General features: G+C 37.3%; 1 protein-coding gene, 1 long non-coding RNA gene and 1 pseudogene across 4 annotated transcripts in view; 1 reads left to right on the top strand and 2 right to left on the bottom strand.

The window, feature by feature from the left end:
* Positions 1-5,003: 5,003 nt before the first annotated feature.
* On the bottom strand, positions 5,004-24,139 carry CNMD (chondromodulin). The gene is made up of 7 exons (XM_074191765.1): positions 23,965-24,139; positions 23,544-23,684; positions 18,650-18,790; positions 15,605-15,718; positions 12,288-12,441; positions 7,444-7,607; positions 5,004-6,494 (listed from the first exon to the last, which is right to left on the bottom strand). Exons 1-7 carry the CDS (start codon positions 24,034-24,036, stop codon positions 6,276-6,278), a joined length of 1,005 nt encoding a protein of 334 aa, XP_074047866.1. The 5' UTR covers positions 24,037-24,139; the 3' UTR covers positions 5,004-6,275.
* On the bottom strand, positions 14,598-15,272 carry LOC141491133 (inhibitor of growth protein 1-like; annotated as a pseudogene).
* A 14,966-nt stretch (positions 24,140-39,105) lies between the features above and the next one.
* Positions 39,106-54,088, top strand: part of LOC141491138 (uncharacterized) — a 117,287-nt gene continuing 102,304 nt past the window's right edge. For 2 of the 3 annotated variants that reach the window (XR_012469473.1, XR_012469471.1), the window contains exon 1: positions 39,106-39,123. This is a non-coding gene — a long non-coding RNA (uncharacterized LOC141491138). Of the gene's footprint in view, positions 39,124-50,501; positions 51,806-54,088 lie in introns of those variants that run through there. The other variant, XR_012469472.1, reaches the window with a different exon arrangement.

Raw genomic sequence — 54,088 nt, forward strand, 5'->3', positions numbered from 1 at the left:
GGGCAGAGGACAGAGCCTGGCAGTCTCTCTTCACTCCCTTCCCTAGGTTCAATGGGCTCATGCCCTGGGGGCTCCTGCTTAAGGGCTCTGCCTGCTTCTGTTTCCTGGATCTGGGCTGCCTTGGCCAAGCTGCTTGCTGTGTGCCCTGAGGGCTGGGCTCCAGGTGGTGTGGATCAGGAAACTCCCCAGCTGCTGTGAACCTCATCTCCCAATGCCCTGGGGCTGCCTCTGGGAGGCTGAAGTTCTTATGCTCTGCTGGGCCACCCCTCTGGCCGGCTGCCCCTCCAACCTCGGGGAGCAGAGCCTTTCTGCTCTTTTCCAGGTTACCTTGAGTAGGAGAACTGCCTCACTGGGTCCCTCTCTGGGTTCTGTCTCTGGAAAATTTAGAGTCCTTAGTTTATAAGTTTTATGAGAGAGCGTCTAAGAGAAGTTCCTCTCTTGTTGCCATCTTGGCTCCACCCCACGTCAGAATATTCTTAAAGATGAGACTTTCAAAATGTGATTTTGAAATTTTGATGGCTAAATTACTTTAACTTTCTACACAACCAATTTCCATTCATTTTCATTTCATTCGTCCACTTTTATGTAATTTCCATTTTAATGTAGTCCTGTAGTTAATGAAACTTATTCTGTCTTAGAATGCCAATACATCCTAAATACAAAACCTAAACAACATTTTGATTGAATAAAATGCCAATTTGTAGATGGAGAGTTGGAAACATTTATTTTATAGGGTTTTTCATTTAGCAGAATTTTTGAAATTAAAGATAGAATGCCTTGTTTTTCTGGATCTGATTTTTTCTATGTTAGGTAGAGCTGTGTTAAAAGATGTTTTGTCTGTATTTGTATCTTAGACCCAAAATGTTTGAAAGAATAGAAACAAAGAATTATATAGGTAGAATCTGAGGGCTGAAAGTGACCTTATAGATTATTTTCCAATTCCTTATTAAAGATGAGGAAGGTGGTCCAGAGATTGCAATGTGTTTGAGATTACATAGCCAGTCAATCCTTTATATCTGTTTAGAAATTTTACTTTTTCAAGGTGCTTTCATGTCTTAGGTTGTCATTTGGTTTCCTTTGAGCCAAAAGAGCAATTTTTAAAAAAATCGGTTTTAGAGTTTAAAAAATTGACACCAAGATATTTTAGCATTCTTGATAGAACTGGCTAGCAGCAGAACTAGAATTAGAATACTCTCTCACACTTGGGAAAATATTTTCCTAATTTGATGGTCACGCTTTGATAGTACCTCAAAATTTTAATATCATATTTACTTCAATATCAGTGATCATACATTAACAATAATATCATGATTGCTAACCACCTTCTGAAGGGGGTTCTGTCTTGCATGCCAGCGAGTGTACCATCTGTAGAGTTTATTTTTTCCTACCTCCATCTACCATCCCGTAACTTTTAGCTCAGTATTGAATCATATTGCTAGCCACTTCCTTCATCTTTTCCCTCCTACCCCTGAATTTTTGTTAAAAGTGTTAATTAATGCTCACAACAATCATGAGAGGTAGGTGTGATTGTTAACCCCATTTTGCAGATGAGGAAACTGATTCAGACAGAGATTAGGTGACTTGCTAGCATCTGATAGCTAGTAAATGTTTTAAGCTAGATTTGAACTCGTCTTATTCATTCTAGGTTCAGTGTTCTGTATACTGCACCTAATCTAGTGAATTGGAAAACATGAAGTTATGAACAAAATGTTAGTGTCTAGAAACCATTGAAAGGAAGGAATATTAATTGGATACATTGTTGTCCAGAACATACAAAATGATTCAAAAGTGTAAGGCCTTTTAGAGTTTTAGACCTCTCTGTTAACTATGTATGAGTCCTCATCATGCTATAGAGTTTCTGTTGGTTTGTACCTAAGTTACATTCTAATTTTACTAAGGGAACTGGCTAGGTTTTTTTGTTTTGTTAAAGATTTTATTTATTTTGAGTTTTACAATTTTTCCCCCCAATCTTACCCCCCCATTTCATGTTGTACATTGATCTAAATTGAGTGTGATGAGAGAAATCATATCCTTAAGGAAGAAACAGAAAGTTATAAGAGATAACAAGATCAGAGGATAAGATATCTGTTTTTTTCCCCTAAATTAAAGGGAATAGTCCTTGGTCTTTGTTCAAACTCCACAGTTCTTTCTCTGGATACAGATGGTATTCTCCATTGCAGACAGCCTAAAATTGTCCCTGATTGTTGCACTGATGGAATGAGAGAGTCCATCAAGGTTGATCATCGCCCCCATGTTGCTGTTAGGGTGTACAGTATTTTTCTGGTTCTGCTCATCTCGCTCAGCATCAGGAACTGGCTATTTAAAGGAAAGTTTTGCTGAATGTTTTCTGAAAGTAAATGATCTACTAATTAACCTATTTTGTATACCATATTTCCTTAATGTGAGGCCCATGCTATTTTTTGCTGCTAAAATAGGAAGTGATTAGTTGTTTTTATCATTCATTCATTCATTCATTTATTTTGCAGGACTGTGGGGTGAAGTGACTTGCCCAAGGTCACATAGCTAGGTAATAATAAATATCTGAGGCTGGATTTGAACTCAGGTCCTCCTGACACCAGGGCTAGTGCTTTATCCACTGTGCCACCTAACTGCCCCTTAGTTATTTGTTTTAAAGAACCCTTCTAACATTTGCTAAATCATATGTGTGGAAGGCCTTGAACAGGATTTGTTATTTCTACTAAACTGTAGAATTTAAGTCCAGGGAGCTTTAAGGTACTAAATATCAGTGCATTGGACAAGGAGCTTTAAAATGTTTGAGGTGTGGAACCATCTCTGTATAGTTTGGGCTGCACAAAAATATGGAAATTATTAATTTTTTAAAAGTAGCCATTTATAATATGCATAAAACATGTCTGAACAGATATACAAGTAAGCACATAAGATTAAATATTAGACCATGCATATGTGAAACATTGTCTGGTAAGAAATGTAGCTCGTATTTCAGTGTATAATAAAATCTAATGAAGAGAATCAAGTTTTGAATGGCATAAATAGCTATTCTGGATATATTTGCTTTTTTTTTTTTTAATGTCCAGACTGTTGTAGAGAACTAAATCAAGAGTCTGAACGAAGATTTCTTTACATTAGCAATAAAAGCAATATTTTAGTGTGTCATTTTAAAGTGAGTCACACGGAGTGAGCATCTTTTATGCACAATACACACCTTGCAGCTTAATTTATTTTTTTATCTTCTACAGGTTGACTGTATCTTCTAGGAATGACAGCAGCCCTCATATAATAATTGAATAACTCTTTCTCTGAAGCAGATTGTTAATAGCTTTGGACCTTTTAAAAATTCTAATAAGTAGCTTAAATTGTGGAATAACAATAGTGGGACTTTGTGCTGGTGTTTTAATATTTATTGGAGTACCACATTGTATGGTAGGTACTAAAATATCATATGATATGGATGGAAATTAGAGGGAACCAGATTTCAGTTCAATATCAAGAAGGACTTAGCAGTAGACAAATTAATCACTAAGCATTTATGAAGCATCTCTTATGCGCCAACAAATTGGTAGGCACTGGGAATACAAATTCAAAGTAAAAGGTAGACCTGAAAACTTACTGTGGGGAGTAAAATGTACATAAATAAGCATATTCAAAATAAAAAAAATATTTCAAGAGAGAGACAGTAGCAACTGGGGGTTTAGAAAAGGCCTGACATGGAAGATGGGGTCTATAAGATGAGCTTTGAAGGACACCATGGACTCTGAGGTAGAGGTAAGTAGGGAACCAGACAGAAAACAGGAGGCCAGATGTGAAGAAGAGAAAGAAAGTCAATTTGACTCTTAAAGAGTTTTTTGGGGGTAGGGTAGGTATGATAAACCTAGAGGTTATAAAGGACTTTAGATCATAAAGGTAAATAGGTTATGGAACAGGGCACTAATTTACTTTTGGGGAAATACCAATTTGTTAGCTGAATGGAGGAAGGATTGAAAAGGGAGGAACCAGAGAAGCCAGTTAGAGATAAGGAGTATTATGTTAAAAATGCTGTGGAGGGGAAGTTGAACTAGATCTCTAAGCTTAATATCCTGTACTAATAATGCAGATGTCACAACAAAAGTGTGTATCTAGTAGTAACTTTTACATACTTTGGTGAACAGATTGCTTAAATTTTATCAGCTGAGGTTAAAAATAAAAAAGCCCAAAGGATTGCCTTCATTTGGAATGGTGTAATAAGATATCTTATTTCAGACTTCCCTTTTTTCTAACCTAAGAAAAATGGAGCTCCTCTTAGGCAGAGTTGTAAATATTTTGAAATAAGTCTTATGTCTAAAGCCTTCTCTTTTAACACCTCTTTCTAGGTACCTTGGCAGCAGTGGTGATCTGTCTGTCTTTGTGTTCTTATCCTACTATGAAAGACTAAACCAGTCTATTAAGATAGTTGACTAATAACAGTTTACCACAATGATTTTCATTTATAAAGTAATCTCATTCAGAATAACCCACTTTGATCCTGGTAAGTCCTGAGCTCCAGGAATTCACTTCCTTTTTATCACATTCTTTCCAGGCCTTCTTAGGGTTATCATCCTACTCAGTCAAAAAGCCTGCCCCTCTCTGAAAGTCATTCTTCAATCTTTACTGACTGGAGTCCAACCTCATCACTCTTCTACTTCTTCCTCCCCCAATACACTCAGACACACTTTGTTTTCTGACACAGATGATGTTCTTTTAGTTTGTATTTAATGATTTTTGAACCCCCTAGAATATTCCACCATATGTTATATCTATCAGTTTATGAAGTTTCTGACAAAGTATATAATTTGAGAATATCTTCTGCATTAGAATATCATTTAGAAGGGCATGTTTCATATTTTTAATTAGCCATTAATATTCCTTAAAGATTCCCTATTGCCTGAGAATATGCTAGCCAGACAGATTTTATTTCTGTTTTAAACTGTTGCACCCTCTTGGTTCCTTTGTAGACCCAGTCTGCTACAGTGTTTCATGTCCCATTTCACTGAATGCAAGTATGTGAACAAGGATCCAGGAACCAACTTAGAATGAAAAGGATGAAAATATTTGGATATTTTTATGTACTTTTATTGGAAGCAATGCATAATTTATTAAAAATAAGAATTTTCACATCAGCATATACATATGGTGCATTCAAAAATTATATTGAGAAATAGTGATGTTTCAAGGGCAGTGATGACTTTCCTTTTCCCTTACTCAGCTCATATTTTTGAATTTTCCCAAAAGCAGCTTTTTAAATTTTTTCTTTAGAAGTGTTTTTATAGCTTTCCAAAAATGTGAGATTCAGAACTTAAATGTCCAAAAATATAAAATTTCTTCATGTTATCATTAGAAAAATATTTTAATTTCAAAAGGTATTCGTTAGTCCTCTTAGGCCATATCTTCCAAGCAACAGCACCAGTCCCATTACCAAGAGAGGGATTTGCTAATAATTGGACTACTCCAGCAGCCTGATTTGTACTACAAAGGTAGAACTCACTATCTTCCTTTATTCCTAGTGTCCATTTATTGGAAGTAGTTTGAAAAAGCTATAATTATCTGCTTTTTCTAAATTTTGATTAGGTAATCTCCCCTCCTTACTTTTGGAAAGATTTACCTTTGGTTAAATTTGATCCGGTTTCTTCTAAAGACATTTTCCTGAAGCTGATGGCATTATGTACCATACTCTATAGGTCAACAACTCCCTACATTGCCACTACTTTGAGATGCATAGATGTCATTTATGTGAGCACATTCCATTCTACAGGTTAATTCTTTCAACTTATTTTGGTTTTATCTGACTTATATTTTTGTAGTCTGAAACACATTTGCTGGAATTGAATAAGCTATGACTAATACAAAATGATCTGGGAACTTAATATGAATGATTACAGGGAACTTGTGATTTATTTTAGTCAGTGACTTGGTTTGAAAGCTACTTCCAAATGTAGAAATTGAGTTTTAGGCTAACTGGACATTTTCACATTTATCTCAGAATGGAGGGATGGTGATATGTATATCTGACACATCAAAAACCATAGTACAAAAGAAATCAATATGTTTTTTTTTTTTGGTGTTTCATTGCCCTTTTGGTGAATTTTTCCCCATACTAGGAGAAAATACATTTTGCATCATTGAAAATTAAAAGCAGTAGAAAATATAAAGGCATCTAGAATGACACATGACTATACTTCAGTGTCCTCAACTCCAAGAATCTTCATACTTCTTTAACTGTAGTCTCATTTCATCAACTTTTTTTCTTGTCTTAGTTATTGTACCTAGGATAGGAAATCATCTCATACCATACCCAAGATACGGGCCACCCACCAGCTACAGGGCATGACTACTCTGCAAGCTGATCGACAACCTTGGTAGTTATAAGGCCAGGGAAAGTATCCACCAAGAGGCTCACAGATCCTCTGGCAGTGAGTGTAACTCCGTCGGCATTCAATACAGCAGATACCTTCATGATCTAGTCTTGGGTCAAATGTCATACCTTCACCTTCTTCTAGTTGCTGAAAGAGAAAGAATTATTTGTATTTTCTTTAGGATACAAAATTCACTTCCCATGGTTTCAGAGTTAGATTCTGAATTTCTCATTGCCTCAAGAATAGGCTAAATAAAGTAAAAGGGTCTTCTATATTTTTTAAAAACTTGAAAATTGCCTAAAGTTCATTCAGATTTCATGGAATCCCCACCTAACAAAACTGCCATTGAAGAGGAATCTTGAAGCACATGGACACACCAAATAAAAAAGAATCTTTTGCTACCAGTTTGGTTTTTGTGGGACACCTCATGATTTTTTGTTGAGATAGCTCTCCATCTCTAGGTAGCACAGTTTGGAAGATAGTGGGAGATAGGAGAACTAATTACAAAAATTCAGTTTGTAGCTCTCTTTAGGGATCCTAAAGAAGCAATATCACTTCTTCCTCCTGCCTTCATTTCAGCATTGGAGATAAAAAATATTCCTTAAACCTAAAGTCACTGAGGAAAAGATGCTGTACAAATGAATCCAAATTCAGGATCTTACATGAATTTAGTTCTTAGGCTTCAAAATGCTAGAATTAGTGCAATTCAAGTAAACAGAGGAGCAAAATTCAGTTAGAGAAAGTGCTTTGATGGAAAAGATTGGCCAGACCATATTCTGACCCCCCCCCGTGTTTTGTTTGCAAAAGAAATTCTGAAACATTTGACTCCTCAGAGTTGCCTCTTTCCCTTTTAAGTCCTGTGTAGAGAAACAAGGAAGGTTTATTGAAAGTTCCAGTTTGGTCTGTCAAAATTTTACTATGCAATGGCAAAACTTGCATGAGATTGGGGGCTGGGGGTGGTAGCTTCATTCTCTTGAATTTTCAAAGTTATTACTAAATCAGAAAAAAGTTTCCTTTGAATATTAAATCCTTGTTTCAAAGTATATATGCTGAAACATTATTTTAGTGATGCATTAATCTGAACATAACTACTCACATGGTAAGGATTATCTGGATTGAAGGATTCTGTATCCTCCTGAATACTGGGCCTTGTTTCATTACTTGATCTTCCAGAACTTGGATTACCTCTTGGCCCACTGTTTGCTCTTGTAGTTGCTTGACGAATTTTTCGTAAGATTTCTCTTCGTTCTCTTTGGTTTTCTGTTTAAAAAAAACATTATTTTATTTCCTTAGTTTTAAAAAACTTTTGAATTTTATTGCTTCTCTATGAAAATGAAGCGGAAGGCCACAATTCAGGTAGTTATTTGAAAAACTTGTTTCTTTGATTATGAAAATGATGTTTAATTGATTGTGTTTTAGAATTTTGTTCTACAGACAGAATGTTAGCTTCCTAGTATATAATATATATATAATATATATGACACAGATTATTATCAATATGGTTTTTGAAAAGGATATTAATGGGTGATAGTGTGCCTTACATGAGAAGTTAATTTTTAAGCATCAAGGCACTTATTTTAATTGCTCATTATAATTAAATGTGAATTTTAAAATATAAAAATGATGGTTGACATTGGTGTGCTGACTGCTAAAACCTGGAGAATGGAAAATGAATTAGTAGCTCATGGAATAACCTAAATGAGCATTAAAATATAACTAAAATTAGTTATCAACTGATACAGATATGAGAATTTTCAAAGTTAACAATGGATGGATATTCCAGAATCTGGGAAAGTGAACATCAAGGGTTGTACATATTAAGTTGTATTTTTTAACATTTGTAATAGAACGTTATCCTTTGAAAGGCTGCTTTCACATCTTTTATCTCATCAAACTCAATTCAGTTAAAAACATTTCACAGCCCATTGAAAGACTCAGTAACTATTCTCATTTTATGAATGAGAAAATAGATTCTAAGAATTTCAGTGACTTGTCCAAGGTTACAGCTAATACATGGTCAAATGAAATGAGAACTCAAATCTCTCATCTTCTAGGCCAGCAATTTTTCCACTGCAGCATAGTTGTTCTCTGGTTCTGTAGAATGACATATTGATACTGAGCCTAAAAATTCCACACAATTTGAAATTTTAACTAAGATCAAACATGCCAAAGCAGTTTTTTTCTGTTTTTTTTTTTGTTTTTTGTTTTTGTTTTTTTAGTTTTTGCAAGGCAAATGGGGTTAAGTGCCTTGCCCAAGGCTACACAGCTAGGTAATTATTAAGTGTCTGAGACCGGATTTGAACCCAGGTACTCCTGACTGCAACGCTGGTGCTTTATCCACTACGCCACCTAGCCACCCCAAAAGCAGTTTTTAAGCTGTAGATAGCTCCTGCTAAGCTTGTGCTTAGTTCATGATGGTTGGTTTGTTGAACCCCTTATTTTCTTATTTTTTAAAATTTCAATTAATTAATTTTTGAATTTTACAATTTTCCCCCTAATCTTGATTCCCTCCCCCACCCCCTGTAGAAGGCAGTCTGTTAGTCTTTATATTGTTTCCATGCTATACTTTGATCTAAATTGAATGTGTTGAGAGAGAGATCATGTCCTTAAGGAAAAAAAATAAAATATAGGACATAGCGAAATTAAATAATAAGATAACTTTTGTTTTTTAAATTACAGGCAATAGTTTTTGGTCTTTGTTCAAATCCCACAATTCTTTCTCTGGATACAAATGGTATTCTCTGCAGATACCCTCAAAATTGTTCCTGATGGTTGCACTGACGAAATGAGCAAGTCCATTAAGATTGATCATCAATCCCATATTGCTGTTAGGGTGTACAATGTTCTTCTGTGAACCCCTTATTAATTGAGTCTCTGTTACCCAGGCATGTTAAGCTTAGAAAACGTAGGAACAAGGAAGTGTGTGCTACTAAACTTCAGAGATTTGTTGGGATATTATTATTAATAAAAATGTTAATAGCTTATACACATACATAGTATAAGTTCACAAAGTTCTTTTATATACATTATCTTTAGCTCAGTTTCCATTGACTCCCAAGTCTTCTTGCTCTCCTAATACATTACTCTTTCTTCTCTTCATAAGCTTGATCCCATATCCTTGACTTCCCTTGGTCCTTTGTTTTACCACTTATACCCTGTCCATGCACAGCTTGAATTAGTTTTCACCTCATATCTTCTGCTAGAGGAAATCACAGCATTCTACTGATCAGATAACATGAATTTAAGTGGATACAGTCTCAGTTGGACTTAAGCCTTCATTGAAGCACTCCAGTTCTAAATTTAAAGTCAGAAGATATCTTTTCTTACCTGGTACTTTTAGCAGAGGTTCTAAATCTCTATGGCTTTCAGTGCCTCCCTCACTACGACCTCTTTCAGAAGTTGTCCTGATTTCCATTTTACTGAGAAAGTTGAATTCCTTTGAGAGAGCTCCTTTATCTGTCCTCCACACTTCAAAATCTTTCTTACATCTTCATCCACTCCCTTTAACTTTTTCCCTCTGATCTCACCCTAATATATTCCTAGTTCCAACCCTTACCTTTTCCAAAGTTTTTTCATCATTCATATTGTTTTATTCTCTCCCCTTATTTTTCTTCCCTTTTCTGTTTGCTACCCGACCTCTTTGCTTTATTTGTTATCTTTACTACCTACTTGCTTCTCAACTCTTTTCAATCATTCTTCAAATCACACTGCTCTTCTCAAACTTCTCATTCCAAGATTTGTTGGTTCTGTTAAAGAGGCAATAGGTAATTTAAAGGTGCCCTTCTTCTAATTGATTCTGTGGTTTTGGTCTAGCTGTCTTACTTTTCCTTGTCATAATCTTTTGCTTAATTGCCATCCTCCTCCTTTATTGTGGATGTCAACCATCAGTGACTCTGTCCTGAACCATTTTCTCTCTTTATTGCTTCTTGTTGATCTCATTTGCTTCCATGGGGTCATATGACCCTCATAGTCTTTTATCTCCAGCTACAGTTTCTCTCCTGAACTCCAGTTATGAAGTGTTGGAATTATGAACTGCTTATGAGATAGTCTATTTTGATGTCCTTTATATCTTTCAATCATCTTGTCCCAAAGATAATTCTCTTTCTCCCTAAATTCATCCTTACTCCAAATTTCCCACTTCATATTGAGTGTGCCACTAGTGTCTACTCTCAGTTAAGGTCATAACCTTCAGAGCATGCTTGACACTTCCCTCTTCCTTGACACCTTGTCCCCAATATTTGTCTTTGTATTTCCAGCATGTGGTACAATGTGTTAGCCTATAGTAGGCATTTAAGAGATGTTTATTGCATTGGATTCTTGTGGTTGAAATAATGTTATTAGGTACATTCTACATGTATTATTATCCCCACTTAACAGATAATGAAACTGCATCTCAGGTTGAGTGATTTGACCAGGGTTATACTTCTAGAATCAAAGAAAGGCTTTAAATTCAGAATTCTTGCAACTCCCAAGACTAGTGCTCTGCTTTTCTTTGTACCATAGGGAATCAGACACCTTAAGAGGAACACTATTAACAGCCTCCATATTGTGACTTTTGACAATCCAAAAATCAAGCGTCTTCCATCTAAATACTTTAATCATCTTAATTGTAGATTCTGTAGATTTCAGAAGCAAGATCTCTGCCAGTAATTCTCAAGCTTAGTATTGTTGCCTCCCTGAATATTTGTTTATATGGGTGATATTTCCTGATATATACCATATTAGAAATTAAAATGAAAAAAGTTTTGATCTTATGAATCCTTTGAAAAGGTCTCTGGGACTCCTAGGGTTCTTTGGATCACACTTTGAGTATTACTGCTCTATGCCAATACCAGGCAACACCACTCATTGCAAACCTTCCTCAGCCTGAAATGCCAAACCTGTTCCAACTCATGCTTGGTTTTACTTCATTGTCACTTAGGGAGTAAAGGGGGAAATTAATGAGGCATAGAGAAAACTTGTTGGTCACTAAGACATAAAATGAAGTTCATATTTTTGCTTTGCTTCCTTTTTGATCCTTTCTTGAAGATCATTCTCTAAGAAATTTGATGGCTAGAATTTGTATCTTAACCATTACTAAATGATAACATGCAGTCTTATTTTTGGTTTCCTTTTAATATTTTAAATGTATATGTGTGCATAAGCACATATATGTATATATTTTATATAATAAATATATTTTATATGATTATATTTTGTTTATATATTATATTTATATCCTATAAATTTTATTTATATATTTATATAAATTTCATTTATATAAATAAAATCATAAATTTTGGGATTGGCTTTTAAATAAAAAAAATACCACTTGATGTCAAAATAAGATCCTCACCATGTTTACTTGTATTATTGCTGGAATTTAACATGTTATATATATATATAGCTGGAACTCAGCATAGCAGAATAGAGGTTTGGCCTTTGAATAAGTAATATCTGGGTTTGAGGCTTGCTTTTGACACTATAACCATTGGGCAAATAAGTCACTTTACCTTTCATTTCCCCTGGCAAGTCCCCTATGATCAGTCTTTGCATATACTTTAAACATCTTGAGGCTTTCCCACCATTCTATGTGTGAACAATTATTTTATGCTTATATGATATAAGAGCAAAATTGAAATGAATGAATGGCAAAAAGATTCAAAGGCAAAACTAAAGAAAAAAATGAACTTATTAAATGAAAATTATAAATAATGAATATAGTTATATCTTCATTCTCATTTTCCTACCATTAATACTCAAGTACAGTTGTAGTTATTTCCTCTTTTATCCAGCCTGCCAATTATTAAGGTCTGTCCACACATCTTGATTTATCTTTCCAATTGGTCCAGTTTTGTTATGCTTAGTATGTAGTATTTGGATCAATTTATTATTTGAATCAATCCTGAAACAAAATAGGGAGAATTCTAAATAATGTTCATCTGAAAATTAAAATGTTACCTTTTGGATGTGTTGGTTTAAGCCAGAAAATAGGAAGGTCTCCACAGAGTTCTAAGATTTTAGGACTCAGGAAACTGTTATCCTTAACAGGCTGGTCTGCTGCTACCCAGATTAGAGAATTTTCTTCAAATTTAACTGGCATGATCTTGCCTTCCTGTAAGCAGATGAAACAAAATGTAGTAGTAGTTTAGTAGAGAACAGTGGATCATTTTACATATTCATGGGCATATTAAGATTCAGTTATTCCTATAAGATTATTAAATTTTATACAAGTTTCATGAGAAATTGAATACCAGGTGCCTTTTACAAAGATTGGCTTCATTTGTAGTCATTTACATAATCTTCAGAGGTGTGTCATTCAAAGTGCATCTTTGAATTTTAGACTGTTGTGATTGTTTCCACAAAGAAGAGCGAGGGTCCTGAGTTGAAAGTGAAATTTATCTGTTTTTTAGTTTTAAGCTAATTGGGTAGTGGCAACTCAAGCTCTTTAGATGGAAAAGCAATTGAATGGGGACCCCCCCCCCATTCTAATAAAGATACAGAAACCAGGCTCCCTCAACCCCCATTTGAAGATAGGACCAACTCTGCAGGTTTTCCTATTTTTGTTGTTTCAAAGAGCTTGAGGAGAGAGATGCAAATGATTGGTTCTTTAATGTTTTTTAGTTCAAAGTATTACTTAACATAAACCATTTTGACATTTTCTAGCTGTAACAAAACATATTTCAGATGTCTGTGGCATCAAGCACACCAGTGAGATTTCAAAGTTAAACTCTAGATTTTCTTATAAAACAGGTTCCTGAGAGTGGTTTGATAACATAGACAAATTTATTTTCCCAAGTTGTTCCTTTCATGTATTTATTTATCTGCAGTAGGTTGGGGATATCAAAACACTTTTTCCATTTTTAAAAAACTGTAAAGTAGCACTTCATTTACACTTTTCCCCTTGAGCTTATGAAAGAATTAAAATAACTTCTGTGGAAAACTACTGTGCAATTAATCCATTTGTTCAACTTAGTTTAGGTTACTTCACCCAATATTTTCTTGTTGATGGCATTACTTTCTATATCATATTCATGTCCTAATGTCTCTACCTTCTTCTCCAAGTTCAATTATCTTTTAAAAGTTATACAAAGTTTATAGAAAATCTACTTAAAACAGATTGCATAAAATCTGCTACATTTTTATCCAAACTGTGTGCCTTATAAAATACTGGTGGGAGGTGAGGGTGGGGTAGCTTAAAATAGCTAAAACTAATTGTTTTGAAGTTTAAGCTTATCAGTGCAATCCATGGATGAGCCTAGAACAACTCATAAAGGAGCTATCAAACACTATCATTTTTGTTACCCAAAGGGAAGCCAACATATACAGTAGAGTTCACAAACATCAGACTTCTTTATTTGACCCATGCTTGGGCTTTAGCTAGCTTAATGACAGCAGGGACAGGAGGTTTCAGTATCAGTCATCAGGAGACTGTAGCTGTCAGCTCCCCTCCTCTTCTGGGCCCTCCTCCTCCAACTCTACCCCCCCCCCCCCATACATCCTTTTCTTCCTCTCTAAAAAGAAATTTCAGTTTCTTTAATAAAATTATAATGTCTTGGACAGTAAAGATAATATGGTCATATCTGTAATATTTTGTTCAGTTCTAGTTATTACATCTTAATAGGAACATTGACAAACCACATCATATCTAGAGGAATAGTTAAACTGAAATAGGAAAGAAAAAAGCTTAGGGGGAAAATAACTTTTTAAATACTTGAAAAAAGCTATCATGTGAAAGAAGGATTAGACATATTTTGCATAATCCTAGAAGGCAAACTGGGTCCAATTTATGGGGAGAGGCTGGTTTAGGTGCCATTTTACATGTAGCTTTTTTTTTTAGGTTTTTGCAAGGCAAATGGGGTTAAGTGGCTTGCCCAAGGCCACACAGCTAGGTAGTTTATTAAGTGTCTGAGACTGGACTTGAACCCAGGTACTCCTGACTCCAAGGCCAGTGCTTTTATCCACTACACCACCTAGCCGCCCCTACATGTAGCTTTTAAGAGCCAGGAATCATAATATATTTTAAGATACCCCTCTCACCCTGCTTCTAGAAAAATCACCTGAAAAGATTACATGGTGAAAGAGGAGTCTTTGGAAAATAGTTTTTTTTTTTTTTCACTGCCATCCCTATAACAGAAATGGTTTATTTTCTAATTTTCTTTAAAAATATGCATTTTACAATCCTTGTACCCCCACGAAGGTGGTAAAGGTAATGAATACACTGGTTTGTTTTTATTTCTTCCTCACTATTATAAAATAAATGTCTAAAAACTACCTGTTATAAGCTCTTTCTTTTTTGGATTTCTCCAGTGCTTTGTCCATTATTTTCTCATTTTCCCCTCTACATTTGGGACAGTACCATTTGCCCTTTGGTTTGTGATTTAAGTCCTACACATGAGAAATGAAACCACTCAATTGGGCATTCATCATTATCACAACCTATCATTTCTCCATAGGAGACTTGATTACATAAGCAGTATGTTGGTTTATTTGGATCAATAGAAAGGTCTGCAGGGGAGGCCTCCCTCTCTGCTGTGCCTTGGATCTCTTCTTTTTCTTTGAAGTTTTAGCTTTTTTCTCCTTTGGAATTCCTGAGGTGATATCATCATGATCGTGATTATTAGATGCATTCTCTCAGTTCTCATTGTTGCACTGCTGCCTGGATCTCTTATTATTAGGCTTTTCAATTTGAGTGATTGTCTCATTCTTAGACTTATCCTGGCTGGTTTTGTCACTATTGCCAGGGGTCATCAGTCTCTTGACAAGTCTCAAAAAGTTCCACATGACTGTCATCTTGCCTGGTCTGATTCTCAACTAGTTCTACCATTTGGCTAACAATCTGGATCTTTTCATCTCCAAGTTCCTGGCTCTGGATTAATGCTCTTTGAATGCAGTGAAAAACTCTCCTCTTCTGTACTGAGTCTATCTCTCACTTGAACTTCTCAAAATATTCATCCAACTCCTTTAAGATTTCCCAGCAAGCAGCAGAAGAGGGCCCCCAGCCAAAAAGGGATGAGTAAAGTGAAGCTCAGTAAGCCTTGAAGCCTCAGCGGGAGCTCTGTCTCAGTTTTCAGCCCATAGCATCCCCCCCACCCTCACCCCCGAAAATAGATTTTCAGCCAAAGAAACAAAAACAAAAATTTCCTTCAGGAGAGAAGAAATGGAAATGTGACCTTTGTTCCAGTCTTCCAAGAACAGGAGATTGAAGATGAAGGGTTTTTACCACAGATTATTGGAAACCAGGGTCCTTTCTACTTTGCCAGCAAGTTGCTACTTACCAGTTCTGAGGTGATGCTCTGTTTGGTCTTGGCATCCACCTGAGGCATATGAGCTTTCACTTGGACTTTAATGTAACATTTTTCTCCTCCAGCAAAACGGATTCCAGTGATGCCCTAATAGCAACAACAAAAGATCTTTGGTCATTGGTTACCTATAATTAAGTACCTCTTAGCATGCCATTTGATGCTCTGTTTTTTGGAAAATTTCTTTCTTCCATTTTGAGTTCAGATACCATCTCCATGAAGCCTTCTTAGACCCTCACTAGTCAGGAGTCATCTTTCCCTCTTTTTGAATCCTCTAGCACATTGTATTATTAATTTTGCATTTATGACATATAACCCTATTGTTTACTCTTTATTTTGTGTACCATCTCTTCTGCCTGTAAGGAACAGGGTTCACATCTCAGACTTGCATCCCTTATTTTAAGAGCAAATAAATTAAGACAATTAACTGTATAGAGCTTTCCAAAGGGCTTTGAGATAAAAGAGAAAAAAATTAGCATAATTTAAGACCAGATAGTTAACATTTTCCTAAACCTTTGTCAAGAGCTTTGACATCTTGTCCCCATACCCTGTTCTCAAAAAGACTTTGCTCCATTTTAGTAACTTCAGGAATTACATCTGTAACAAAGTTCACAGCTCTGGAGTCTGTAGAAATATTTGTCTCTGTGACTGACCTTTCAAAGTTCAGTGGGTAAGTCCATATCTAGTTGAGAGTGGTGGATTCCAACATTTTAGATTTATTTTGATGTTTTATATTCATAAGTAAAAACAAGTTTCACAGTTAAAACAGAATTTATAAAATTCCATGTTTTTGAGGAAAGCTAAAATGAAATTATTCCCTGCATCTCCAGTTATGAGCAAAGAATTTGCAGATTAAAATTCAAGAATGTGACCTCTTCTTTCTTTTCTTCTTGAATAAATGGAATAAATAAATGAAAAAACATTTGTTAAGCAATTGCCTTGTGCCAGAGATAAAAATTCAAAAGCCATATGATTCCTGCCCTTAAGGAATTTAAAATTTCTAAAGCAGACTGTCTTATAGGGGATGGGTAAACTGGGAGGGATGCATTGGTTTGGGAATTCATATGGACAGTGAGTGGAGACATATTAGAGCTCTATGGCTGCACTCCAAAAGCTATAGTAGTATTGGTTTGATTATATTCCCAGAGAAAGTGGTTACAGAGAAGGGTTGCATGCTGAGGTAGGATACAAATCCTGCTCCATAATGTTAAGTAAATGCTTGTCTCAGGTTCTTCATTGTCAAAATGAGGGGTTAAACCAGTTGACCTCTGAGGTCTCTTGATGCTCACCTTTTTTTTTTTTTTAGTTTTTGCAAGGCAATGGGGTTAAGTGGCTTGCCCAAGGCCACACAGCTAAGTAATTATTAAGTATCTAAGGCTGGATTTGAACTCAGTTGCTCCTGACTCTAGGGCTGGTGCTCTACACTGTGCTACCTAGCTGCCCCTTCACCCTTTGATTTTAAAGATGGAGCAGATAGAATGTGAAGCATGACTGGCACCAATTGGAATGACTTTTATATATACTCAAAATACTTCTCTTCCTCCTCTCCCCTTTTTTTTTTCTCTTTGATTAAAGAGAAAGGTCTTGGAGGATGCTAAATATATGCTTTCTAGAACTTTGAGGTCTAAGGTGATTGAGCCCAGATTACAATCATGTCCTCTTCCTCGACTGGTGAATATTGAAATTCTTTTATCGCTTGGTCTTCAAGTGTGCTGCCAAAAACATTGATCAACTTGACCACCACACTGGTGATGAGCCTTTTCCAGACCTAGCCAGGCTCATCTTTTAGACCAGAGTTGTTCAACCTTACTTTTAAAAGTTTTTATTGAAACAAATAGAAAATATATTTCGATTTACCATTTTAATGAGAGCTCTGCAGTAGCTTGGCTTCCTTTATGAAAGCATTTAGTAAATCCACAGGGGGTCACATAAAATCACTTTGTGGGCTGAATTTTGGACAGTCCTGTTTTATACCACAGGTCACACCCATTGCAACTCTTTGGTCTAATAGGACCTTCCAGAGTTTTGGTTCTGTTAGCATATTCTTTGAGAATCCGGAGACTTGGCTTCAGTGATCTGAGTGATCTGAGTTTAGGGAACTCTTGCTACAAGGTGAAGGATCCACTAAGCCTTAAATTGTGGGTTATATTTAATGAAATTTTGGAAAGTTATGAACTATATGAGATCTGTGAAAATAATTCTAGTATGTAACATGAGCAACATTATGAAGAATGATAGGGAGAGTATTCTTGGACTATAGTTAATTTAGGACATTTTATGTTGCTCCCTCAGTTTCAAGTTTCAATGTCCTTTTTTTGTACAGGGAGGAGTGAGGCAGGGACAGGGGAAACCAGAGGTGAATGCTATGAACTCATAGCATCCAACTGTCTATACTGTGTAGAGTACTGAAATAAAACCAGTGAGGGGATAGATGCCTGTGGGAAGAAAAGGTTGCTTTTCCTTGCCCTTACCCCCCCTCCCCTTCTTAGTTATTCACTTTTCTTTCCTCTCTCCCTTCTCTCTCTCCCCTCACTTCTCTTTACCCTCTTCTTAACTACCCCCCCCCAAATCCATGCAGGAATTTTAAACAATTTGAGCAAGCTGAAATATTAAGGTAGTAAAACAAAGGGAGCTAAAAGAAGCAAAATTATACTAATCACTCTTCCAGTTTATCAGATCAGAAAAATAACAGGAAAAAGGATGAAGAGAAAATAGACTACTTTTAGTTGTATTGCATGATGACTCCACTGGGCTTATTCTTTGATAATTGGAGTAGTCGGCCAGGTAAGAACATTAGCAGAGGAAAGCTTAAAAAAAAAGGAGAAAGTACTAGTAGAACTGTATCATCTGATTCGTGCTTTTTTAAAGACCCATGCTTATGGCCTAAGCTGATAACAGATTCTCTCCATAAAAATATATTTACTGCTTGGATTGTGTATATGAAATGCTGTTCTGCCTGAACTGGAAGAGTCCAAAAGGAGTGAATCATTAAATCTTTAAAATGAGTAAAAATCTACTCACATTCTGGAAATCATTAACTTCAATTGCTTCTTCAGCTCCGCTTCCTACTTTAAAGGTCTCCAAGTTGTTCCCAGTATCTATTTCCATTGATCCCTCCTGTATTTTTCCATTAATACTCATGGTATAATGGACATTGTAAATCTGGAATTGAACATAAGGAGTTAGAGATTTTTTTAAAGCAATCAGTGGCTCTTTGGTTCTTCAGTATACAATAAGATTTTAATTTTTTCTGAGGCCCCTAACATCTGTCTTTTAATAGTTATACATGTATTTATGACAGAACCTCATCCACATTAATCCCTCTATATAGTTCTTTAAAAATCTAGAATGTCTTTTGTTCTGCCCCCTTCCAGCTGAATAATAAATGGTGTTGGCAGGATGCCTGAGGGATGTGCTGTATTGGGGAAAACAGCTTTTAATAGTAGTAGTGGCTTAATCAAGAATGGGTTTTAATTAAGTAAGTAATACAGAGTCAAGGTTAACAAATGTGGCTTGTTGGGGTATTTTACAGAATCACAATCCTAGAGCTTGTAATACAGACAGTATAGGATTTCACAGAATTACAGAATCTTAGAGCTTGTTAAATAGCTCACATTTGTTTTAAGCAAGGTCAATTTTCATGTCTGTATTAGAATAGTACAGGGAATATCGCTAATATTATAATGAACTTCCAAGGCATTCAGATTGTGTTGTGTATCTAGCAATCACATTCATCCAATATTTTTGCAGATCACAAAGTATCACAAAGAAAGAAATGTGCCTAGATTTTCTTGTATGTTCCTTTTTAAGTTTTTTAAGATTTAGTCATTTGAATCTGCTTGGTGTATCACAAAGAGTATTAAGTTAGGAGTCAGATATATTTAGGATTGAATCCTAGCTCTGCCATTTGTTAGCCATGTGACCTTGGGCAAATCATTTGCCTTTAAGACCTTAATTTGCTAATTTTGTTTATGTCGGTATCTTGGATTTCAAAGAGTTTTACAGGATGGTGGAGAAAGAAGGGAGAAAACTACCATCAAGATCACTTCCACAGGTATATTAAGTGCCTATTATGTAAAGGGTATTGGGGAGTACAAAAACAAAAATGAAATAATCCTTGCCCTTAAGGACTCTTCACTCTTCAATATCAAGAGCACATTGAGAATTTAATCCAAGGGTTCTTGCCCTGAGGTTTATGAATTTGTTAGAGTATTTATATTTCAATATAATAGTTTCCTTTGTAAGTCCCATGAATTTATTAATGTGTTTAAGTACATTATTCTGAGAAGGGGTCTAAAAACTTTACCATGATCTACTTTGGTGACAAAGGAAACTAAAACTTGAATAGGTAAAACAACAGCTTGAATAGAGTCTTTTTTTTTTTGATTGGGTTTCTCAGCTCACATTTCTCATTCACACCCTGAACCCCCAACCCACATATGCATGTACATTTCCACAGGTGAATTTTGGTTCCTTTAATTTGCTGAATCAGCACTCAATGGTGCTTGGATAAATAACACTATGAGAAGAATGAGATGAGAGGTATTAATCATTATAAAAAACATAGGATGTTAGGGAGACACTGGCTTAACGATAAAGAACTGGCCTCTGACAGGGTGGGACACATACTGATTGGAATAGGGAAACTTATCAGAGCCCCTGGGGAACTCAAGATAAATTGTAGAAAAGTTACAGGTCTAACTTTGATAGACAAAGTTTCCCCATTGGGGGTTCCCTACACTACAATAACAATCAAATTTCTAGATCAGCAATAATGATAAGACATCTCTCTTGCTTTGGAGTTTGCATACTTGATCTTATTTGAACTCTGGTAAATTTAAGAGACAGATAAGTGAGTCCAGCTGAACAGCAAATGATAAAGGAGCCAGAAGGATTGGGCTATAAAAATATGGCATTGGGCTCCAGTGGGGCCACTAGAGTAATGAACAGATTTGTAAAAGCTACTCACTGTTGGAAACTAAAGATTTGCTACTTCAGGACAATGAATTGTCTTGTTTGCTTCAGTTGTGTTGAATATGGTGCCTTCCAAAATGCAAATAGATGCTTTTAACAAAGCAAACACAATATAAGATTGCTTTGATTGCTGTAACTAAAGAGATCACTTATAAAAAAATCAGTCAGAAGAAAGGATCTAAACATACTGTGTTACTACTGTTACATAGGATAGGGTACATTGATTTTTCATATCCAGAGGATCACCACTTTATCCAGTTTTGCTTACTTTTTATATATACAAGTCCATAATTGAGACCAAATACTGCTTATTTAGCACCCAAGGCACCTTTTAATCCAAACTAAAATGGCATAAACCTAGGAAATAAATCCATAGGAAAAGGACTAAATTAGAATAAACTTTTATCTGTCTATACCATTGGAGGGGAGCAGTGTTAAGTATACTATTTTAAATTTTAGAATATATATATATATATATATATGTATATATATATAAATTTTTTCTTTTAGATTTTTCAAGGCAATGGGGTTAAGTGGCTTGCCCAAGGCCACACAGCTAGGTAATTATTAAGTGTCTGAGGTTGGATTTGAACCCAGGTACTCCTGACTCCAAGGCCGGTGCTCTATTCACTGTGCCACCTAGCCACCCCCTAGAATATATTTTAAAAACAAGCGAATGTACCTTCCCAATTAAATTTTTTTTTTCTGTTAAAATTATTTTATGTTAATAGGAAACAGATCTGGAACTGAAACTGAATATACACAGTACAGTTGACTGTATATAAATCATTCAACAAGTTATCATAAAGTACCTACCGCATGTCAGACACTGGAGGTAAAAAGATGAGAGTCCTGACCCATGAAGAATTTTTACATTTACTGGGGAAATGGGAGCTCTCTTCTTCCCCCAGGTAGTTAGATAAATAAAAACAAAATACAAAGTTATTAAATGGGGCTGGAAGAGTGAAGCACAGGCAATTAAGAGGATGTGTAAATACTTTATGGAAGTGATGTGAGCTGAGTCTTTAAAGGACCTGGGGATTCCAATAGGCCAAGGTGAGGGGGAAGAGCATGCCAGGCAAGTAGGGAAGGAGATATTGGGTCCTGGGAGCAGGAGGGGGACCAGTTTGGCTGGAATGTTGAGTGGGCAGTGAAGTCCTGGAATCAGGCCTGTATAGATGGTTATCACATATCCAGAGGTTGTAGGGAGCTTGGGAAGTTTCTTGAACGTGAGTATGATATGGTCAGGCCTGTGTTTTAGGGATATCAATTTGGCAACTATGTAGAGGATAGATTAGAATGGTTAGAGATACTAGATACAGGGAACCAAATAAGCTATTGCAGTAGTTCAAGAATATGATAATGAGGGGTCTGTCTAATTTAGGATGATAGCTTCATGAGTAGAGAGAAAAGGATGAATCCAAGAAATATAGAGATTGAAAATGGATATTTGACTACTAGGTATTTTGTTCAAAGTCTTTCTTATCTCTTTAATATAGTTTTGTAAGCATATAAGACTCCAGTGAGAATTTTGAAGAAATAAAAATAATATACCATAATTCTCTTTATGATCCTGTTGGTCTGGAAAATGCTAACAGTGCCTTTTATTGTTGACAATTATGTGCTTCACTATTCTTTTCATGAAACAAAATTAATCTACTTGTGATGAAGAAACAAGACATGAATAAGCTTCACTTATTGTTTTTGATCTTTTATCCTCTCATTTTAGAATCTTGTGAATTAGAAGTGTTTTTATTAAATAGTTTTAATACATAGCACAGCCCAACTGCATAAAACCTAGTTATTTTTGTGTCATAATATAACAATGAGACTTGGAATATTTATTTCTTTGCTTTTTATCTAAAAGTATGAATTTATAGTCAAATACGATAACACTTCCCAAAGGGAGACAATCTAAATACTCAATTTTTGGTAGAATTTACGGTTGAAATCCATTCCTCTGTCCAGAACTACTGCTTTAAAATGGAAACATATGGCCCAGTTTTTACATTTAAAATGCAAACACACACTAAACACCGCCGTTCTCATCTTACAGAATGATGCTTTTAAATTTGATGTGGGCACAATATCTGGCATGTTTGCTAATCTTCCTTAGAATTTAGAGTTAAGAATACAAATCGTGCAGTGTCTGGAGAAGATGATGTTCGGGCCGAAATGGCCGGATTGCTCTCTGCAACGTTTTTCTCTAAATACTGGAATTAGCTCATGCTTTGAATTCCCCAGAGAGGAGGAGGAGGAGGAGGAGGGAGCGAAGGAGGGGGAGTAGAGAGCAAAAAAAAAATCCTCTGTGGAGGATCAAGAAACAGACCTTTGTATGTGCGCTGAGGGTAGATGGATTCCCCCCATGACTAGAAATAAGCTCCCGTTAGACCTGTCCAATAGCTATCAGGATAAAACATCCTTTTTACATAGGTGAACAAATTCTTGCCATTTAAAACACACATTGAGCCTCTTGCTAGGGAAGTTTTGTTTCTTGCGCTCTGGTGAGAGTATTTGTCCAGACAGGAGGGAGGCTGTTTGGTGCAACATTGATCCTAAAGCCATGAGATTGTTGGATCTTACACATCCTCTTGAAGTTCACGCCCCTCCCGCTTCCTCCTGCGCTTCTTTAGAAGGGGCCGGGGCCAGAGGGGCCAGAGGGGGCCGCCCGCAAAGGTTCGGCCCTTTCCTGAGGGTCCCTGCATCAGACTCGGCCCCCTTAGGGTCGCAGCCCTCGCTGGGACCCTTCCTCACGCCCCCATTTCACAGAGAAGGGGGAGCCGCAGCCTGGCACAGCCGGGGCCCGGGCAGCCCCCTCCGACGGATTCTCCAAGGTCCGACCAGTCCGGGCTGCGCCCCTCCCGGCCCCGGCAGCCCCCCGGGGCTCCCCCCGGGACGACCCCGCCCTCCCACCCGGGGCCCCCGGCGGACCCGGACTCACATGCTTGTCATTGACCTTCCAGAAGTAGAAGGCGCCGATAGCCCCGAAGAGCAGCAGCAGCGCCCCCGAAACGAGGACCGCGGCTCCGACCTTGAGCAGCCGCCCCGGGCTGGAGGGTCTCGCTGCCACCGCCGTGTACGCCTGCGGAGGGGACGGGGGGGGGGCCGTCGGGGAGGGGCCAGGGGTCCCCCTTCCCCTCCCACCCCTCCAGCTCCACCGCGACCCCTGGCTCGTGAGGTCCACGGACACGCGCACCCCTTCCACCCCGCGCCCCCGCATCCTCGGGGCTACACGGATCCCCCCCCCCCCCCCATGCTCTTGTGCCTTGGCTTCGGGCCGGTGGCTTTCCCCACAACACCCACAGGGTCGGGGGTCCCCTGCACACGACTCCGGGCCCCGGCGCTCCGGGACCACTACTCACGGGTGGGCGACACTGCTCCACGTCCTCCGGGCCTGCCAGGGCGATGGGCACTTTGTCTGAGCTCTCGGCCATGGCTGGTCAATGAGGTCTGAGGTTCCACCTGGACTGGAGTGGAAGGGCCCCGAGTGAGGGGCATTTCAACCTCCCCCCGCACTTTCACACCCACTGGGCAGCCCCTCCCACCGTCTTCCCTTCCTCGAACCTCCTCCTAGCGAGCCCAGCACTATCCAGTGGACAGTGACCCTTCTGTTCCCCTTGCTTCTCCAGGGCAACAAGACTCTCCTCCCCCTCTGCTTTGTCCAGGACTCAGAAACAGTCCCAGTCGGGACTGTTGGGGTCTGAGAAGTTGCTTATACAGGGGAGAACTCTTCTTGGTATGGTGGGGCAAGTGGGCATTTTCCAAGTAGTTCAGAGGAGAGAAGGAAGCCAACGGGAGTAGTTTTATCCGGGTCACACCACCTGAAATTTATGCCCACCTCTCCTTCATTGTAATTGCAAGTTTTCTATTTTCCTCCAATTATGGATGAAGGAGAGGTGGGTATAGATGCCCCTCAGAGACAAAATATACAAAGAGAGGGGTTTTTATTTTTTGAAATCTAGTCTGACTTGCAATACGTTAGAACAGGCATCAACATTTGGAATCTATTAAGTTGTCACTGTTCTGTAAGTATTTATTGGACATTTATGCTCACCCCTCAGCTCCTCCTCTTCCTTGGCTTCCTTCAAGTCCTATCTAAAATTCTACCTCCAATTCTATGCAGAACTTTGTGCTGGGTGGTGAGTGGAATAAAAAGACAAAGATGACACTACTCTTAAGGAACATATGATTTGATGGAGGAGAGAAAATTCAATAACAAAATGCAAATAATGACATCACCTATTATGTGACAAAGGTTGAAGAGGGGGTTATTATTGTCGGTAGGGAATGATCAAGGAAAACTTCATACTGGGAAGCAACATTTGAACTGAACCTTGAAAAATTCATTTTTAAAAGGATGGAGAGAGAATAGAGGAGGTCAGGGGAGTTCAGACAGAGAGGGACTACATGATCAAAGAAAGACACCGGCAGACAGTGTGTATTTGGAGACAGTCCTGTAGATATCTTAAGCTCAACATATCCCAAAGAATTTTCCTTCTTCTCCACCCCCCCATCTGCTCCTCCCTCCCGTTTTTAAAATCTTTTTAAAATTTATTTTTGAATTTCACAATTTTTCCCCTAATCTCGCTTCCCACCCACCCCCACCTCCCACAGAAGGCAGTCTGATAGTCTTTATGTTGTTTCCATGCTATACATTGATCTAAATTGAATGTGTTGAGAGAGAAATCATATTCTTAAGGGGAAAACATATAAAGAGATAGCAAAATTACACAATAAGATAACTTTTTAAAAAATTAAAGGTAATGATCTTTGGTCTTTATTCAGACTCCACAATTATTTCTCTGGATACAGATGGTATTCTCCATTCACAGATGCTACAAAATTGCTCCTGATGGAATGAGCAAGTCCATTAAGGTTGATCATCACCCCCATATTGCTGTTAGGGTATACAATGTTCTTCTGGTTCTGCTCATCTTGCTCAGCATCAGTTCATGCAAATCCCTCCAGGCTTCTCTGAATTCCCATCCCTTCTGGTTTCTAATAGAACAGGAGTATCCCATAACATACATATACCACAATTTGTTCAGCTATATTCCATTTGATGGATATTCACTCAATTTCCAATTCTTTGCCACCACAACAGGGCTGCTATGAATATTTTTTTATAAATGATGTTTTCCCCCCTTTTCATGATCTCTTCAGGGTATAGACCCAGTAGTGATATTGCTGGATCAAAGGGTATGCACATTTTTATTGCCCTTTGGGCATAATTCCAAATTGCTCTCCAGAAAGGTTGGTGAGTTCACAGCTCCACCAAAAGTATATTAGTGTCCCAGATTTCCCACAGCCCTTCCAACACTGATCATTGTCCTTTCTGGTCATATTGGCCAGTCTATCCCCCACTTTTTTTTTAGGTTTTTGCAAGGCAAATGGGGTTAAGTGGCTTGCCCAAGGCCACACAGCTAGGTAATTATTAAGTATCTGAGACCAGATTTGAACCCAGGTACTCCTGACTCCAAGGCCAGTGCTTTATCCACTATGCCACCTAGCCGTCCCTCTCCCCCTCTTTTTTTAACTGACTTCTCTATTACTTTCGAGGGCAACACATCTTTTCAGTCACCCTGGCTTGCAGCCTAGGAGATCATTCTCTACCTCCTCACTGTCTCTCACCTCTGTAAGCCAATGTAAATCCAATTCAGACAACATATCTTATTTTGTTGATTTTCTTTTTTAAAATATATTTAATTTATTTAAGGCAATGGAGTTAAATGACTTACCCAAGGTCACATAGCTAGGCAATTTTTAAGTGTCCAAGGTCACATTTGAACTCAGGTCCTCCTGTATCCACTGCCACCTAGCTGCCCCCAACATATCTCTTACACACACCAGTCTCTCCTTTGCTACTTCTACCAGACTCCATAAGGAGTATTGCAATAGTCTCTCTGCTTCAAGCTTCTCCCCACTCCAATCTATTTTCCTCTCAGCTATCAAAAATGATCTGGAAGTACAGGGATAATTATGTCACACACAACATTCCTCCCATTCAGTAAACTCCAAAGCTCTCTGTTACCTCCGGAATCAAATATAAAATTTTCTGTTGGGAGCAATGAGGTGGTGCAGTGGATAGAGCCCTGGAATCAGGAGGACCTGAGTTCAAATTCAACCTTAGACATTTAAAACTTACTTAGGCAAGTCACAACCACATTGCCTTGCAAAAACTAAAGTTCTCTGGTTAAATTTTTTTTAGGTTTTTGCAATGCAAATGGAGCTAAGTGGCTTGCCCAAGGCCACACAATTAGGTAATTATTAAGGGTCTGAGACTGGATTTGAACCCAGGTACTCCTGACTCCAGGGCTGGTGCTTTATCCACTGCCCCACCTAGCTGCCCCTCTGGCTAAATTTTAAAAGCTTTCATAACCTGAAATCAGCCTGGCCAGTCTTCTTACACTTCATTACCCTCCAAGGATTATTCTGCAATCCAATGACACTAACCTCCCACTAGAGTCTTTGAACAACTCAAAACTCCATGCATTTTCTCTTCTACCCATTACTGGAATGTTTTCCCTCTTAAGCTCCTTCTTTTGTCTTCTTTGACTTCCTTCAGTCACTTCTAAAATCCTACCTGTAAAAGACTTTCCAGTCCCCCTTTTCTCTGAGATTACCTCTAATGTGCCCAAGTTATATTTGCAAGTACATAATTGTTTTCCTGTAGTCTCCCCCCCCCCATTACATTGTGAGCTCCTTGAAGGCAAGGGACCATTTTTTCCTTTCCTTGTGCCTCCAATGCTTAGATCAGAAAGCATGTGTCCCTGGCATGTTGACCAACTCTAAGTACAGGTGTGAAACTAAGACTATTTTAAAGTCTATCTTTTTGTGGTGGGGATATTCGAGAACAAGGCCAATTTGACTTTTTTTTTTTTGCCATACATGTCTGTAAAGGCTTTTGTTTTTCTTGCTTTCTCAAATGGGAGGAGGGGAGAGAGAGAGGTGGAAGTGAGAAAATATAGACCTAAAAATAAAACAGAATTTTTAAAAACAACATAAATGCTTGTTGATTTGAGTCATCCAGACTGATTTACAAAACAGGAGTCACATAATGGAGTTGGTGGAAAGTAATCCTGGAAAGCAGATATGTAAGTGCTTTACAAACTTCAAAATATTGTATAAATGCTAGCTTTTATTGATGTTATTATTAAAACCAAGAGCTGCTTTAGGAAGATTAATCTTGAGGTACTGTGGAATAATGGAAAGCACCCTGGGTTAGAAGTAAGAAGACTGGACTCTGTTCTCAATCTCTGCCATTTATTAGCCAACTGGCCTTGAACAAATCACTTCTTAACATCTCAGCTTCTCTACTTGTAAAATGGTGATAATAACACCTGGCTTGTGTAGCTCATGGGTTGCTGTGAAGTTCAAGTAAAATAATGTGCAGGAAAACACTTTACAAACTGTGAAGCATCACAAAAACCTGTTATAGTTTTGTTAAAGGCTTTGTTTTACATGTTCCAAAGCCTTACTCTGGGATGCTATCTGTTTGATTAGACACCAAAATCACGTGTTTGGAGTAGCACCTAAGGGACCATGACCAAGTGAAGAATGAATTTTATACATCAAGTAGGAATCAGAAAAAGAACAGGAAGACCTGTTGCTACAGAGGAGGCAGTGCTTGGAAATGCAATTATTGCTATTGTCTTCAATAATTATAATAATGAAACAAGTGCTTAATAAAATGTTCTATCTATATAACCCAACATGCATGTATATGGACCAGATTAATTGTGAATCGGAGTGGATGGGTAGGTAATAATTTAATCTGATGGCTACTTCAATAGACCAAGCACAAAATAGAGGGGAAAGAGTAATTTAGTCAATCAAGAGGCTTTTATTAATAACCTACTATGTGCCAGACTCTGCTATGGGAATAAAAAGAAAGGATGATAAAAAGAAAAGTAAAAACAGCATCCCTGTCTTCAAAAGCTGACTTCCTAATGATAGAGACAACATACAATTAAGTAATTTTTGTTCAATCATTCAGTCATGTCCAAGTCTTCATGACCCTAAAGACTGCTCAAGCTCATGTTCATTGCTTCCATGACTCTTATCTATCCATCTCATCTCTATCATCCTCTTTTCCATTTGCTTTCAAGTTTCCCCAACATTTGATAGGGGAAATAAAATAAATGATAAAATGCAAATAATGACATCATTCTTTATGTGGCAAAGGTTGAGGAGGGGTTCATTATTTTCAGCAGGGAGTAATCAGGGAAGATTTTCTTTATACTGGAAAGTAACATTTGAACTGAACCTTGAAAGACAGGTTGAATTTTAATAGGATGAGGAATAGAGGAGGTCAGGGGAGATAGAGACTTTCTTTTCCAGTGAGTTCTGTCTTCTCATTATGTGGGAAAGTTCCTGGTGAAGTCTTCTCAGGATTAAAAGAAGTGTTTATGTCAAGAAAAACCTTGCATTCCAAGAGACCCAAGGACTTCCTGCTTTTGCAATAAGACTGGTTTGCTAACTGAGGCACTGACCATGAGAATCCTACTTTTTCTAGTCAAAACATTATGAAGACCATCAGGATCTCTAAGAGTCCAATAATAGGTCACCCCACCAACTAGTGAGATACATATTTTGAAAATATTACATTCCTTCCTTTGCATCTGTTGCTGGGGTAGATTTCTGTGAATGGATTGTACCCTTTGAAACCTTGCCAATGGTTAACAGTGAAGGGAGGTTAGGGAGGGGGAACTGCAGTTAGAATCTTTAAAAACCAAATTGACTGTGCTTCCTGCATGGCTCCCTGACTACACTATATTAGTGTGTCAGTGAGTTTACCTTTTTCTGGAAGAAAAAATAAATAAAACTTTCCTTTGCTCAGACCAAATTTTCTTTAGCGAATTTTTAATACACACATCATTATATGCCCTAAATATTTAATAATAATGGTTAATTTTTATTTAACATTTACCATGTGCCAGACACAATTTTTATTTCATTTAATCTTCACAACAACCTTGGGAGGTAGGTGTCATTATTATCCTCATTTCATAGATGAGGAAACTGAGGCAAAGTTAAGGGACTTATCTAGGGTCACACAACTAAGTATCTGAAGCTAGATTTGAGTTCAGGTTTTCCTGACTTCTACCTAAAGGGCAACCTAACTTCCCCTACAAGCTATATACAAGAATATATTATACATATATATATATATGTTATATAAATATGTTGATACTTTAGGAAAGTCATTAAAAAGGCTGAAAAGGAAAAGATCTCCTGAAGAAGTGGGGAATTTGAGCTGAGTTTTGAAGATAATTATATCTTCAAGGTATAGGGGTCAGCTAATACAAATAGGGTCCTGAGATGGAATGTCATATGAGAATAACACCAAGGAGACAGGAGTACCCAGACTGTAGAAAGGAACAAAACTAAAGAAGACTGGCCAGGTAGGAAGGGACCAGACTGTGAAGGGCTTTAAATGTCAACCAGATGATTTCATATTTGATCTTGGAAGTAATAGGGAACCAGCCACTGGAGTTTATTGACTGGGACCCTGGGACAAGGTCAAGACCTTCATTTTAGGAAAACCATTTTGGCACTTGAGTGGTGGAAGGTTGGAATGGCATGGAATGAAAGGGAAGAGCCAGATGAAAGAGAAAACAAGAAAGAAGGATGAATAGAATTTGAGGATGGATTGGGATTAGGTTTGTGCCAGTATGTTGGTGGAGGCAGGGTACACAATAAAAGGAATGGAAGGAGGAGCCCAAGACCTCTCTGAAGTTTGGAACCTGGATGGCAAGAAGAATCAACAGAAATAAGGAAATTAGAAGGTTTTTAAGGTAAAAAAGATTTAATCCCAGAGTTGTAAGTGAACAAAAGGCAGTGGCAATCTACCTGCCCCCCTCATACAAAAAGAATCCTTTCTTTACTGGACAAGTGACTGTTCAGTCTTTGCTTGAAGGCTTCTAAGGAGGGAAAACTCATCACTTTCCAAGACCACCCCTGCTGCTTTTTTTTTCTTAATTCTTATTTAAGGGAATGAGGTTAATTGACTTGCCCAAGATCACATAGCTAGGTAATTATTAAGTGTCTGAGGCTAGATTTGAACTCAGGTCCTCCTGACTCCAGGGCCAGTGCTCTATCCACTGCACTGCCTAGATACCCCCTATCCACTGTACCACCTAGCTCCCCAAGCCCTTCCACTTTTGAATAGATTCAATTGCCAGGAAGTTTTTCTTCTCACCAAGCCTAATTTTTGAGGCAGTTAGGTAGATTGTGTTGGTTTTGGAATCAGGAAGATCTGAGTTCAAATTTGACCTTAGACCCTTCCTACCTGTTTGACTCTGGACGAATCACTTAACCTCTGTTTGCTTAAGTTTTCTCATCTGTAAAATGGGAATAATAAGAGCACCCACCTCCCAGGGGTGTTGAAAAGAGCACATAGGCTGTTTGCTGCCACTTTTACCCCAAAATAGAGCAGCACAAGTATTTCTCATTCGAATACCTGAAGATGCCTGAGATTTTTCCCTAAGTCTTTTATTCTCCCAGCTAAACATCCCTAAGTCCTTCAGTGGATATTTGTATGACATGCTTTTAAAAACCTCTGGCATCCTTGCTGTCTTCACATTGAAGCTAGCCAGAGCAGCTTATTTCTACCACGCCAACATTTGTTTTGCAGAGTGTTGGCAGGTGTTGGGGATGATATGTGTGTAAGGGTTTTTAGTCAGCACTGTTTTCAACCAGTAAGGCCACTCTTCCTGATGTGCAAATTCCCTCCACCATTACAGACTGGCAACTGCTTCAATTTATAGAACTACCTGAAATACTGAAATTAAATGTCTTGTTCAGGTTCCCAGTAGGTACTGGGTCTTCTTGACCCAGGATTGGCTCTTCAGGCACTACAATACAACTGTCTCTTTTGAAACCAAGATAAATAGGCCATTGTCTCTGCCTTCTTGGTGCTGACAATTAGTCTATGGTCGTTTTGTTGAGGTACAGGATGGCTACAGAAAATACAATCCAGTTCAGTGTTGAAGGAAATGAAAAACAATCTGATTTTGGAAAGGAATGGAAATGCTGCTAGTTCTTGAGGCAGTGCCTACCTAAATCATTTTCAGACACTAGAATGGACTTGAGGCAGGGTTTAAGGAGAAAAATGGAACAGGAACTGAGTTCTGTTTGCTTGGAAATTAGTATTATTCAGACAAATTTGAGGTCGGACAACTTAAATTGATAAAAGACTTCTATGGTCTGTTTTTATTTATATATTTTATATTTTTATTTTTCTCCTTAGTTTCCTGCTTTTGTATAAAAAAAAATTGCTGAAAAAGTTTTTTCTTGGGGCAGCTAGATGGTGCAGTGGATAGAGCACCGGCCCTGGAGTCAGGGGGACCTGAGTTCAAATCCGACCTCAGACACTTAATAATTACCGAGCTGTGTGACCTTGGGCAAGCCAGTTAACCCCATTGCCTTGCAAAAACTGAAAAAAAAAAAGTTCCTTCTGAGAATTTTCTGTATGGTTTATTCTGATGTAAGGAAGTAAAGGAATTTGTACAAGTATGGTGTAGTCTATAGCTAAAATAACTAGGCAGAGTTCCCAGATGCAAGGCAGTGATTTTCCCAGGACCCTGGGTACTGTGAATAAAACTGGACAGATAAAGAGGCAAAAATGCCAAAATGGGGAGACAATTATGTTTGTTAATCACTTCTTCCCTGTAAGAGGTAACCAGTGACCTTCCAAAGAGAAACTTTGGTTCAGTGAGGTGAGGAAATGGAGGCATAACTAGTAGAGAGATTTGAGGAGAAAGATAGACAGAGACAGAAAGAGATAGAGACAGAGACACAGACAGACAGAACTCTAGAGACCTTAGATGGTGGAGAAGGCAGCACTGAAGTTGCTAACTGTGGGGTCTAGCCCATGACTAACTAAGGTGGCAAGTAAAATCAGAAAGGGGATGGTAGGGATGTTGATGGTAAGGAGTGGTAGTGCTCTATTCTTGTTCCTAACTCTAAATGGTTGAAAGATCTTTGGAAAAGCCATTTATAATCTCTAAGCCTAAACTTCTCTGAACCTAAAGAAGTGGAATTTTTTAATTTCAAAATTTCATTCTATACATCATGCTTTGTTTATTTACCTGCTCCATATATCTATACTAGATTGTATGCTCTTGGAGGACAAAGACCATTTTTATATTTTTGTATTTCTTCAGTTTTTGTTTCAGACACTGTCTAGGCAAGTCACTTACTCCCGCTTTGCTTCATTCTTCATCTGTAAAATGGGAACACACAGAAGAAAGAAGTGGCAAACCTCTCCAGTGTCTTTGCTAAGAAAACTGTAAATGGGGTCAGAAAGAGTTGAACATGACTGAATAACAACAAATTCTCTAAGTTACAGTTCACTGAACTTTTTCTTTTTTTTTTTTTGGTGATAATGGAAAGGTCTAGATTTGTGATTTCAGTGGTATATGAAAGCTTCCTCCACTCATAGATCAGCCCCTCAACTGTAACTTGTAGCTAGCTAGACTAAAGAGAAGTCAATGGTTACACAGACAGATTGAGTTAGCGGCAGAATTTGAGTCTGGGTTTTTTTGACTACTAGGCTAGTAATTCTATTTACCATGATTTCTTGCCTATATTAAACATAGTAGGTGCTTGATAAAAATATTTTTTTAATTGTTCAATGGATGAATACAAAAATTGCTACTTATCCACATCTAATCCAAGACAATGGAAAAGATTATTCGGGAGTGTCTAGAGGTTGTTTGTGTCAGAACAATTGTGATCTGAACCTACATATTGCAATTCAGACTGGGCTTTCATTAGAGTAGCTCATCTGGTTAATTGTATAACCAGTCCAAATGTAGCCTCCATCATTTCTAATCACTACGATCTCCAGGGAAGGAGGCACAGGCCGATCATTTTCGTGCCCTTGTAAGAATATTGCCTGGTTCTCTTTGTCCAAGTTCACTCTGACACTACTGTCTATCAATTGCAGCATGCTTCCTCCTGTGAGAAATATATTAGTCCTTATCAATTTTAGCGTAGGCGAAGGAGTAGGGACAGTACCTGGGGCTGACCATTCTGCTGCTTCTTCTCTCTTTTTTTTTAAACTGGAAATAGTAAAAATAGGAATAGAGAAATATGAGGATAGAGAACCATTATGAGAGGCTATTAGACCTTTCTCCTCTTTATTATTACTGAATATTTATTGAGTGCCAACCCACAGGGTACTAAGCAAGTAGATAGGATGCCTGCACAGTAAGTTAATCCATATGCATACACAATGGCCCCAATTGCCTTGCAATAGAGAGCTGCATGGACTATGCCCTTAAAATACATCATTTGGGCAGCTGCCAAAAGGCTGATTTATCCCAGCTGGCTAGAAACAATCCCGAGATCATCAACGCTCTTGTTAATTGGAAGAGGAGGGCAGAGGAATCAAGACATTCCTGGGCACCAAGTATTCATTAGCCACCTGGTCTTCCTAAATTATGGTCCTGGTAACATTTTCCCAGTGCTTAGGCAAAAATTTTAATATTTGGAATGTATTAATAATGCTGAATATGTCATTTTCAAAATAAGCAATGCCCTTCTGGACTCATTTGAGAAAAGAGCTCAGGGAGTGGGTGAAAGCTACAGAGATACCAGAGGGCCAGGGAAATTGGCAGTTTGTAGTAACCTCTGCAAATTTATTCCCAACAGGAAATACAAACAGATGCAATTTATCCGAATACCTTTTTGGTGCTTAGTGATCGTAGTCAACAAGCTTTGGACTCCATTAAAATGTAACCTCCTAGTGGGTAGGGATTATTCCAATCAATGTACTTCTGTCCCCACTGCCTGCTACTTAGCAGATTCATAATAAATGTTTGTTGATGAATTGACTTAGAATTTTGTTCCTCTTTCCCTGCCCCCAATCAAATGTGAGCACCTTGTGCACCTTTGACTAACAAACCTTCTCTTTACTTATCAAGGAAGAAATGGCAGTTATTTTTGCATTGAAGGATTGAGTGTCTTGATATGCTTTCCTCTTTGGTTACTTGAATTTTAATGGGGGTTTCCTTCTTAAGATATACTTTGACTGGAAGGGATAAATCTATTGTGCCAGAATTATAGGAAGGTTAATGGAGATCCTTGCATAATCCTTGAACATACAAGACCTGAATTTGAACCTTGTCTCATATACACTTACTAGCTATATGATACTGGATAGTTCACATCACTACTTAAATAATAATAATCTACCTCTCAGGATTTTTGTGAGGATGAAATGAGATAATATAATTGTTATTGTTCAGTCATTTTCAGTCATGTCTGACTTTTTGTGACCCATTTCTTGGGATTTTTCTTGGTGGAGATACTAGAGTGGTTTAACATTTCCTTTTTTAGCTCATTTTACAGATGAAGAAATTGAGGCAAATAGGGTTAAGTGACTTACCCAGGGTCACTCAGCTAGGACAACTCTAAGGTTCTTCCCGTCTTCATTCCTGGTTCTTTATCTACTTAGCATCCCGTTTTTATTCACTTTTTGTAGAGAGCTTTGCAACCCTTATAAAGTTATATAAATATTAGTTATAATGATTGAATGACTTGATCATTTTCATATAGCTGGTAAATATCAAAGGCAGGAATTAAAACTGGTTCTTCTCTATCTAACTGTGTTCCATCTAACCATCCTGATGATGTTACAGCTAATAATAATAATATGTATATTTATATATATATGTAGTATATATGTGCCAATCACTATGTTAAGCCCTTTAGAGTTACTATCTTAATTCATCTAGAAGTCTAGAATTTTATGAAGACTTTCATGATTCTTGACCAGAGCTTGAACTAGGGCATGGTAATGGGAGCGTTGCCTCAGGGCATAAAACTTGATAAGTCTGTTCACCTGTTTAAGGAAGAAGAGGGACTGGAGCTGATGACAGGATGATGAAAGTCTGGTCAGCATTGACCTCTCTCATATGGAGAAGAGAACATTGACTTTGGCTCTGGCTATGATTGGATAACTTCTACTGTGGGAAAAGAGAATAGATGTCAGATGGAAAGGACACTCAGTCTTGTTCAAGGAGCTTGTCCATTGTTGCAAACTTTGATAGCCCTTCAAAGACTAAGGATAGGAAAGAGAACTGGGAGACAGCATATCTGGGAAAGGCCCTGGCTTGCTTATCCAGGAGATCTTTTCTTTGCATGGAAATTTTGCCCTATGATATCAAAACTCTAAATTATGACTCTTCCTTGTTACAGTCTCCCTACTCAACTCAACCTTCTGCCTTACCTGGCTTCTTTTAAATCCCAACTGAAATCCTGTCTTTTCCAGGAAGCCTTTCCCTATCACTCTTGATTCTAGTGACTTCCTTCTGGTATTCATTTTCCTTTTTATTCTTAATTTATGTATATTATAAATAATATATATATATGTTTTAGTTGTTCAGTTATTTTTCAGTCATGTCCAATTCTTTGTGACTCCATTTGGAATTTTCTTGCAAAGATACTGGAGTGATTTGCCATTCCTTTGCCAATTCATTTTACAGATGAGAAAAATGAGGCAAACAAGGTGAAGTGACTTGCCTACGATCACAGTTAGAATATATTGAGACTGAATTTGAATTCACAAAGATGAGTCTTCCTGACTCTAAGCCTGGCACTCTATCCATATGCCACCTAGCTGCTCCATAGCTTATTTGCATATTGTCTCCTTCATTAGATTATGAGTTTCTTGAGAGCAGGGATTGCTTTTTTTTCCCTTTTTTATCTCCAGTGCTTAGCATAGTGTCTGGGATATAGTAAGCACTTAATAAATATTTATAGATTGATTGATTATTTAGAGCATTTTGATCAAATTCAATATTCACAAGAAGAAAAAAATTACTTAATTAGTAACTCTCTCTTCTGGCCCAGAATTTAAAAAAAAAACCTCAACATACTTTCCTTGACTCACTACTGTTAGGACATCTCTACCATAGTCCCCCAAGCCATTTTGTCACCATGTTTTTCCTATCTCCTCTCCTGCTCCTTGAATCCCTTTCCCCTTCCCAGTTCTGGAACTATGAACAAATCAATGTTGTCATTGTTTTTGTATGGGGTGTTCCAGAGTATTCTCTATGGGTCAATTTACTACTCCTTCAACTATCAGGGCCAAAGTGCCCCTTTCTGATTTCTATTCCTCTATGTGTACATCTCCTCCTCCTATTAGAGTGATAGAAATTCTTCTTGTTATTTAATTATTTTTCAGTAGATATCCAATTCTCCTGACCCCATAACCCTTCTCCAGATCATTTTATAGATGAGGAAACTGAGGCAAACAGAGTAAAGTGACTTGCCCAGAATCACATAGCTGGTGACTGAAGCCACATTTGAATTCAGGTCTTCTTGACTCTATTCTTTCTGTTCACTATGGTCCCACCTAGCTGACCCATAAACTCTTAGGGGCAGGGACTGGCTTTGCTTTTGTATTTGTATCCTCAGTGCTTAAAACAGGGGTTAGAATATAGCAAATAAATAACAAATGATTTATTATTCATTTCCAAATAAAACATTTCTTTAGACAGTAAACAACTGGATAAACAGTATTTCCATATTATTGTCATATTAAATTCCAACCCTCCCATTTTTTCTCTAAAACTGTTTACCAACAACTAATCACCCATGACAGGAGCATTATCCATTATGTGCCATAATAAGTCTACATTGCGCTTTTCCTAAACAGGTGTGTGAAGGAACAATAAGATGACACACCCATGCAAGATTAAAGAGAATTGATGTGATTAGTATAAGCACATGGAAGTCTATGTAGAAGAAGTGAGTTTTAAATAGGAATTTAAAGGAGGGTATCAAGTGCATGAGAAATGGAAAACTGCTGACAGCATATGCTGAGACAGAGCACAAAGCTGCAAGTTGCTGCCAATGTACAGATGGCAAAAAATACCATTTCTCCTGGGAGCAGCTGTAAGAAAAACAAATAGAGCCACAAAGAGGTTTCTAATTTCTTTTATTTAATTTGCAAAAATACCCCCCCCAAACATCCAAAATTAAAAAACCAAATTCAGAATCTGAAAATTACCACAAATAATTCCATGTTACTCCTTCTGGCTGACTCAAAATCCTCTTTGCACCTGACTAGAAGCAAGCTGGTTTCCCACATCAGTGCCTGCAAGATATGGGTGGTTGTTTTTTTCTTTTCTTAGTCAAAACATAGGCAATTGCTTGAGACCACTATTTCCTTTGACATTGGGATTCAGTATTTATTCAGATCATGTTCTCAAAATTATGCAGACGATAGCATGGACTCTCCAACTTTTTGTAGCTGACCTTTTCACGGTCCTTCACAAATCAAGAGACAAACCTGGAAGGGTTATCTAATCCAATCCCTTCGTTTTATAGAGGAGAAAACTGAGTTTCAGTTTCCTCTCCTTCACTCCTGTATTTAATTTTTTATAGGAGAAACTATATTAAGAGTCAACACTGATGCTTATTATTTTTTTAAGTCAACCCTCTAAAGGTAATAAATCATTTCATTTTCTCAAAAGAGTGCTATGAACATAGCAAAAAAAAAAATGAGACATCCAGTAATGTGAAAATTGAACCGTGTCTTGTGAACTGTTTAAATTCTGCACATGATATTTTCAGGGTCTACACCAAACCCATCAGACATCCATTTATAGTGTCTGAAAGTTGGTTTTATGAACGCCACTGGGCCAGGTTTTGTGGTGAAATCAGATCCCTGAAGTAAAAGGGACAGAGGCCCCATTCACTGCATTGGGGAATTTGTGTGGTAGCTGCTTACAGATTTTCTGACAACGTGGTCTCTCATTTGAGATGAATGAACCACCATTGTTTGGTCATAAGGAACTTTATTAGGAAAGCTGCCCTTGAAGCTGTTTCTCACTGGGCATGTGTGTGGGGATGAGGGAAACGAGGAAGTGGGTAGTCTCAAAGTATTGAAAAATTGAAATTATATTGGACCCTTAAATCAATGTATACTGAAGCAGAACTAAGTCTGAATTATAAAATAAGCAAATGTTAATTGAGTGCCTATAGGGAGTGTAGTTAATCTGCAGGCATCATTAGTAGGCACAGCTTTGTTTTTCAGGTACCCATCTAGAGCCCCAAGAGTCTTCAAATGAAAAAGCTCCATTTATCAGAAGTGTTAAGTGTAGGAAAAAAGGAGGTATTATAGTGGTGGTTATAGTGGCAGTGTTTGATTCTATTAAATTTACTGAGACAGCTAGATAGTACAATGGATAGTGCACTGGACTTGAAATAAGGAAGACCTGAGTTCAAGTCCTGTCTCAGACACAAGTTATGTGAACTTGAAAAGTCATTTAATCTTTATTTGTCTCAGTAACCTCAACTATAAAATGAGAATAATAATACCACATGCCTTTTGGAGTTGCTGTGAGGATCAAATGAGATAATATATGTATTGTCTGGCATATAATAGATGCTATGTAAATGATGATGGTTATTATTGTTATGTCATCCTAATGGGATTGTGATATGTTTAAACAAGACAGACTAAGACTTGTTTAGCAGAACTAAAATGCTCATCATGGTGGACTGTGAGTAGATAGACACACTAATATGCTATGGGTGATGATGTGAAATGATCTAACCCTTCTGAAAAATCATTTGTAATCATTCATTCATTTAAAATTCATTTTTGAAATGTTTTTTTAGAGGTAGACATTGGTGACAGATGCAAAGATGAAAACAAAAGATTTCTGGTCCTCAAAGAGCTTACTTTATGATGGAATAATTATAAAATATTATTAAATAAGAATAATATATTATTCCATAATAAAATATTTTGGGAAGATTGGGGTTGATGGAATATTCAAGTTAGTAAGCAATGAACCTTTGTCTAGGACTTTGAAGGCCTCTCTCTCTCTCTCTCTCTCTCTTTCTTTCTTGTCTAGAGAAAATACAAAGACAATTCCTGATTCAATCTCAGAGACTGAATCAGTTATTTTGAAGTTGCCCCTTGATATATCTTGGTGAATGGGGATCAGCAACTGGAACTCCCCCCGCCAATAATTTGGCTAGCTATTATGCTACAGAAGATAGACTCTTCTTGAAAGAGTCACTTTTATTTTCTAGTCTATAAAAGAGAAGCAAATAATTATTTGTGACTTCCCCTACTCCTTTTTTCCTTTATCTTTCTTCCTAGGAGGGGGATGGGATTTTGCCTCAGAGTTCCATGACAGCCATGGATACAAGCACTTGTGCTTGACCCAGACCTATGTTCACACAACTCAGAGACTGAGCAGAAAGGTGAGAGGCAAGAGAGAGACACACAGAGACAGAAAAAAACAGAGAATGAATATGTGTATGATAGAAGCAGGGGTGTGTTTACCTAGATGGCTCTAGGGGACAGTTTATGGAAAATGTTGCTGAATATGATCCCAGAATCTAGCCTTCTAGATGCTAGGCTTGGGAATTTCCTGGTAATAACTACAAATTTGGAAATTCATGAACCAGATCCTCTAGAGAAAGAAGGGGAGCTTCTGAAAGAAAGTAGAACATCACTTAACATGGATCTTCTTAGCTGAAAGAGGTTTCTTTCTTTCTTTCTTTCTTTCTTTCTTTCTTTCTTTCTTTCTTTCTTTCTTTCTTTCTTTCTTTCTTTCTTTCTTTCTTTCTTTCTTTCTTTCTTTCTTTCTTTCTTTCTTTCTTTCCTAGGTTTTTTGGCAAATGGGGTTAAGTGGCTTGCCCAAGGCCATACAGCTAGGTAATTATTAAGTGTCTGAGACCGGATTTGAACCCAGGTACTCCTGACTCCAGGGCCGGTGCTTTATCCACTACGCCACCTAGCCTCCCCAAGAGGTACTTTCTAAACTGAACTCTCTGAAGAAAGGTACCATACAATGCATATAGATCTACAACTGGAAGAACTAGTGTCTTTATTGAAAAGCCAAAATCTGACAAGAGGAGCTAGAGAGCAGCTTCCATTATGTCAAAGAATTTTTTGGTTAAGTTCAGGGAAGTTTATTGGAAAAAGTTCAAACAACATGGCACTATGATACCAAATGGACCTGATGATAGAGCACTTCAGGAGACAGGAATTTCACTAGAATGTAAATTATGCTGATAGTAATCTGAAATTCAGGTCCCTTCTAAGGGAAATTTATGAACTATTTATTGTGTATTTTCTTTGTGTGTGTTTCTGTATCTGTTTATGAATTCCTGTGAATCTTTTGTGCCTTCTGCATCTTATGTGGGAGGCTGTTCTTTACCTGATATACAATTGTTTCCTTGAATGATTTTGTGGGAGCTAGGGACACTATTTTCCATATTTGTGAATTAGACACAAGTTATATTTGGAGATTACTCAGACTAAAATAGAGAATATGACTTTGGGGCCCTTTCCAAGGATCAGGTACAGTTGGTGTACCACTACTTGAATAGTTTGGAGACCTTAGACCACTTATTTCAATAACTAGAAAGTAATTTATGAGATGAAGGAAAATATTAATTGGGGAGAATAAGAAGAAGCTTCCATTAAGAAGTGGTACAAGATGAGTCTTAAGGGATTCTAAGAGACAGAAGAGGGGACAGAATGTGTTTCAGATGTGGGGAAAGTGGAGGAATATTATCTATTGTAATTAATCCAGTAGGCTAGTTAGATAGAAATATAGAGTAGATAAATGAGAATACTATACAATAACCCTGTAAAGAAAACTTGCTACAATGAATGCTACAAAGAGGAGTTGATTTTTTCCTAGAGGTAATATTACTTATTGAGACTGGGAATCACAAGATCAGACCTGTGCTTTAGGGATATCATTTTGACAGTTGGATAGAGGACAAATTGGAGTGGGGAGAGACTTTGGGCAGTGGAAACAATTAGAGGATTATTGAAATAGTCCAGGTGTAATGAGGGTCTGAACTAGGGTTGTGGCCAGTTGAGTAGAAAGGGATAAATGATATTATAGAAAGAAATCAGCAATAGTTGACAACTGATTAAATATAGGATATCAGAGAGAAGCTGAAAAAAGCATTGATAAATCAATTAACAAGTATTTTATTAATACCCACTATAAACCAGAAACCATACTAACCATTAGGGACACAATTACAAAGAATAACACAATTCCTATTCGAAACAAGTTTGCATTCTAATGGGGAGAAAGCACACATAGATGAAAAGAACATAAATATAAATTGAATAATTGCAAAACTATGCAAAGAACCTGAGTGACTGGAAGGATGGTGGTAACCTTAATAGAAAAAGGATAGCTAAGAAGAGGTCAATGTTTGAGGAAAAATATAATGAGGATTGTTTAGGAATATCAAGTTTGAGATTCCTATGGAACATCCAATCGGAAATGTCCAACAGTAAGCTGGTGTAGAATAAATAAATAAATAAGGGAAAAATAGAGAGAAAGTAGTTGAACTCATGGAAGCTGATGAGATCACTAAGATGGAAAATATAGACAAGAAAAGAGGATCCAGAGGCCAATACTGAGGAAGACCCACAAATAAGAGACAAGGCATAGATCATGACAATCCAATAGGATAAATTGAAAATGAGTGGTCAGATATATAGGAGGAAAACCAAGAGAGATAAATGTCATAAAAACTAAGGGAGAAGAGCATTGTATCCAGAAGAAAGGGGATAATCAACAAATGCTATTGAGAGGTCAAGAAGTATGAGTATTGAAAAAAGAATGTTAGATTTTGCAATTAAGGGATCATTGGTAATTTGGTTGGATAATGAGGGTTGAAGTTGTATTGTAATAGATTGACAAGTGAATGAGAAGAGAGGAAGTTACAGCAATGTAATTTTTTTCCTAAAGTTTGATTCCTCAAACTTTAGAGAGGGGGGAGAGATATAAAACACTGACTTGGGGGGATGGTAGTCATTCAGTCAGTCAACCAACAAGCATTTATTAAGTGCTTGCTACCTTTCAGACACTGTGCTAAACAATGTAGGAAACTTGGGCACAATTTTTAATAGCAGATTACATTTTAGGAAGGGAAGGTTTGAAACAGAGAGAAAGAGAGAGAGAGAGAGAGAGAGAGAGAGAGAGAGAGAGAGAGAGAGAGAGAGAGAGAGTTTGTGGGATCAAGTTGCTAGAATATATATATATATATATGATATTAAGGGGTTTCAGGATGTAAACTATTGGGGGAGCTCACAGTGAATGACCTCTTCCCAGCAAAATATTAGTCCAGAAACTCTACTAACTGAAAAAAGGAAGAAGAAAAGGTTGGTGGAAAAAAAAATCTAAAATATACTATTTGATCCAAGACTCTAAGTACTAGGGTCATTTCTTTCTCTCTTTAGTTTTAGTAAGAAACAGGAAACAAAGCATTTCAGGGTTGAATGGGGTTATAGTTAAACAAATTGTGCTGTGTGATAGATTACCATTGTGTAGAAAGAAATGATAACTATGAGAAATTCGGAATATATGAACTGATATAGAAGTAAATAAGTGAGCAAGCAGAACATGCGTAGTCACCATAACAATGTAAATAAAAACCAAACTGAAAAACAGCTGAACTCTGATTAATTGTAATGACCATTCATCCCAGAAGATTAAAAAGTTATTTTTCATTGTCTCTATTAAGGGGAGGATGATTAGAGATGTGCAAAGTTGCTTACCCAGATACTGTAGCTGTGTTGTTTGTTGAGATAGCTAGCTAGGTAGATGAGAGCTATATGATAAAGATAGATGGTAGATGATGGGTATAAATAGATGATAAAGAGAACATTTATTAAGCATGTATTATGTGCAAAGCACTGAAAATTCAAAAAGAAGAAAAAGGAAAGTCCTTCAAGGAAATTACATTCTAATGTGGGCAGACTACAATACATAAAAGGGAGGTGAAAAGCTGGGGAGGAGCAGGAGCAGCCAGGGAGAGAAGTGGTCTGGGGAATAAGATGTTGAATCAGGTTTGCAGTAAGCATGGCTGGTGTGGGCACCTCTTTATTTTAAAGTTCTGGACGAGGAATTTACTAATCAGAGGACAAGCTGTAGAGAAGGAAGTGTGTTGATGGCTCAAAAAGGCTGTTTTTCTACTGGCAATTATGGGCTAAACTGAATGAGTTAGTTTTTACTTAATATTTTTTCCTGCATTATAAGGAAAACTTTAGTTTGTGTGTGTTTTCTTGGGGGGTAATAAACAGGGGTGGGGGAAAGTATATTGGGAAAGCAGTTATGAATATAAACTGAGTCATCAATAAAGTTTTTAAAATAAAATAAAATGCTAGGCATGGTTCTCTATGCATTCTGTTTGTAAATGATGAGACATTAACTTTTTTTTTAGTTTTTTTTGCAAGGCAGTGGGGTTAAGTGGCTTGTCCAAGGCCACATAGCTAGGTAATTATTAAGTGTCTGAGGTCAAATTTGAACTCAGGTACTCCTGACTCCAGGGCCAGTGCTCTATCCACTGTGCCACCTAGCCACCCCAGACATTAACTTTTTCTTTAAAATTATTGCTAGATAGCTAATGACTAGGGTCATTGTGCTGTTTCTGAATTAAAAGATAATGGAAGGGGTGGCTAGGTGGCGCAGTGGATAAAGCACTGGCCCTGGAGGCAGGAGTACTTGGGTTCAAATCTGATCATTGTCCCAATTGGGTCCCAGCTGGAAGTTCTTTTGCTGTTTATCTTTTAACATATCCCATAATTTTTGAGACCCATCAGAACAAAATTCATAGATATGACCTTGTTAGTTATTTACAAATTCCAAGACAACAACCAAATGTACTGTCTGTCCAGACTGATGCAAATAGTGGAAAGAGCACTGAATTGAGAGTCAGGGAACCTTGGCTGAAATTCCAGATCTTTATCTGTTCAATGATGCACAAGCTCTTCCCCTCTCTAGGTCTCATATTCATCATCTGTGAAATGGAAGGTTTAAAAAATATGACCTCTAAGTTCTTTTAGTTCTAAATCTAGGATTCTATGAATTTTGATTAAACAGTATCTCTGCTTTCACGGAGTTTACAATCTGGAGGAAAGATAAGAACATATACTATAATAGACAACATTATCAGTAGTATATTACAGACAAAACTAGGTGCAAAGTGAGATCTGAAGGAAAAGTTCATTTTCCCAGGTAGGCTAAGGTGGAGGAGAAGGAGAAGAATATCATACAAACGTTAATATTTGAGTTAGGTTTTAAATGATAGATAGGAGTTCAGCAGGTGAAGAGAGGGAGGAAGGACACTCCAGTAATAGAGACATCATGTAAGAAAAGGCACAAGTTAAAGTGCAGGATGTGTTTAAGGAGCAGAGAAGTCCATTTTATCTAGAATGCAGAATGTTTATTGGGGCATGTAATATGATGCAAGACTGAAAAAGTAAGGTGAAGTTAGTATAAAGTATATCCGTTATCCCTATAGATTATGTATATGTTTATAGGGGTTGTCAAAATGTGGCTCAAGTGGAGGGATGAAGCTCTGGAATCTTTCCCATTCCTTTCCAAGTGAAACTTTTATCCCTGTCTGAAGGGGAATAGGAGAGTGGGGCCATGAGGCTGACCACTCTGGTCATTTCAGAGAGGAGATACTAGATTAGGAATTTATCTCTTACTCCCTTAAATATTTTTTTCGATAAGAAAGATGATTTTAGATTCTTTTTCTCAAGTTGCTTTCCTGATCTCTACACCTTAAAGAAAAAAGATGATACTAAGCCTTTTATCTTAAGATGGTAATTACACAAATGATCAACAAAAATAGTAACCATGGGGCAGAACCATTGATCCAAGCAGATCAAGAGAGAGAAGAGAGGGAAAGGGGAGAATGAGGGAATGAGAGAGAGAGAGAGAGAGAGAGAGAGAGAGAGAGAGAGAGAGAGAGAGAGAGAGAGAGAGAGAGAGAGAGATTACAGAGATAAGCTGGAAATCAGGAACATGTTGGGAGGCTGGCTTTTCCCTATATATCTACCTTCCAAAATATACCTTCCTTATTTCTAGACTGGAATCATGTGTGTCCTCTCTTGAAGTAGAAATAAAGAGCAAAGCTTTTTCTTCTCCCAAAATTGAAATATTAACCAAAAGGAAACTGCTGGAGATTTTTGAGCTGAGGAAGGACATGACTAGAACAACTGGTGCTATGATAAAAGTGTCCCATTCAGTTTTCCTTCAGACAATGACAACCCCGATCCCCAAAGTTCTTTACATGAATTTTAAAGGATTTTAGGTGAAATGTTTTGGGGAGTATCTGAGGAACAAAGTGCAGAGCTGCAAGAGATCATAAAAGTTCCTTGGTCTAACCTGTAGTCCCCATACAAAATAGTATCATAAACGGTCATCCATTCTCTAGCTAGCTGTCTCCCACTTCTATTTTTACTAAGACTGCTTTTTCTTACATATTCTTAATTCTCTTTTCATGCAATTTTCACTTATGTCTCTATTCTCTGGGGCCAAGCAGAATAAATATAATCCCCGCCCCCTCCATGACAGCCCTTTTAGTATGAAGATAGTTATCACATCACATCTGTCCTAAGTCTTTCCTGCTCCAGGATAAATATTTAGTTTCTCCAATAAATTCTCTTCCCATAGCACTGTTGCCAATCTGTCACTGCAGACAGATGCCACCAGAGAGAGACACAGCTTGACCCTTACTTACCCCACTCTGGGTCCAATACTAGCTTTGTCATCTTTTAAGGAAAATCTAGTTGAAATCATGATATAGGGGAGAGGGAAAACTTGGATTGATCCTATCACATGCCTATTCAAATAACCTAAAATCTGATTTTCCCTTGAAAACTCCAAATCTTTAGTTTCCCTGTCTAATGCTGACTCCTTCTTCCCTTCAATTTTAAGCCATGGAAGCAGATTATGCATCTCTTGTCCCTCATTTCCACTTTCATACTTGTATTCTTCCTTCACTCACAGTCTTCTATTTGAAGTTCATGACATTCAGCTATATCCACCTTCTCCTGAATATCCACCTTCTTGTCAACTTATTTAGGTATCACCATTTGGTGTCACAATTTTTTTTTCCAGTCATATTACAGTTTTATTTTTTCACAACAGAGAAATACAAAGAGCATAGGGCTTTTATTTTTTATTGTTTTTTTCCCATATAGTGTCACATGATTTTTACTATGGGAGATCTGACTTCATAGGCTCCATTCACAGTTGAAGTGGCATCTAACTTGGCATAATCATGAAATCAGTGAATTGTTGTCAGTCCAAGAACTCTAACTTGTAGATGGGGTAAAAAATTCCTACTTACTTTAAGTCCTTTACTAGTAAATGCAACTGGTTTCTGGTGACCAGTGCTCTCTCTGTGAGGATTACTCTTTCACATTGTTTAAGATATGTATATGTATATGTATATTATATCTATCTATCTATGAGAATATGAATAATGATAAATTGAATTTCTTGGCTTTGAAGTGAACTATCTCTGGGAAGTTCAAAAACTTATATGGAGTGAAGGTTTTAAAATCTTCAGGTTTTGATTCTCTTTCAATCATGCAGTCACAAGTAAGGTCATTAAATGCTTTAGCAATAGAAACAAATTCTTGACAAATTCCCAATTCCCCCAAGTCCACCAAATCTCAAATGAGTTCTTAGAAATAGAAGATTGTGTCCATGGACAAATTAGAAGCATTTTTTCCTTCTTTGGTTATTGCGCACCTTACTGAGAGCCTACTTGACAGAAGTTCTGCAAAAAATGGTACTTGTCATTTGAAATTTTCAGACCATTTTCCTCTAGCTGATTGAAGTATCCTCCTCTCCTTAGCAAAGCCAAGACATTGTGAAACTATCAATACACCCAAAGAATGCCTTCTCAGTCTCTGACCATTTCAATCCTGGAGTTAATCTCACTCCTCCCATCTCTAATAGCATATAAAGTAAATCCCAGAATACTTACCTAATCACTCTCTTTTTTATTTCTTGGTTTCATAGTACTTTCATCTTATTGATTTACTATTTTGTGTTTTGATTATTTTTGCCCTCTTTTACATCAAGTTGACTAAATGTTTTATCAACTTTGTCAGTCTTTTCTAAAGAACTAGATTTTAGTTTTGTTTATCATTTCTATATTCTTTTGGTTTCAAATTTATCAATTTGTCTTCTAGTTTTCTATATCTCCTCTTTTGTGCTTATTTTTGAGTTTCTAATTTTTAAAAATGATTTGGTTCATTAATCCTTTTCTATTTTATTATAGGAATATATTGTGTTTTAGGGATATATTTTCTCCCCTTGGGAAGAAGAATGCTTTAGCTGTATTTCAAACATTTTGGGATATTATTTCATCATCATGATTATTGCCTATCACTTTTTTTAGGTTTTTTTTAAGGCAAATGGGGTTAAGTGGCTTGCCCAAGGCCACACAGCTAGGTAATTATTAAGAGACCGGATTTGAACCCAGGTACTCCTAACTCCAGGGCCGGTGCTTTATCCACTATGCCACCTAGCTGCCCCTACCTATCACTTTCAAATAGGAACATCAAGGGTTTTTCAAATATATGGAAATAGACTGAGAGTTAGTACCTGATCTGGCCTGAGTCAAATAGCTTGTAAGCATCCGAAGTACCATTCATATATAGGTCTTCTAGACTCCTAGTTCAGTTGGATAACCAATACTGATTATCACCTCTTTATTTTTTATTTTTTTTTAAATTTTATTTATTTTGGGTTTTACAGTTTTTTCCCCAATCTTACTCCCTGCCCCCCCACACAGAAGGCAAACTGCCAGTCTTTACATTGTTTCCATGTTGTACATTGATCCAAATTGAAAGTGATGAGAGAGAAATCATATCCTTAAGGAAGAAACATAAAGTATAAGAGATAGCAAGATCAGATAATAAGATATCAGGTTTTTTTTCTAAATTAAAGTTAATAGTCTTTGGTCTTTGTTCAAATTCACAATTCTTTCTCTGGATACATATGGTATTCTCCATCCCAGGCAACCCAAAATTGTCCCTGATTGTTGCGCTGATGGAACAAGCAAATCCATCAAGGTTGATCATCACTCCCATGTTACTGATAGGGTGTACAGTGTTTTTCTGGTTCCACTCATCTCAGTATCAGTTCATGCAAATCCCTCCAGGCTTCCCTGAATTCCCGTCCCTCCTGGTTTCTAATAGAACAATAGTGTTCCATGACATACATATACCACAGTTTGCTAAGCCATTTCCCAACTGAAGGACATTTACTTGATTTCGAATTCTTTTGCACCTCAAACAGGGCTGCTTTGAATATTTTTGTATAAGTGATGTTTTTACCCCTTTTCATCATCTCTTCAAGGTATAGACCAGTAGTATCACCTGTTTAAACATATGCCTATGATCCAGAGTAGAAAATTTTGAAATTCCTACCATTGCTACTCTTTTTTCCTATTGTGGTTGAAAAGACTTTCCAGCTGACACTCACCTCAATTAAAACTCCATTGTTCGTCTCCAGTCCTTAATGATAATCACATCATAATGTCTGATAAAAAATGTGACTATCCTATGGTTAAATTCCCACTTTTTTTCAACTGCCCAGAATTTATACTCCTCTGGGTCCCTGCTTAATTGTGCTTAGTAAAAAGTACATTTTAAAAATTGTCCTATTTAGTTTAATTTTTTCCAATTACATGTAAAGACAGTTTTAAACATTCATTCTTCTGCAAACTTTCGAGTTTCACATTTTTAACACCACCCTATCTTCCCTTCCCTCTCCCATGGTAGTGAATGGTCTTATTTAGGTTGTATAATCATGTTTAACATATTTCCATACTAGTCATGTCGTGAAAGAGGAATTAAAGCTAAGAGGAAAAAACCATGAGAAAGAAAGAAAAAATATGAAGTTTTAAAAAAGTGAACATAGTTTGCTTTGCTCTGAATTCAGACTCCATGGTGTTTTTCCCTCTTGGATGTGGATGGCTTTTTTCCATAACAGGTCTCTCAGAACTGTCCTTGATCACTGAAATGCTGAGAGAAGTTGTGTCCATCATAGCTGATCATCTCACAATGCTGCTGTTTATGTATACAATGTTCTAGTTCTATTCATTTCATTCAGCATCAGTTCATGAACGTCTTTCCAGATTTTTCTGAAGTCCATCCACTCTTGATTTCTTCCAGAACAATAATACTTCATAACATACGTGTACTATAACTTGTTCAGCCATTCCCCAGTTGATGGGCATCTCCTCAGTTTCCAATTCCTTGCTTCTACAAGAGTTTCTATAAGTATTTTAGTGCATGTGGGTCTTCCCTACTCCCACCTCCCTGCTTTTAATGTTCTCTTTGGGATATAGACCTAGTAATGGTATTTGCTGAGTCAAAGATTATGCATAGTTTTATTGCTTTTTGGGCACAGTTCCATATTGCTCTCCAGAATGATTGGATAAGTTCACAACTCCACAAGAATGCATCAGTGTCCCAGTTTTCCCACATCTCCTTCAACATTGATCATTTTCCTTTTTTTGTCATATTGGCCCACTGGATAGGTCTGAGGTGGTACCTCAGGTGTTTCTCTAATCAATAATGATTTAGAACATTTTTTATATGACTTTAGAATAGCTTTAATTCCTTCGTCTGAAAACTACCTGTTCATAATCTCTGTTTATCAATTGGAGAATGACTTGCATTCTTATAAATTTGATTCAGTTCTCTGTATATTTTAGAAATGAATCCTTTATCAGAAACACTATCTGTGAAAAATTGTTTCCCAGTTTTCTGCAGTCCTTCTAATCTTGGTTGCATTGGCTTTATTTGTGTGAAATCTTCTTAATTTTAATGTAGTTAAAATTAACCATTTTGCAAGTTATAATTTTCTCTATCTCTTCTTTGGTCATAAACTTCTCCCCATTCCATAGATTATTCCTTATTCTACCTATTGACTTATATCTAAATCCTGTGCCCATTTTGACTTTGTCTGTGATATACAGATCTGTGAAATATTAGTCTATGCCTAATTTTTGCCATACTATTTTTCCAGTTTACTTAGCCATTTTTGTCAGATAGTAAAGTTCATATCCCAGAAGCTCGAGTTTTCAGGTTTATTAAAGAATAGCTTACAATAGTCATTTACTACTGTTTCTTTTATATCTAGTTTATTCCACTGATCTACTTCTCTGTTTCTTAGCCAGTACCAGACAATTTTGAAGACTGTCAATCTCTCTCTCTCTCTCTCTCTCTCTCCCCCCCACCCCCTCTCCAGCACACACACACACACACACACACACACACACACACACACACACACAACACACATGATATGATATAGCTAGGTCACCTTCCTTTGCATTTTTTTTCATTTATTCCCTTGATATTCTTGACCTTTTGGTCCTCCAGATGAATTTTGCTACTATTTTTTCTAGTTCTGTAAAATGGTTTTTGATAGTATGACTGATATAGCACAAAAAGTACATTCTTGAAAGAGCCATATTTTTCTTTTCCAAAAATATTGAAGGCTTCCTGGCATTTTGAGGATTTCAGAATGGTTTTTGAAGCCAGCATAAAATATTGCTAACTTCTGTGGCCATGGGGTTGATAAGAAAAATGTTCACTCTCTTTTTCCAAAAGAATTGACTCAATCCATCTGAACACACAATCTTTATTTAGAGAGAATCCCTTGAACAGATGCTAGGCCAAGCACAGATATTGTAGTCATTATCTCTTCCACTTTATACAAACTATTTCTTTGGAAAAGCAAATCACGTTCTTGTCCTGTGGTCTTAGTAAAAAAAATCCCAAGATTGACGTTGCATTCCACAGGAAGTGTTGAGACCAGAAAGTCACCAATCTCTGTGTGCTATTTGTCATCTATGCAGAGGTCTTCTTTAAATAGGCTTTCACCTGGCCAAATAGGATTAAAATAGAACTCCTTTTCCAGGGCATTTTGATTGCCAAAGAAAGAATGGGAGGGTAAAGGCTATTACTATCTGGAATGGCTGGCTCAAGGATTGTCCTGGTATTTTGGGGGAGGAGTGGGGTGTTGTGTGTTTGTTTTTAGTGTTGTTTCAATCTGCAAAACTCTGAAGTGAAAAGTAGAAAACAGGCAACTTTGCTTTAAACTAAGACAACAAAAAGAAAAAAAACACTGTACCTTTCTGAAAAGAATATAAATATAACATGTGCCTAATTTTTCAGATAAGGAAACTGAGGCTCGGTGATTTCAGTGACTTGCCCATGGCAAAACCAAGTCTTCTGACTTCAAGTTCAACGTTTTTTCCCAGCATGCCAAATAAGCAAGACAGAAGGACAGCAACTATGGTTCTATGGGAGAATATGAACCTCTAAGGAAAATTGGATTATATAAGGCTGGGTATGGTGGTACATGTCTGCAGGTAATACCTGAAGCTTCAGGGACTAAGACTGATTGATCCCTTGAGCTTGAGAGTTCTAAATTGTAGTAGGATGAAAGCTAATTGCATCTCCTTACTGTTTGACACAAATAGGAGAGCAACCCCAACTTCCCAAGGAGGGCTGAACTAGCCCAGGTTGAAAAGGGAGCAGATCAAACTTTCATGTCAATCAGAAGTGGGATCCAGCCTTTCATTGTTCAATGTTCTTCCAGCTTAAATGAGTTAGGAAGATACAGCTTTTAAAACTGTATATCTCAGGGGTGGCTAGGTGGCACAGTGGATAGAGCACTGGCCCTGAAGTCAGGAGGACCTGAATTCAAATCTGGCCTCAGACACTTAATAATTACCTAGCTGTGTGGCCTTGGGCAACCACTTAACACCATTTGCCTTGCAAAAAACACCTATATATCTCAAATCTGGCTTCAGACACTTAATAATTACCTAACTGTGTGACCTTGGGTAAGTCACTTAACCCCATTTTCTTGCAAAATATATATATATATATATATATATATATATAAACATTTAACATGTTATCAGCAAGCCTAAAATAATGTTCTCTTCCCCATCATAAAAGAGTAGATTTATATATACACATCCAACATTTAAAGAAATTTTATTTTTTCTACTTAACAAAAATCTATCTTCTCACCCTCCCTATTCCCTTATTCCATTAAAGAGAAAAAAGAAAAAGAAAACCTATGCAACAAACACTCATAGTCAAGCAAAACTAGTTCTTACATTACCCATATACAAAAACCCCACATTCAACATTCCTTGTAAGTCACTTAGTCAACTAACATGGATTGTCTATTATGTCAGGGATTGTGTTAAGTGCTGGAGATATAAAAGCAGAAAACAGTTCTTATTTTCAAGGAGCTCACACCTAATGGGGAAGTAAATATGTAAACAACTCTCTACAAACAAGAGAAGGTACTAGTATTAATCTGAACCAGAAAAAACTTCATGCAGAAAGTGGGATTTTAGCTGAGACTTGGAAGAGACCAGGAGATGGAAATGAGGATGGAGAACAGCCTAGGCAGAGGGTATAGATGATGAAAATACAAGGAGTCAGGAGAAGGAGTCTGGCCTGGAGTCAGTAAGACTCATCTTTTTGAGTTCAAATATGACCTCAGACAAGTACTAACTGTGTGATCCTGGGCAAGTCACTTCCCACTGCCTCAGTTTCCCAATCTGTAAAATGGGCTGGAGAAAGCAATGATGAAACCACTCTAGTATTTTTGCCAAGAAAATCCCAGATTGGTCACAAAGAGTTAGACATGACCAAAGGGATTGACCAACAACATAGGGCCAACCAAGGACCAACCAGGAGCTTTTCATCCATATATATTTGTTTTTTTCTTATTGTTGATCACAGATGTTCTTTAGTAGGAGGTTAGAGTAATGCAACTGATTGAAAGAAGCTAGGCTCATGCTCAGCTTTATGGTAATTATTCTCCAGTCTAGAAGATCAAGGAAGCTCCCTTGATTTTCCCTGTTGCAAACTATTAGTCCATCTGGATTCATGTACTCATGTGACAATAGAATCATTTTTGCATTTGGTTGTAATGTTGCTTAAATCTGGCTTTCAGAAAAATTGTGAATTTCCTCAATTCTTTAAGGTTTGTTCACAACTTTATCCACACAACTTTATTCACAACAACATTATGGAGTGGATATTGAAAGTATTATCTCCATTTTATAGATGAAAAAAACTGAATGTTAAAGGATCTGCTCATTGCTACATAGATTTCCTGATTCCTCCCATTCCTCTCTCACCAATTTCCTGTTTCCAATTCAGGTTTTTTTTTAATATATATATATATATATATATACATATATATATATATATGTATATGTTACTCAAATAGATGCAATTTTAGGCTCTAGGTTAGGTCAATTATAGAAAAATGTTTTGCCAAAGGGGTCTTTTGACATATTGCAAATTATCTGTCCAGTCAATGAATTTGTTTAAATAAACTTTTTATAAAATGAGAATTTTATATCTATTCAAATTAGCACTCTGAGTTCCCATAAAGTTTTTCTTCTCTCTGAATCTCTTCCTTATGCAAGTTAACATTATAAGAGAGAAATTCTAGGCTTATATGATACAATGGATAGCAAGTTGACTTTGCCTGGGAGTCAAGAAGATCTGGGACTAACTTCTGACTCTATGGCATATGACCATGAACTTAACCTTCCATTGCCTCAGGCAATTTCCTAAGATTATAATTATAGAAAAGTTATTGATCTGCATCAGTAAGG

This window comes from Macrotis lagotis, chromosome 6 (assembly GCF_037893015.1).
Source record: "Macrotis lagotis isolate mMagLag1 chromosome 6, bilby.v1.9.chrom.fasta, whole genome shotgun sequence".
NCBI lineage: Eukaryota > Metazoa > Chordata > Mammalia > Peramelemorphia > Peramelidae > Macrotis > Macrotis lagotis.

Coding starts and splice junctions, on each gene's coding strand:
- CNMD (XM_074191765.1), bottom strand. CDS start 24,036: ATGGCCGAGAGCTCAGACAAAGTGCCCATCGCCCTGGCAGGCCCGGAG. Junction 23,685..23,964: donor TGGAGCAGTGTCGCCCACCC/GTGAGTAGTGGT, acceptor TCCCCTCCGCAG/GCGTACACGGCGGTGGCAGC. Junction 15,719..18,649: donor AAGTTAATGATTTCCAGAAT/GTGAGTAGATTT, acceptor TGTTGCTATTAG/GGCATCACTGGAATCCGTTT.